At 46.0% G+C, this 70742-nt stretch overlaps 4 protein-coding genes across 8 annotated transcripts; all 4 read left to right on the top strand.

Annotated features, from left to right (window-relative positions):
* Nucleotides 1-6907: 6907 nt before the first annotated feature.
* On the top strand, nt 6908-13853 carry TCHH (trichohyalin). Of its 4 annotated transcripts, none has more exons than XM_059673219.1 (4): nt 6908-6962; nt 8310-8475; nt 9235-10049; nt 10305-13853. In XM_059673219.1, the coding sequence occupies exons 2-4, from the start codon at nt 8338-8340 to the stop codon at nt 12820-12822; spliced, it is 3471 nt and encodes a 1156-aa protein (XP_059529202.1). In that variant the 5' UTR covers nt 6908-6962; nt 8310-8337; the 3' UTR covers nt 12823-13853. The 4 variants fall into 4 exon arrangements, with proteins under 4 accessions (XP_059529202.1, XP_059529200.1, XP_059529201.1 ...); XM_059673217.1 differs by having other exon boundaries at nt 10218-13853; XM_059673218.1 differs by having other exon boundaries at nt 9235-10502; nt 10707-13853.
* Nucleotides 13854-24280: 10427 nt separating this feature from the next.
* Nucleotides 24281-26898, top strand: TCHHL1 (trichohyalin like 1). Its single transcript, XM_059674980.1, has 2 exons — nt 24281-24436; nt 24874-26898. Exons 1-2 carry the CDS (start codon nt 24299-24301, stop codon nt 26896-26898), a joined length of 2163 nt encoding a protein of 720 aa, XP_059530963.1. The 5' UTR covers nt 24281-24298.
* A 15867-nt stretch (nt 26899-42765) lies between these two features.
* S100A11 (S100 calcium binding protein A11) lies at nt 42766-47344 on the top strand. The gene is made up of 3 exons (XM_059675178.1): nt 42766-42920; nt 45972-46124; nt 47036-47344. The coding sequence occupies exons 1-3, from the start codon at nt 42918-42920 to the stop codon at nt 47186-47188; spliced, it is 309 nt and encodes a 102-aa protein (XP_059531161.1). The 5' UTR covers nt 42766-42917; the 3' UTR covers nt 47189-47344.
* An 11127-nt stretch (nt 47345-58471) lies between these two features.
* On the top strand, nt 58472-69194 carry S100A10 (S100 calcium binding protein A10). 2 transcript variants are annotated; one of them, XM_059674679.1, is made up of 3 exons: nt 58472-58578; nt 65608-65750; nt 68846-69194. In XM_059674679.1, the coding sequence occupies exons 2-3, from the start codon at nt 65619-65621 to the stop codon at nt 69005-69007; spliced, it is 294 nt and encodes a 97-aa protein (XP_059530662.1). In that variant the 5' UTR covers nt 58472-58578; nt 65608-65618; the 3' UTR covers nt 69008-69194. The 2 variants fall into 2 exon arrangements, with proteins under 2 accessions (XP_059530662.1, XP_059530661.1); XM_059674678.1 differs by lacking the exon at nt 58472-58578 and adding an exon at nt 58692-58848.
* The last annotated feature ends 1548 nt before the right edge of the window (nt 69195-70742 follow it).

Here is a 70742-nt window from a genome sequence, read left to right as displayed (position 1 = left end):
TGGTATATTTTCCAATGTTCTAGTCCCTTTCACCTAGTGCAGTACCTTCCATTTAACAGGTTTTATCAAAAGTTTTAGATTAGCTGAGTAGCAAAGCACTCTGAACATTCATGGGATAGGTGAGGGTACATAAATCACTATTCTAAGGCATGCATTCAAAGACTTTCAAAAAGTTTTGCACCTTGAAAAGCATAACAGAAAGGACCCCCAAATCTTAATCTTGAAATACAGGGCAGGGGAAAACGATGTTGATTATGCAAAACACGTTTATTCTTATATTATTATTTATTAATGATTGTATTATTTTCTATCTGTGCACCTACTTTTGCCCACCCTGTATATGGGCACTGAAAGAAGGGATTACATTCATATCAGAAAAACTGACTTTTTGCCCTATAAGAAGTTATCATCACTCCCCATTTGTAACACCCTATAGAAACTGTGCTTCACTTCCAAGGCCCAATTTGTGCTGCTGAACGCCCTTGCTCATGTAACTTGGGAAATGCTTTCCAATGATGTGGTTCTAGATGAGCCTTTATTTTAAAAAAAAAAATATATATATATATATATATATATGTTATTGATTTTTTACAGAGAGGAAGGGAAAGGGATAGAGAGTTAGAAACTTCGATGAGAGCGAAGCATCGATCAGCTGCCTCCTGCACACCCCCTACTGGGGATGTGCCTGCAACCAAGGTACATGCTCTTGACCAGAATCAAACCCGGGACTCTTCAGTCCCCAAGCAGACGCTCTATCCAGTGAGCCAAACCGGCTAGGGCTAGGTGAGCCTTTAATGGTGTGCCCTCTGCCCAGATCAGACAGCAAGCCAGGGGAGAGCCCAGAGCTAGGACAGACACCCAGAGAAGCTGGGTTCACAGCACTCTTCACCTGCAGATAAGGAAAAGCCTCAAAAACATGTATCTGAAAAGTTCCAATTACACATCTGACAGAACAGCTAAAAGGCTAAGACAAATGTCTATTGTGCAACTTCATTAGTGAGTTTTAAGGTTTAAAAGTTTTAAGGGTATTTAACTTCATCACACTTAAGAAGTACCCTGCCAGGTGCAACATAAAGGATGTAATATGCATTCTTGTCTTCTAGAAGTATTGACCCCTAGCAATTCTCCTGTTTCTGCTCTTTTATAACCTAGAATGAAATTTTTAATGCCTGATGATACTTTGATAGTTATCTTCTATGTGTTTCATCTCCTTTCTCTTGGAATTAAACTTTTATTTTCAAATTTAAGGTGTTCAATTTTTGAATAGATAACTCATTCACATGGTTCAAATGTCAGAAAGTATACAGTAAAAAGGTACTTTCCCATCCCTCTCCCTGCAGGTTAGTTTTTTTTGTGTGTTATTAGAAAAAAATATCATAGCCCAGCCGGCGTGGCTCAGTGTCAACCTATGAACCAGGAGGTCATGGTTCGATTCCTGGTCAGGGCTTTATTTTTGGAATTAAATCTTCTTATCACAATATCTTCCACTCCAAATCATCAGTGCCTTCTGGTAATAGGTTCAGTGCTTTGCACCATGCCTGGCAAATATTGAGTCCATGGGGGACTCAATAAATGCTTGTGAATCAAAAGAGACTACTGTGGGAAGAAGAGAGAAATGCACAGCCTGTCTTCTGCTTCTCCACTAATACTACAAACTGGGGCAGATCCTCCTTGAGGCAAAGGGACAAGGACTTTGGCCTCCCAAAGTCCCTTCAACCCTATCCCATTTCAAGTGGTTTTCAGGATGGGATGGGAAAGGGAAATTTTTTTAAAGTAGAAGAGAATCAGGTGACTCTTTCCCCCTCCCCACGTGGGAGGTAGTGCTTGTTTCTCAATAAATTTCCACCTTTTGCTATTAAAAAAAAAAAAAAGTAGAAGAGAATCAGAAAGGAAGACAGGAAGGCGACTGAAAGAAAGATACTGTGTAGAAGAAAGGGGGGTGCAGACTCCAGAGAAGCATGCACCTGTCTGGAAGGGAGGGGTCAGAATGAAAGCCACTGAAATTTCTAGACATTGACACGCACACCCTCCTTCCACTCCCATACTTACTTCAGGGTGGGATTCAGGGTGGGAAACACTCAGATTAGGATTCAATAACTGTGCCATGACGCAGGTGATGACTGAACGCCTGGGCCTGGAGGAAACATCCCCAGCTGGACTGGCACATGCCTGCTTGTGCTGAAAGTGCTCTTTCCATATTTGGGAGGCCATGACCTTTACTTATGCAACCTAAAGCATCTACTGAGTGCCAAGCCTTAGCCCCCAACGTCCTTTATGTTAAGCCTTCTTATCAGAAGGAAAACCTCTCTCACAAAGTTTTTTTGTTGTTGTTTTGTTCTTTTGATACAAATCCTCATCTCATCCCAAAGAGTGACTTACCATTTGACTAGAAACAGATCTAAATCCAAGAAAATAGAAAATGTCACACAGCCCCTCTACCTTTGAAAAGCTATGGCCCTTCTTCCATATGGCAGCTGTCAACCTTTTCATCTGAGATACCAAAAAAAATCTCCAAAGCCCAATCAAAAATGCCTGCTTCCTTCATTCAGAGTATTCACCAAAATACAAAAAATTAAGGGTTTTTCTTTCCCCCATTCAGCGTGTCTTTTGCCAAATCCCAAAGCTCTGCGAAACTGAGGAGCTGCTGGTTAGGAGAAAGATAGTTACAGAACAGAGAAAACAGCACTTAACATCTATGGCCACCTCAATGGCAAAAAGAGCCAGGAGCTCTCTGCTATTCTGGGTGACAGCTGGAGTGGGCAGAAGGTGGAAGTGCCCTCCGGTGCTCACCCGTGCTCAGTCACCCTGTATGACATGATGTAAGATGGAAAAGCATCTGCTGACTCTCCGAGGTAATAATTACCACCAGGGTGGGGGTATAATTAAAGTAAGGGTAATTTACCTTAAAGAAGATAAAAATTAAGAATTATTAATGATCATAATAATTAGCCCTTTTATATCTAAGAGTCACAAAATGCTTTACAAGCTATAATTATCACAGCTCCCCTCTGAGGAAGGGATTCATATCTTACAGCTCCTCACTTAACAGAGGGGTGAAGTGATGGGCATGGAGGAGGCAGAGAGGGGTGAAGTAATGCTTCCTCTGTCATCTGTCCTGTAAGCAGCAAAACTAGAAAGAGGCCCCAGAAGGACTGACTCCCATGATGGTATGTGCCCTCATCCTCAGGCCCTCACCCAAATCACAGAGCTCCATCCCAGATCAAGCGACTCATCTCATTCAAACTTGGCCATTTAAACTGCGGCAGTGTAATAAAATTACATCAGATCAGCAAGGATTTTACTAAACACCTGCTAGAAATAAAAGATACAGCATTGCCTCCAAGGAACTTAAAACCTAATCAAGAAGACAGAGCAAGCACCCATTAAATTAGAGGAAAATATGGAAATTACACATTAACTAGTGCTGGGTTGTATGATGCTGACTATGCATGCTGTGGAAAGAAATTTTTGTAATTGGAAGATTGTTATATGGAAAGGTCAAGGAGGGTCTGGGAGGGCAGATGGAATTTGCATGGGGCCTCAGAGAAAATACAGTAGATTTTGGATGGGCAGAGGTAGTGTTCTAGGGCGTGGGTCAATGAGTAAGAAGAAACAACAGAAAAACTTGAAAGGTTTAACACATAATTTTAAAGAAAAGGTCTTCATTGGAGAGGTATTTCGAGAGCTCACCAAAGAATCTTACTGTTTATAAAGCCATCTTAAAGTCATCTCCCTTGGACATTTTCCCAGAGTTCCATGTCATGGCCCGTAGGGGGCTCTGGAAAAGCTCATTAGGCTAAGAACAACGCTAGCACCTTCTCTGCTTTATCTAAATTTTCACAGTAAGGCCAAAGCAGGGTGTGATCCTGGTCAAACACCGCAGAATGTCAAGTCTATTATCTACTTTTTCCGGATTCTGACGGAAGAAAATGGGAAAAGAGCCTTTGAAAGAGTTGAAGACCAGGAAAACTGGTACTTTGTTAGTTCTATTTGTTAACCCAGCAGAGCTCCACACCCAGAGATTTCAAGCATGGATGAGGCTTCAGGAATGAATGATCTAAATTTTATTTTCTCTTTTCAATTCTTCTGTAATAAAGAGCTCACATCTCAAAGCCAAGTACCAGTACAATACGGTAGCTATGCTCTGAACCCACTGGCATTAATCCTTGGTAAAGAAGGATATTCTTACAGAATGGAGCAGGAGTACATGGGTCATTCCTGGGCCAGTCAGCAACGTTCTCTGACCTTTCGGTGCCTCAGTCTCCAGTCTTATAAAAGAAAGATAATGAGGCCTTTTGTCTATAAAGAAGATTAAGATGCTCAGATTATACAAACACCATTCTTTTTTGATGAACCACAATGAGTGGACACTGCCTCATTTCAGGGATTCTCAGTTGGTCTTTCAAAAAAATGGACTGAAAAAAATGTCAGTACTTGATTATTTTCTACATTCTCTGGTTTTGAATGGGCAGAGGTGGTGTCCCAGGGCATGACATTTTAAATATCACTTAAAGTGATATGTTTAAATAATGGTACTGTGTTAAATAAAAGAACATTATGTAGCAACAAGGGCCCCTTCATTAGAAGAATATCAAACCTGACTTTAGAATTTTAGCATTTGAATCTACTTACAATCTTTCTGATGTTGGACCAAGAGCAGCAAGGCAGACAGGCTAATTCTCTTAGGTTAATTCAGATTTTTTAATATCTTCCCTTGTGATATCCTGACTTTAAATGAGAATGGATAAGAGAGCCATCACTGGATTTAAGATCTAGCTTCATCCAGAGCGGGGAAGGAGGTTTTTGTTACAGTGAATGCAATTTCGGCCTTCTTCTTCTTCTTCTTCTTCTGCTTCTGCTTCTGCTGTTTCTTCTGTTTTGTTTTGTTTTTGGTGGAGGATGCGGGCATTTTCTTAAGGCTGTTTGGAAGCATTTCCTTTTTGGGTTTGCTTCTATATTTTATTTGCTTGCTCAAACATGATTTTAGAATGATTAATATTTTCCCTTTGTTCTCATAGAAGCTAATGAATGTCTGGTCCTCTTTTGACTACTTTGACTATAGTAAGGTAGTGGAATCACACAAATGCATCCTGCCACCTGGGCTAAGGTTCCTCACAGACTACACACAGGTGGATAAAAAGAGAACCAGACATAGGCAGGGTTTGCCCAGAGAATTCCTTGGAGGACACTCATAACAAAGGCTCATATGCACCCTGGATGGTGGTGTTCAGTGGTTAGAGTGATGGCCCATGCACCAAAGGGTGCCAGGTTTGAGTCCTAGCCCCAGGCAGGGCACAGGTGGGAGGCAACCAGTTGATGTGTCTCCTCATATCGATGTTTCTCTGAGGATTTTTGTTTTTTTAAGGCGCATATCCTCCGTGAGAGATAGAGGTTTCATGGTGATTTGTGGTTGCAGTGCTCATGATAGTTCTATCCTAGAATTCGAAGATGAAAATAACTGAATAAAACCCAAAATAGAAGGTAGAAGGGGGGAGAGAAATCTTTACTCTTCACTAAGGAGCTGCTACATCAAGTTTGCTAACTGATCTCAAGAAAAGTGACAGTTCTAGGAAAAACCCTAGATCACAGAAGTGAACCAGGCTAACAGTTGCCTTCCCATCACCTATCATTTCCACTTTCTTCTCCCACCACCTCTGGGAGGGCAGCAAAGAAGGAGTCAAATAGAATTCAATTCCATCATCATTTGGACCAATCTGCACATAAAGGAAGAGTCATCAAGATTTAGGCTCCAAATTACATTCCATTGAAGGACCCTACAGAGTCTCCTCAAAATTTACTTGCCTCTGTTGAACAAAGGAGGAGACCAAAATGCCAAAAGCCACTGAATCATTTAATAGTCTCCATAAACGTATTTTGAACCAAAGTTTCATATAGTCTGAAATGTAAGGGTGGGAGTCACTGACAACCAAGGATAAAATCCAGTTCCTTACAATAAAACAGCACTGGGGTTTGCATATGATCTCCGGGGTTGAGAAAGGCCCGGCAGACATAATGGGCTAGAGTGACCGATTATCTTAATGCAATTCCAGGAGAAGCAGAGTCAAGTGCTTCAGTGTCATAATCATTAGTGACTTGAGCTGAGCAGGATGATTATATCTAAAAAAAAAAAAAACAGATTACACCAGCTCTTTTTCTCCAGGAGCATCAATATGTTAATGAGAAAAGAGCAAACTTCATTTAGATGTAACATCCCTAAGAAAGAAATTTGACAGATTTCAAATTCTCTTATAAATAATTTAATGGAACATTTTTAAACTAACACCCAAAATTGTTTACTAAGAAGACAATCCTCAACTATAGGAAAATCATTATAAGACCCAAGAATACAAGTGCAATTTTTCCCCATTTGCATTTTAGAGAAGAAACTAAAATCAATTCCTTATACCCTTTCATTGTCCTAGAATTGTTTCAGACAGGGCTATACGCAGCTCCGTGGACTGTCACATCCCAGAGAGAAATTAACTAGTTCTCATTAGTTTATGTCAAAGTTTCTGTTTGACCCCAGCCTATAAGTTAGATTTTTTTATATAGTAAATGGCTTAGAAGTTACTACTTTGTAATAAAATCATAATTAATTAAGATTCTGAACATTAATTTTTGTTTTATTTCATTTTAACAACTTAAAAAAATTAGAGATTCTGCCAAACATTCTATCCTCTCATGTTAGGTGGGGCCAGTACCCTGTCAGGAGGCAAGGTCTGTGAACCTCCTGCCAAATAGGTACGTGAGCAAATAGTGAGATAAACAAACCATTTGTGGAGACAGAGGTGGAGCTGGGCTTGGTTAGGAATGAATCAGGCCATCCCACAGAGTGGGTGTCTCCTTTCCAAGTAGGTCTTCAGGGCACAATTAGAACCCCTATAAAAGACCCAGCTACCAGATGCCCAGTACACTTGCCAGTGGTGTCAGCGAGCACTCGACTTCTCCCTCTCGTGAAGTGGGTAAGTCCCATTCAATGGGATCATGTTCTTCTGTATGATGCTTCATTTTCCAATTGTTGTAGATGTTGGCAGGAGGGGGAGTATGGTGTGTGTGTGTGGGGGGGGGCTATTGTGTCAAAAGACATCAGTATCTTACAGAGATGTCTAACTCCATGCCATCTTCTTATGGTTGGAGCCATTACTCAAATAGAGACATGGTCTCCTCCCAAGGCTCTGAACTCTCTAAGTATGTTTGCATGTCAGGGGTTGGAAGAGAAGTTATGTGTGACTCTGATGGGGTTCATCTTTCTAAAAACTGCTATCTCCAAAGTTTACCAACTCTTGGTTCTCTTTTTATATTGGTTCTGCCCAATATGGGCCATCTTCATGTAATTATGGTATCTGCAGTATTTCAAGTTGAGTAGTAACTAAAGAAGCCAGCTAGATGAACCACTATTCTCACCCAGTCAGTGAAACCTTCCATGTATTTTTTTCTTAACATTGATCTGCTCTTGGCTAAGTTCCATTTTTTATAATGCCAAGATTCAAAGGGTTTATTTGGGTTTAACAAAACTAACAATAAAACCAATGTTATTCAAATTTGTCCAGGTTCAATTTGACCCATCGGCCCTGCTAGCCAGTCAGGAAGTACCTCTCAGAAGCTTTCAATAATTGAATATCTGTGATATATCTTAGTTAAGGCAGATAAAATGTACTCTTTGTTTTCTGCATTGGTTTATCTGAATATTGCAATGCCACCTTCAACTATGGAGAAATAGTGCTTAGTCTTAAAACTGCTGACTTGTGAATTATATTCCTAGATCTCTTATGGGCTATAATGTTGGGGAATAATCCACATTCCCTTTTTAATGTTCTAGTTGCCACTAAATGTTTTGCTCCACACCTAGGTGTATGTGGCTTCTACTCCCTTTAAGATACTTTCTGATCTTCCTTCACCTTTTGGCTTTTACCTACCCTCTTTGCTCAATTTTAGAGGCAGATGCTATGAGTAGCAACATAACAAATTTAAATTTCTACATTATACTCTACACTGTCTGATCTGAAATACATTAAGAAGGAGAAAGAGAGAAGAGGAAAAGAGATGGATAATTCAGATTGTCTGAACAATCTGAAAGCCGACTACAGGATAGTCTGCAGATAATTCCCAGGCTCGAAGTTTCTCAGGATCTCTCTTCCCTTTTCTAAGAGCTGTACAATATTAAAAAATAAAATGCTTTGAAAGTCCAGGTTGAAAATAACTACTATTGTAAAGTCAAATTATTTAAGGATCTGCCCAAAACAGTGGGGCTAAAACCTCCCAAAGACCAGAAACAGAGTTTGATTCTGGATCCTATTTTATTGTTTTAGGTTTACTTGAACTGAAGAAAGGGAAAAAATGTCTCCACTTCTGAGAAGCATCTGCGATATCACTGAAGTTTTCAATCAATATGCCTCACATGATTGTGATGGGGCAGCACTATGCAAAAAAGACCTGAAGAACCTCCTTGAAAGGGAATTTGGAGCTATTCTTCGGGTAAGAAATATGAAAAAGACATTTCTTTATTCATTTGGGGTTATGAACTTCCTTCTCAGGAGCAACCAGAGCAAGGAATGGTGACTTTATATTCATTTTACACCATGATAGCTCTACACTACATTCCCATTAATTTTTGAGCCTGAAGATACTTAATTGTCATTGTAGTCTGAGTACTAAAGAAGTTACTAGCAATTATTTCATGTACTTGATGGCAATGGCAATGTGGATGAACTGGTGGTCATGGGAGGTTATCACCAAAGATGTTAGATCAAACTAGACTTGGAAGGAATTTAAAATTACTTGCAAATTTTGGTAATTAAATTCATATTGTTCACTAGTAAAATGGTGTTACCATAAACGTTTTGCTCTCTTTTCAAACACAGACTAAAAGTCAAATCAAAGGAACTAACTATTTCAGACAGAAATGGCTGGTGCACATCTTCATAAAGTCCCATTTATTTCTCAGTTGAGAATAAGTTCATTCTTATTCACCCAGCTAAAGAGAACTTGTGTTCTTTTAATCAGCATTAAATTACAAGATGCAAACACTTCCAACAAATGTATGCTATAAAATGAAGTATTCACGTTTTTACATGAAGACAACAAAACTTCACCATACACCCTGGGATTTTCCTAATTGCTCTTGTCTTTTGAATGTCTGCATGTCGTAAAATGTATATTTGTGTGAGAAAGTTTACTAGCTGTAAATGGTACATTTAAAAAAAAAAACTTCTGTTTTCATCTTTTTTTTCATAGCGACCACATGATCCTGAAACGGTAGATTTGATCCTGGAACTTCTGGATCGCGACTGTAACGGGCTGGTAGATTTCAATGAGTACCTCCTGTTCATTTTCAAAGTGGCTCAAGCTTGTTACTACGCTCTGGCCGAGGCGTCGGGGCTGGAGGAGGAAGCCCCGTGTGAGGGAAAGGGGGCCCCGTTACTCGATCGCCGGCAAGAAGACCAAAGGAGGTTTGATTCCCGGGACAGAGAGTTGGAAGAAGCACGCTGGCAGAAGAGGCAGGAACTAGAGAGGGAGCTCGCTGAGGAAGAGGAGCAGAGGGAGAAGCTAGAGAGGCGAGAGCAGCGGCTGCAAAGACGAGAGCAGGAAGCGCGCCGCCAAGAGGAACAGGAGCTGCAGGAGCGCAAGGGGCGGGCGGCCGAGGAGTTTCCCGACCAAGAGCGGAGGCGAGAAAGGCGGGAGCAGCGAGAGCTGGAGCGCGAGCGCCAGCGCCTTGAGGAGAAACTGCGGGAGCTCCGGGAAGAGGAGCAGCTACCCCGGCGGGAACGGCAGGAGCTGAAGGAGCGCCTGGAGGAGGAGAAGGAAGAGGTGGAAGAGCAGCTGCAGAGGCTTAGGCGCGGGCGCCAGGAGCCCTTGGAGCAGGAGCTGAGGCGCGAGCAGGAGCTCAGGCGGGAGCAGGAACCGCGCTTGGAAAAGAAGCTGCTGCGGGAGCAGGAAGAGAGGCGCGAGCAGGAGCTCAGGCGGGAGCAGGAGCTGAGGCGGGAGCAGGAACCGCGCTTGGAAAAGAAGCTGCTGCGGGAGCAGGAAGAGAGGCGCGAGCAGGAGCTCAGGCGCGAGCAGGAACCGCGCTTGGAAAAGAAGCTGCTGCGGGAGCGGGAAGAGAGGCGCGAGCAGGAGCTGAAGCGCGAGCAACTGCTGAGGCAAGAGCGGGAGCAGGAGCTGAGGCGGGAGCAGGAACCGGGCCTGGAAAAGAAGCTGCTGCGGGAGCAGGAAGAGAGGCGCGAGCAGGAGCTCAGGCGGGAGCAGGAGCCGCTCTTGGAGCAGCTGAGGCGCAAGCAGGAAGAGAGGCGCGAGCAGGAGCTGAGGCGGGAGCAGGAGCCGCTCTTGGAGCAGCTGAGGCGCGAGCAGGAAGAGAGGCGTGAGCAGGAGCTGAGGCGCGAGCAACTGCTGAGGCGAGAGCAGGAGCAGGAGCTGAGGCGAGAGCAGGAACCGCGCTTGGAAAAGCTGAGGCGCGAGCAGGAACCGCGCCTGGAAAAGAAGCTGCGGCGGGAGCAGGAAGAGAGGCGAGAGCAGGAGCTGAAGCGCGAGCAACTGCTGAGGCGAGAGCGGGAGCAGGAGCTGAGGCGGGAGCAGGAACCGCGCTTGGAAAAGCTGAGGCGGGAGCAAGAAGAGAGGCGAGAGCAGCTGCTGAGGCGAGAGCGGGAGCAGGAGCTGAGGCGAGAGCAGGAACCGCGCTTGGAGAAGCTGAGGCGGGAGCAAGAAGAGAGGCGAGAGCAGCTGCTGAGGCGCGAGCGGGAACCGCGTTTGGAACAGAAGCTGAGGCGGGAGCCGGAGCCGCTCTTGGAGCAGCTGAGGCGCGAGCAGGAGGAGCGGCGAGAGCAGCAGCTGAGGCGGGAGCAGGAGTTGGCTGAGGAGGAGGCACTGCAAGAAGAGGCCGGTGAGCTGGGAGAGAGCCGTGCCCTGCGGTGGCAGCGGCAGCTGGAAAGCGAGGCTGAAGCCCGACAGAGCAAGGTCTACTCCAGGCCCCGCAGGCCCCGCAGGCAGGGGCCACTGAGGCGCCGCCAAGAGCAGGAGGAAGAGGAGGAGAGGCGGCTGCAGGAGCGCGAGCAGCGGCTGCGGGAGCGGGAGGAGGACTCCCAGCTCCTCCGCCAGCAACGTGAGAGGCGGCTGCGCCAGGAGGAGGATCAGCGCCTACAGGGATTCGAGAGGAAGCAGGAGCGGCAATTCCGCGAGCTGGAGGAGCAGCTCCAGGAGGAAGAGCGGCGCCAGGAGGAGCTGCTCCGCGACCAAAAGTGGAGGTGGCAACTAGAAGAGGAAAGCCAGAGACGCCGCCACACACTGTACTCCAAGCCTGCTCTACGTGAGCAGCTGCAGCGCGAGGAGGAGCAGCTGCTGAAGGCGGAAAGAGAGGAGAAAAGACGCCTTCAGGAAGAAGACAGGAAGTTCCGTGAGGAGGAACAGCTCCTCCAGGAACGGGAAGAACAGCAGCTGCGCCGCCAGGAGCTCGAGCAAGAGCTTCGCCAGGAGGAACAGCAGCTGCGCCGCCAGGAGCGCGACAGAAAACTCCGGAAGGAGGAGCAACTCCTCAAGGAACGGGAAGAACAGCAGCTGCGCCGCCAGGAGCGCGACAGAAAGCTCCGCGAGGAGGAGCAGCTGCAGCGGGAGAAAGAGCAGCTGCTGAAGGAGGAAAGAGAGGAGAAAAGACGCCTTCAGGAAGAAGACAGAAAGTTCCGGGAGGAGGAACAGCTCCTCCAGGAACGGGAAGAACAGCAGCTGCGCCGCCGGGAGCTCGAGCAAGAGCTTCGCCAAGAGGAACAGCAGCTGCGCCGCCAGGAGCGCGACAGAAAACTCCGTGAGGAGGAACAGCTCCTCGAGGAACAGGAAGAACAGCAGCTGCGCCGCCAGGAGCTCGAGCAAGAGCTTCGCCAAGAGGAACAGCAGCTGCGCCGCCAAGAGCTCCGCCAGGAGGAACAGCAGCTTCGCCGCCAGGAGCGAGACAGAAAGCTCCGAGCGGAGGAACAGCTCCTCCAGGAACGGGAAGAACAGCAGCTGCGTCGCCAGGAGCGCGATAGAAAGCTCCGAGCGGAGGAACAGCTCCTGAAGGAACGGGAAGAACAGCAGCTGCGTCGCCAGGAGCGCGATAGAAAGCTCCGAGCGGAGGAACAGCTCCTGAAGGAACGGGAAGAACAGCAGCTGCGTCGCCAGGAGCGCGATAGAAAGCTCCGAGCGGAGGAACAGCTCCTGAAGGAACGGGAAGAACAGCAGTTGCGCCGCCAGGAGCTCGAGCAAGAGCTTCGCCAAGAGGAACAGCAGCTGCGCCGCCAGGAGCTTCGCCAAGAGGAACAGCAGCTGCGCCGCCAGGAGCGAGACAGAAAGCTCCGAGCGGAGGAACAGCTCCTCCAGGAACGGGAAGAACAGCAGCTGCGCCGCCAGGAGCTTCGCCAAGAGGAACAGCAGCTGCGCCGCCAGGAGCGCGACAGAAAGCTCCGAGCGGAGGAACAGCTCCTGAAGGAACGGGAAGAACAGCAGCTGCGCCGCCAGGAGCTCGAACAAGAGCTTCGCCGGGAACGCGACAGAAAGTTCCTTGAAGATCAACAGCTCCTGCGGGAACCGGAAGAACAGCTACTACGTCGCCAAGAAGAGCAGCAGCTGCGGGAGGAGCAAGAACTGAGGCGCCGGCAGGAGCGGGAGAGGAAATTCCGGGAAGAAGAGCAGCTCCGCCAGCTGGAAGAGGCGCAGAGGCGCGGCAGAGGCTGGGAGGAAAAAGATAAGAGCCGGCAGCAGATCCTGGAGTCTGGCAAGCGTCCGTTTGCCAGTGCCCCGGTGCGCTCCAGCCCTCTCTATGAGTACATCCAAGAGCAGAGGTCCCAATACCGTCCTTAAGAAATGCCGCCATACCCCGACACTTGCCAAAGCTTCAGCAAAGGAAAATGGGAAACACTGGGTACCAGATGACTCGAATGTTTTTGGTTGTGGGAAAACTCTGTTATGTTAGAATGTCTTTTTTTCCAAAATCTTAAACTATACTCATTTCATGTACTTTGTACTTCTACCTTTTAGTCTTCCTCAAGTAATTCTTTACTGCAGGATGTCTTTGCTCTTTGGTGCAGATGTGGTGTGCATTTTTAAAAACAGGTCATTTAATTTGTTGAAGGAGTTTTGTTTGGGGAACATGTTAATTTACTGCTTTCAGAAGTAACAAGAATAATCAGATGTGAGAGTCAAAAGAATCGGGTCTGTTTTTTAAATGGTTGACCTATCTTGTGGAGAATTTAGATATTTTTTAGTGTTCAAGTTGGTATTTCTTCTTGGGCCTAAATTACATTTATATTTACCTCCAAATAACCTCTCATCTTTTTGGCATAATTAGCATAGATTGCAAAAGGGGACTGGATTTTTACTGTAGGGAAACTGACTTCCATGTGAAAGTAGTCCATAATTGGGAGAAATCTCTATTAACATTTAGCTTTAAAACTTAGAATTTGATTTTTTTTTTTACATTTGACTCCATAAACACTTAAAAATCTCATAAAGCAAAAGTAAGGTGTTTCTCAAAAACTCCAGAACTCAAATTTTAGAACTGTTTTTGCTGTAGTCTATAGTCCTCGGTTCTCTTCCCCCAATCTTTGATAAATTTCAGAAGATTACTACCTTTATTAATTTTACCTGAGAGGAAACCTGCTTAGGATCCAGTAGACATCTATCTTCCTCTAGGGCCAATAAGAGATCACAGAGAGCATTTTGGGGGAGGGGAAGGGAAAAATTTGTAAACAGAGGGGCAAGTTCCTACATGCCCTTAAGAAAACCCATCAGCTCACAATCCTTTGAAGCCTATTGATACTACCTTGGAGACATTCTTGTTGAAATAATTGGACTGTATTAAAAATTAATAATAAATGTTTAGCAAACAATTATTTTTGTCTGTTTTAATTATGCGTCAAATCATAGCTCAGTATCTAGTGGTCTAGGAACTGAATAAAACTGCCATTCACTTAAGGGTATTTGGTTACGATTATGTCTAAATTTAAAAAAAAGAAAGAGGAAAAAAAATCTTTGTTTTCCCCAACCATTTTTCCCTGTTAGGGCGAACCCTATATTATCTGCCTCCTCCCCCCCTGCCCCCAAAGCTAGGAGTCTCTGCCCAAGTGTTTTGATTCTTGACCTCACAGCTTTCTGTGCTTGTTTTTTGTTTTGTTTGTCTTTTTGCAGTGATTCACTGTTCATGGCAAATAATGGTGCTCCCAATATTTGTTAATATTTCATTTCAAGAATACAGCAACTTCTTTGTCTTTGATGTCTAATGAGCTGATAGTAGGAAATGGCCTGAAAGTTTAGCTCAGCATTATAGAAATTGTAGATGAGCTGTTGGTTTAAGCAACACAGTCTATTAAGTGACAGTCAGAATATGTTTAATAGTAATGCCAAAAATATCAAATTATTATCTAATGATCCTGTGCCATCTGCTGGAGTCTATATTTAGTATGCAGGCCTTGGTACAAGGAATAAGTCCAAAGAAGACCCTGATCCAGGATAGTATTTCAAATTGTGAGGGTCATGGATGACAAGGCATCCTAAGTTATATATACTCATCATGTTTGTCAGTTGTAGAGACAAGAAAGCTCTGCTTCTGAGTATCATTCTAATGGAGTAAGATGGCATTTTCTGCAAGGAGCACCAGCCTCTCCCTCACTTGAACACAAATAGCAGATGCCCACCAAAGACAGAACCTGGAAATCCCCTGATACACTACCATGGAACATCACCTATTTCAAATGACTTCTAACTACAAAACTATTCTTCCCCTAAGATCAGTGTATGTTTTTCTTTACTTAAGGATCTTCCTGGAAACCATGGAAGAGCCCCCCTGGCTTTCTCAAAGGTCCATTCAATAGGCATTTATTTCAGAGCCCCAGGATACTCCTGAAATATACACTCATCATCTAAGCTACAGTTCAACAATAATAACTATGGTAAAAACAATCAAAGCCCTTCCAATTTTACAAGATGAGGAAAGAGCCATTTTCAAAGAAGAAAGTATTGTTTCGTCAGTTATAATAACCTCATTAAAAATTTTTAAAAAATGGGCCAGCCAGCCCATGCCCTGTGGCTCTTCTTTTAGCAATGTGGCAGGCTAACCCTCCTGCTTCACCTAGTTAATATACATACATGGGCAGAAGCTTGAGGCTGTTGGGCAATTGACTGCTTAAATATAAACTGGGAGCTCTATTAACATTACCTTGGCTGCTGCTAAAGAATGGGGTTGAGGGTTTAAAATGCTCTGTGATGGCAAAGCTGGTCTCTATGTGTTATGGGCTGAATTATGTCCCCCGCCCTAAAAGTTTATATATTGAAGTTTTAACCCCCAGTACTTTAGAATATATGAGATGCAGTATTTAAATAAATATTTTATTTAAATGAGATCACTAGGTGGGCCCTAACCCAAAATGAATGGAAATTTGGACACACATGATAGAGGGAAGATGATGTGAAGACACAGGAAGAAGATGGCCATCAACAAGCCAAGGACAGAGGCCTGGAACAGATCCTTCCCTCATAACCTTCAGAATAACAAAAAAAAAGCCTTACCAACCCCTTGATCTTAGATTTATGGCCTCCAGAATTGTGAGAAAATAAATTTCTATTGGCTAAGCAACCCATTCTGTGGCTGTTATGATAGCCCTAGCAAACTAATACATCATGTAAGGGGAAGTTCTTTTGGTAGGGAAATCTATCTGTATTATAATGACCTTTATCCTCTGACATTGTGCAGGCCTGTCCTGGTTGCTCAAAGACCCTCTTTTTCTTTTCCTTTTTTTTAATTTTTTTTATTAAATCTGTCATAGTTTCCATGGTGCAGTGGAAATAATACTACAAGTAATAATAAGCCTGGGGATTATTTATTCATTCATTTAATAAATATTTATTGAGCTCCTGCTGTGTGTCAGACATTCTAGGCAATATGCATACAGTGGTGACGGAGATATTCTGGCCTATTCCTGCACTTTAATCTGTGTGTCCTTGTGCACGCCACTTAAGCCTTCTGGGCCTCCATTGTTATATATTTCCAACTGTGAGTCTAGAATGGCTATCACCAAGGTTATTCCCAGGACTGAAAAATAATTACTTTAATTCTAACGTTCAGCTTGTCCAACTGAAACTCTCAAAGCAACTCAAAATAATCCCTCAGCCCAACTCTACAGAAAACAGGGGGGGAAGTTAACTACTAAAGGTGATCATCAGAGCCTAGTTCCAGTTCCAAAGATCTTTCTTTCCTAGCCAGTCAGACCTGAACTTCTCTCAATTTGTCTCCCAAATTCCTCTCCAAAGTGCCTATCATCCCAGGTTTATTCATTGAAGGATAAGATCCCTACCTACTCCATTTTCTGTGACCCTAGTACTTTCAAAGACCATTGCCCAGATCTGTGAACCTCACATATGCCTTTAATTACTCTCATTTCTTTTCTGAAGAGAAAGCAAGTCCTGGAACTTAGTTCCCTCGAACTGAAAGTCCATGGCCATTAGTTAAGTATAAACCCATCTCTATATTAATTACACACTGCTAATATTTTCATTCAGTCATAGTAATTATGTTTGTTTAGCAAGTGTACTGGACTGTAATCTTCTGAAGATTATAATCTATGTAATATGTAATAAGCACATGTTTCCCTTGTTAATAAAAGCTGACAGTCACATGCAATAATCTGAAACAAAACAAAAGTAGATTTCTGAATAGGTTATTATTTTCTGAACCCTCCAGACATCCATGGCAGGCACTCAAATTACAAAAACTTTTTTGAAATTTGATTTCTATTTGTCATTACTCCCCCTTTTTTAAAAAAAAAAATCTGTTGTATTTTCTGCAAGATAAAGTCTAAAGTCTTCAGTTTGGAATTTAAGGCCCTCCACTTTCTAGAGGCAATCCACCTTTTAAACTCTGGTCCCTACCACAAGGAATTACTGTCATTTTAAACAGGGGAGTAATTAACCAAATTGATAGTTTATAAGGATCACTCTGGCTGCAATGTGGATGATGGGCTGGAGAGGGTCAAAATGAAAGCATTAGGAGGATATTATAATAATCCCTGTGAGGCCCGGCTGGCATGGCACAATGGTTGAGCATCAACCTATGAACCTGGAGCTCATGGTTCGATTCCCAGTCAGGGTACATTCCCGGATTGCAGGCTCAATCCCCAATGTGGGGCATGCAGGAAGCAGCCATTCAATGATTTTCTCTCATCATGGATGTTTCTATCTCTCTCTCCCTCTCCCCTCCTCTCTGGAATCAATAAAAATATATTTAAAAAGCAACAACAATAATCCCTGTGAGAGACAATGATAACCTGAGCTAGTATAATAGATATGGGATCAAGAAAAGTGGGTATAGTTGAGACCTACTTGAGAATTAGAGTCAGTAGGAGTTCCATTGAAGAGATGATGGAGAGGAGATAAAAGACGATATTACATTTATAGCTAAAGAAGCTGGGTAGGTAGCGGTATCATTATTGAGGTGGAAGCACAAGAGAACCTCAGGTTTGTAGTGAAAGGAAATGACAATTTTAGTTTAGTTACATTGAGTGGGAGGTGTATTTGAGGCTTCCAGGAAGCATTATTTGGTAACTGGTTAGAGGAGCCTGAAGCACAGGTGAGGGGTTTGGATTTGATATAAAAGGGGTCTATCAGCCTATCAGTTGTAATAGAAGCCATAAGAGTAGATGTGATTGTTCAGGACATGGAGAGAGGAAGCTGAAAAGCTGGGCTAAGACAGAACCCTAAGAAATAGCAACAGTTAAGGGAAAGACAAAAATTTTTTTAAAAAGAAAAACTAAAAAGGGGAATTAAAAGGAGCAGTCAGAGAGGTAGGAAGAAAACCAGTAATGAATTAAAACTTCCCGCAAATGCTCTTTTTTTGGCACGAAGTTCGACATTTTTAGGCGTAAAAATATCTATGATGTTAACACCTTCAGAAAATTTGACATATGAAGTGTCGAAGCTTGTTGTCAATACAACAAAATAGCATACATATCAAATCGCATATATATCAACATATGTGTAACTCCATGGATTGAAAAAATTCCGCATTATTAACCGGTGCCCGCATTATTAACCCATTATTAACCGGTACAGACACATTCCACATTAAGCCGGCGGGGTCGCAGTGTGTGAAAGGAAGGAATGGACGCTGTCCGCTCCAGCGCAGTCCCTCCCCCCTCCTTGTCCTTCCCTCCATGGCCACAGAGCCACCAGGGCATGTGGGTGGCTGTTCCCTGGGGAGGGAGAGAGAGAGGCCCGGATCGAGACAAACGCTTGTGTCCAGGGCTGACTTTCAAGGACACTGCTCTGCGATGTAAGAAACCCCGACCCAGAAGCAGGTCATCTACAAATGGTTTAGCACCAGGTTCCCCACGAGCGAATGTGTGAGGGGGCGACCCCCTTTCCAGCCACACCCTATTTCCCAGGACAAAGGGCTCTTGGAACCGGGACCCCGTGGTCCCAATGCACAACGGCCCTCTGGCGGGACCGGCTAATCGAGGCCAACGGAGGCCCCGCAGTGCTGCCCTATTGTTCGAATTCTGACTTAGAGGTTCAGCCATAATCCCACCGATGGTAGCTTCGCCCCATTGTAGCGCATACACCAAATGTCTGAACCTTCGGTTCCTCTCGTACTGAGCAGGATTACCATGGCAACAACACATCACCCGTGGGGTAAAACTAACCTGTTTCACGAGAGTCTAAAACCCAACTCACATTCCCTATTAGCGGGTGAACAATCCAACGCTGGGTGAATTCTGCTTCACAATGATAGGAAGAGCCGACATCGAAGGATCAAAAAGCGACGTCGCTATGAACGCTTGGCCGCCACAAGCCAGTTATCCCTGCGGGAACTTTTCTGACACCTCCTGCTTAAAACCCGAAAGGTCAGAAGGATCGCGAGGCCCCGCTTTCACGGTCTGTATTCCTACTGAAAGTCAAGATCAAGCGAGCTTTTGCCCTTCTGCTCCACGGGAGTTTCTGTCCTCCCTGAGCTCGCCTTAGGACACCTGCGTTACCGTTTGACAGGTGCACGGCCCCAGTCAAACTCCCCACCTGGCACTGTCCCCTGAACGGGTCGCACCTGGCCAGGCCAGCGCAGCCGCCTGCCTGCTGGGCACCAGAAGCAACAGCCCCTCGGGGCTCATCCCTTCCCCACCCCCCTCACCGGGTTAGTGGAAAAAACGATCAGGGTAGTGGTATTTCACCAGCAGCCCGCCCCCTGGCGGGCACTCAGGGCAGGGGCGCCGGGGCCTCCCACTTACTCTGCACCTCTCCTGTCTCTTCCCCCTGCCAGACTAGAGTCAAGCCCAACGGGTCTTCTTCCCCCCTCCTCCCCCCCCCGCCCCCCCCCATTCCGTTACCCGCGCTTCACTGAATTTCTTCACTTTGACATTCAGAGCACTGGGCCGAAATCCCATCAACACCCGCAGCAGGCCTTCGCTATGCTTTGTTTTAATTAAACCCTCGGATTCCCCCGGTCCGCACCCGTTCTAAGTCAGCTGCCCAAGCGAGGCGCCCCGCGGAACCGCAGCCCCCGGGCATCCGGGCGGGGGAGACCGGCACGCACGCCGGGAGGCGAGGAGGAGGCCCAACACCACCCCGGGAGCGACCCGTGCCCGCGGGGTTCCCAGGGGGCGGCCGAGATGCCCACCGCAGCTGGGGGGGTCCACGGGAAGGGCCCTGCTCGTGTCCAGAGTCGCTGCCACAGCAGCTGCCCCCATGTCCGGCCAGTGGGCCCGCAGGCCCCAAGGGGGACCTCCCCCTAGCGCCGCTGGGACCCCGCTGCCAAGGCCTCGCCCCGCCCTGCCAGGACACCACCCCCCTCACCCACTCGCCTCCCCTCCCCCTACCAGGGAAGGGAAGAAAGTGACTTGGGGGTGGAAGAGCTGCGGGGTCCGGGAGCTGGAGGGAAAGGGCCTCCTCCAGCCACAGCAGCCGCACTTCTCGCCCCAGCCGGACTGACCCAGCCTTTAGAGCCCATCCTTATCCCAAAGTTATGGATGGGGCTTGCCGACTTCCCTACCTACATTGTTATGCGGAATGTGTCTGTACTGGTTAATAATGCGGATACCTGTTAATAATGCGGAATGTGCCTCTACCAGTTAATAGTGCGGAATTTTTTCAATCGATGGAATTACATATATGTTGATATATATGCGATTTGATATGTATGCTATTTTGTTGTATTGACAACAAGCTTCAAAGCTTCACATGTCAAATTTTCTGAAGGTGTTAACATCATAGATATTTTTATGCTTAAAAATGTCGAATTTCGTGCCAAAAAGAAAGCATTTGCGGGAAGTTTTAATTCATTATTTTGAAGAAAAGTGCTGCTGAAAGTTATCATGTACTTTGGGAAGCTTATGGTGAACATGCTCCATCTTAAGATACTTGTGAACGCTGGTTTAAACGCTTTAAAAGCGATGATTTTGATGTGAAAGACAAAGAACGTCCAGGTCAACTGAAAAAGTTTGAAGACCAACAATTACAAGCATTATTGGATGAAGATGGGTGGCAAACTCAAAAGGAAATGCAGAAAGATTAAAAGTTGCTCAGCGAACAATTTCTGATCGTTTACAAGCAATGGGAGAGATTTTAACGGAAGGAAAATGGGTGCTACATCAACTGAACAAATGGAAAACCAAAAAAGTCATCAGTGAAATGTTGCTTCACGGCATGAAAGAAAGTCTTTTTTGCATCCAATTGTGACTGGTGATGAAAAGTGGACTTATTTTGAGAATCCCAAATGCACAAAATCATGGGTTGATCCAGGTCAACCATCAACATCGACTGCAAGGCCAAATCACTTCGGAAAGAAGACAATGCTCTGCATTTGGTAGGATCAGGAAGGTGTGGTGTATTATGAGCTTCTAAAACCATTAATACTGTTCGCTACCGACAACAAATAATCAATTTGAACCATGCTTTGATCGTAAAATGATCAGAATGGGCCATGATCACACACTTCAAAACCAGTTAAAGACACATTAAAAGATCTTGCTTGGGAAGTATTCACCAGACCTTGCTCCTTCAGATTACCACTTATTCCAATCGATGGCACATGCACTGTCTGGGCAGCACTTCAAAACTTATGAAGTAAAAAATTGGGTCTCTGAATGGTTTGCCTCAAAACAAGAAAAGTTCTATTGGGACGGTATCCACAAATTACCTGAAAGACGGAGGAAATGGGTAGCTAGCAATAGACATTACTTTGAATAAAGCACTTCTGATGTTTCTCTTGAAATTATCATGTTTTCTTTGATTACAAAATTCACATTAGTAACTGGTACACCTAGTACAAGGGCCTCAAGTGAGCATAAATACACTGAATATGTTTATTATACAAGGGGCCTCAATATATGAATATACAACTTCTCTAAGTCTTTCTTTTCTTTTTTTAAAATATATTTTTATTGATTTCAGAGAGGGATAGAGAGATAGAAATATCAATGATGAGAGAGAATCCTTGATCACCTGCCTCCTGCACTCACCACACTGGAGATGGAGCCCGCAACCCAGGCATGTGCCTTGACCGGGAACCGAACCCTGATCTCCTGGTTCATACATCAACACTCAACCACTGAGTCTTTCTTTTCAAGTCAGCTTTGAACAGACCTAGTTTCCTTCAATCATTTCTCAAGAGATTGACCTGTGAGCGCCAGGGCAGGGAGACATAACTTACACAACTTTAAACATCCCAGTACTTGGTACAGTGACTGAGAAATAGTTGGTTCTCAGGGGAGGTTGACTGATGAGAATTAAAATGACTTTTATATGCCAATGTCAATTCTCAGGAGAAGTCTTCCTTTTAGGGCAGGGGTGGGGAACATCTGGCCCTTGGGCCATATTAGGCCCCACACGAAATCATTTGGGCTGGCCCTGCAAAGGCACCACTGGCAGGACTTGAAATTAAATAAACCTAGGAGCTTTTTTCATAGCCACATAAATTTATATTAAGTGAATTATATTAAGCCAATGATGTCATAAATATCCAATGGCCCTTGGCCCCTGTTTTAGGGGCATGCTGAGAAATGTGTTTCTAGACAGAAACTGTCAATGTAGATCCCCCTCCCCCAACATTCAGTTTCCTTATATACTTGCCTTGATTATCGGCAAGATAAAACAAGATTCTGATCAATATCGATGCTTTCCTTAGTCTCAGACTTCTCATATAATAAATTACCTCCAACCCCACCCTTCCATTATCTTGATCTGTTTTTTACACTTGTTTTCATGGATCTATTTCTTACATCCTTTTACAAGCTGGCACGCATGTTTTAAAACATACTCTATTCTCTTTTTAAATATCTAAAACAGAATGCGATTCTAATTCTCTTGTTAGTTATATATTCTCCTCTAAGAGGAAACCAGTTCTAGGAGGAAATAAAAACATTTGCCAATTCAGCATCTGGGGGCTTACTCCTACCTGTCCTCAGCTTGCAAGTTTCTGTCTCCCTTTCCCATTTACAGCAAGAACACAGTTAAATAGATGCTCATTTCTAAGCTCCTTGGATTATAAAAATGCCTTTAAAGAGCAGATATCAATCACATTTTTTTAAATAGCACATTTAAGGTAAGCAAAGTGCTGCACATCCCAGCCGAGATTCCCCCCCCCCCCACACACACACACATACACACACACCTCTGCCTCTAAGCAAGAAGAGCAGAGCATTGAAACACCTGAATCAACTGGTATCTCCATTTTTGTCACATGGCTAAAAGGGGCCTCTATTTGTAAACACATGATTGACACCCATCCATCTGAGCTGGGTCAAACTCAGTCCATCCTGAGTAGAAAGACCAATCAGATGACTTCTGAGGCTCCTACATGCCTATGATTTATCAAACAGAAATGTAATTGTGTCCTTAGGCTTTAAAAAAAAAAAAAAAGCCATCACCACCCCAAAGATCCCTCATAAAGTCAGTAAGTGAACCAAGATACCTTTTCCCCTTCCTTTGGATGAGTCTGAAACCAAGATTTAACTGAATCTGCCTAAAGAAGGAAATAAAAGTAAGACAAGCTGGCAGCAGAGAAAGAGGGGAGTTGGTGGTGATGAAGCAGGGCTTAGACCCAGAGGGTGTCTCCTTCCAAACTGTGCAATTAGAGGCTCAATAAAAGGTTTCAGTGCCTGCTGTCAGCTCACAACCAGCTGACCCGCATCCCACTTGTTGTCACTCCTGAACAAGGTAAGTCTCAATGAGTATCTCTCGAGCTACTACTTTGCTTCTTTGTGAGATTATATAAGGATTTCAGAAGAAGCACTATTGATGATACTAAAGGGGGGGGGGGGGGGCATGTAGCCAGCCGCCCAAATGCATCCCTTGCTTCCAGAACTTCTTTGATCATTTTCTGTTTTAAAAAATATAAACTGTTTGTATGACCTAGGCATGAATATTATTTAACAAGACACAGAACTCAGACCTATATTAAAATAAAAATGCAGAGTTATTTAAATGATGGGGATCGATGGGGGGAGAGGGGAAAGTCAGGACTCTATTTTATCAGTAAGTTCCCTGAGCCCCTGAGCCATGTCTTCTTGGTTAAAAAATAAAAATAAAAAATAATAATAATAAAAGTTGCTTTGGCCTGCATACATAGTAGTTGATTTACTTCTCTTTTCTCTACAAGCTTTCCTAACTTCATAAGTTACAGAGGAGTTACACTGAGTCGAGGTGGGAGGAAAACAGGTGGGCACTGTTAGATGAGGCTGGAAGGATTGGTCTCACTCTGTTGGTTTTATTTGTGTATTTTAGCACTTACATTTGAGTTCTTTTTCCGCCCTCCTTTTGCAATAAAGCCTTCTCTGAACATATGGGTGTTGCTGTTTTCCGAAGGACAGGGTGAAATGTCTCTTCTACTATTTACCTGTGCTAGATCTGATTTCACCACATTACCTGGTACAAAACTAAATCACCCCTGAAGTTCAAATACAATATTTTAAGATACAGAATAGAGCAGATAATGCCAGTGAAGCTGGGACAGAGTCAGAAAGAACGATGATCGCCGAAACTGGTTTAGCTCAGTGGATAGAGCGTCAGCCTGCAGACTGAGGGGTCCCAGGTTCAATTCCGGTCAAGGGCATGTACCTGGGTTGCGGGCATATCCCCAGTGGGGGATGTGCAGGAGGCAGCTGATCGATGTTTCTCTCTCATCGATGTTTCTAACTCTCTATCTCTCTCCCTTCCTCTCTGTAAAAAATCAATAAAATATATTTAAAAAAAAAAAAAAAAGAAAGAACGATGATCTCTTTTTATCTCCTCCCTGAAGGACCCATCCTAGAAGATCCGCTTTGTTTGTCCTTTCTCAGAGTCTCCTGAGTTTGTCAAGATGCCTCGGCTCCTGAGAGATGTCCTCTGTGTAATCGAGACATTCCACAAGTATGCCAGGGAAGACGGTAAAGAGGCGACGTTGACCTGCAGAGAGCTGAAAAGGGTCTTCCAGGGAGAGTTTGGGGACATTCTTCAGGTACGGTGCTCACAGAGCTGTACAAATCCTTCTCCTCTTGCCCTTTCTCCATAATCCAAGCAGGACGGGCATAAGTGATCCCTGCCTGTTTTACGCCTGGCTACCAGCTCTCAGCACTCACTGCCTTTGAACAACTTTTTTCATTCTCAGCTCCCTACCCTGTGCAATTGCTTAGCCAATATTGCTTAGCTCAAAACTAAGCTTTTGAGAGGAATCCTGAACTAGGACATATTTAAATGCAACTCATAAGTGATATAAATGCTTCTTTGCTCTCTCATGAAAAATGGCATCCAGAATAAAAAAATTCTTACTATTTTGGGAACTCTCACAAGTGCCTGAAGAATAGGGCTAAAAAATGAATATTCTTGGGAAACATGTAGACACTCGACACTTGACTCCTTGTAAATAGGCTGATTTCTCACTGTGTTTTCATGCAGCCACGTGTCATTCATGCTGTAGAAAGAAACTTGAATCTTCTGACTATTGACAGTGATGGCACCATCGGTTTTGATGAATTTGTTCTTACAATCTTCAACTTGTTGAACCTCCATCAACTTGACATACAATCATTACTAAATTCAAAACCTAGACAAGGGTCTAAACCGGAAGAGAAGCCAGATGATATGAATCTCCAGGCAACCAGCAGAACTGGCCAGCCCACAGAGGCAACTCCACCAACTCAAGATAAATTAGTGCTTCCTTTGGGACTAGTGTCATCAGCTCAGCTCAGCCCTGAGGAAAGAGAACACAACAGGGTGGAACCACAGGGAGACACCAAGACTCACAAACTGCCAGGAGAAGCATCTGGGCACAGTGACCCTAAGAACCAACACCTGGAAGGAGATGGACAGAGTCAGGAAGTGACCCAAGGTGTAGCATCAACAGGAGACAAAGGGGCTGAAAATGAGACCAATAAGCCAACAACAGGATCAGAACAGAAGGGCAGTCCCACAAAGGGGGAGGAGGGACAGGATAAGGAGATTCCCAAGGAAGAAGATAAACCAGCCAGGGAGCAAAGTGACACTAAGACAAGAGATCAGATTGGAGAACAGGAAGAGAACTTGGGAACCCAAAGTTCTCCATCAGAAGAAACAACACAGAGACCACCTGAAGATCAAAGAGTTGCAGCAGAAAAGGTTGTTATGGAACACTCTCATGCACAAGAACAGCCACTACAAGGAAAAGATAAACTGAGTTCTGAGGGCACAGACCTGCCAGAACAAACTGATTCCAAGGATGATAGGAGAACAGCTGAGACCCAAGAGCCTGGAAACAATGCTGACAGGACACCACCGGAGACAAAGAACGCAGCTGAACCAGAGGGTGATGGCAGAACACCTGAGACCCAAGAACCCCCAGCACAAGAAAAAGAACATGAAACAAACAACTTCTCAGTCCACGATGATAGCAGAAATGTTTCAGGAACACCTGATGTTAGAACTGAAAAGAAAGAGGGGAGAGGCCCTGAGGCCCATGAAATAGTAGGGAGGGAAGAAAGCGAAAGAAAGTCTCAGCCACCAGCCCTGGAAGAGCAAGCACAGGATGGCAAGTATCCCGGATGGGAACTCCAGGAATCAGCAAAAGAAAGGGATGCTGGAGAAGGTTCCAAGACACAAGAGTTAAGCTCAGAAGGAGGAGACCAGACTCATCCTGAAATTGAAGCAGCAGTCACCCCAGGAGAAGAGGCAAGACACCCAGAGGGAGGGACAGCAGAAATACTTGTGAGCAGCAAAAATGCCCCTACAGCAGGAGCAAGAGAAAGAATATGGGAGTTGTCACCACTTGAGAACAAGTCTGGAGGGGAAAATAAGAGAGTCACCAAGACTCAAGACAAGCTTGTCAAGGAGGAGGATGGTTCCCAGGGGGAAGATCAGGAGCCAACAATCACACAGAAGGATAAAGGGTCTTCTGAAACCCCCAACAGCCTGACTCCGGAGGATGGTGACAGCAGCTCAGAGACAAGTGACCCGCCTATGCAAGGGGATCCCAAGAGGCAAGTAGACTCACATGAAGAGTCTATGCAAGGAAGTCACAATAATAACCCAGACACCCAGAAACAGGTGGCACTGGGTGAGAAAAACAGAACTCAGGAGGCAGTCAGAGGAGAGGATGAGCAGCTCACCGAGGAACAAGAACCGCCTGAAGGCAAAGAGCACAAGATTCAGGGCTCGGGGACTAAAGGCCCAGGTCCAGCTGTGGAGCCCAGTGAACCCCCAGAGGCACAGACACACCTTGAAACCGAGAAACTTCTCACATTAGAGGAAGAGGATAAAAGCACCCAAGAGCTGGCAGGAGAACAAAATCCAGTCCCTGAGTCAGGCCTTGAAGAGAAGACTCAGAGAAACGAAGAGTCCTATTCAGCAGGGAGCAGTACAGTCTATTCCAGTCCACTGTACAAGTACCTGCAGGAGATTCTGCGGCAAACAGGCCTAACCAAAGAGGAGCATCAAAATCAAGCTTAGACAGCCAGGGTATAAGCCTCTGCAATCACCAGCTCAGCAATGAGATCTCAGATTTTCCTTTCTTTTCCAACAACAGCTAAGCATTACAATAGTACACCAGGGAGCTTCTGCCTGGTAAGGATTCTGCTGACGCACAACAAACATCAGCTCCCCAGGCCTCGGAAGATGAGCAAGGCCACCCTCAGAGAGAGGAACAAGACCACAAAGGAAGGTGAACACCACAAAGCAATGAATCCTCATCATTATCCCAGGAGAACTTCGTACATCTCAGCATGTCTCGAACTTCTTTCCTCTTGATCACCCTCAACACACACATGCACACATTCAGATGCAGATTAATAATCCTTTAAATTTCCTTCCTAAGTTTTTACAAGAGCAAATAAAGTATTCAGCAGTGAGAGCTACTACCAAAGACATGTCACACCGAACAAACATCCTATCACATGATGCTATTGCCAAGTGCTAAAATGGACTTTGTCAAGAGATAATTTATCACTCTTTACCTGTCGCTAAAAATGGAAAAATCCCCTTCATATTTTTAACAGGTGCCAAATTCTTTAATTGATTAATTGGCTTTTTAGAATGTGGCAATAGGACGTATGTGACTCTACAATACTATCTTATCATCATAAAATATCATTACTCATAGTTGTAGATAATTCTGTTTCATGATATTTTTCACACAGATTTTAAGTTTATTCTAAAAGGTTATCCCTCAAAATAATCTCAGATATCTCCATAACTTAAAATAATTGTGATATCTAGCATCCAATTAGAGTAGATTTATGACTTTCTTTACTAATGTCCAGTTGCAACTAAATCTATGCTACACATTCATTCATTCATTTATTCATTCAACAAACTTTTATTAAATCCCACTTCTTACCCAGCCTTTTAATAGTTTCTGGCTCAAATAAGCAATCAGAATAATTATAAAGAGGAAAGAGAATACAAATCTAAGGTATGCTTGATTCCACAAGAAGATCTTATAATCAACCATCCACTAAGTCTACAAAATGTTTATCCATACGGTTTGCTAAGGGCATTGTATTAAAATTAACAATTAAACAATCTGATGATCAATACCTTTTCTTGGTTCATTTTTCACCCTTTATTTTCCATCAAGCCTTAAAGACATTGATCAGAAACAAAAACAATGTTAGCAATTTCTGTTTTCTTAAAAGAACTATAATTACAGGATGATGCTTTCAAAACTTAATTATGACACAGACAAAGAATAAAGTAGTTATCACAGGTTTCCTGAAGCCAAAATACCCCATTTCCCATTGTATTCTTCTTTTGAGGCTCAATTTTCTTCCACTTCAACTCACACCTCTTCCAGAATCTAAAATTCCCCATTTCCTCCCCTCAACATTTTCAGGTCTTTTCATTCCATCTACAAACATGGATGAACATAATGAATATTCCTACCTAAAAAAAAGTATTCTCTTAAATGAGCAAGAGACAGGAGACAATTCACACAAAAAGAAAAACATATATTTGAGCGTAAACTAAACATCCCTTTTGGCAAGCAATTTGGCAATATATAGCAGGGACCATAAAAATAACAAAGGTCATAAATAATAAATTCACTATAGGATCTCAACAGAATCTTGTTTAAACCCATTTTCTATATCCAGCTTTCATTCTCCCTATATGACTTTAGGTTCCCTCCACCTAAAAATACTGTCTCTCCCTTCTTTCTACAGATTTATGTCCAAATCCTGCTTATCCTATGGGATCCAACTCTAATGCCACTTCATTCATTCATTCCAAATTTTATTGAAAAATCCATATTAGTTCCATATGCTGGGTAAAGCATTAGAAGTACAACAGTGACAAAACAAATAAGCACTCTTTATCCAATGAGGGAAGGGAGACACCAACAACAAGTGCAACAATAACTACACAAAATAATCCCAGTATGATAGTGAAGGCCAAGGGAGCAGGAAGGCAGAGGCAGGCAGAAATGCTGCTATAAAATACTACTTTAACCTTTCCTGATGGCCCCCGCAAAACAGATGTTGTCCTCCCTTAACTCCATAGTTTCTACTTAGGCCTTTTTTTTCTTCTTTGAATTACAGTTATTTGTGTGTTTGTCTTAGCTCTCCACTCAGACCATAAGCTCCTTGATGGCAAGGTTCACCACTTACATGTCTTGCTATTCTGCGCTAGTATGGAGTATAGCATCAGATATATACTATCACTGCAATAAATGTTTCATGAATAAGTGAATAAGTACCAATATCATGGTAATAGCCTCTTAGCTGTTCCCCCTGCTTCCAGTCAATTCCTCATTTAATCACTGGAGAATTTTGAAGTCATTGTTTCATCTCTCGGTTCAAGACCTCTCTGTGACAGACTCCACTTTCCTACATACCACATTGAGTCTAAATTGATCAAACTCTCTATAATATCCCTTCAATTCCAATTTAGAAATGTAGAATTCTTACTAAGAGCATCGGGTTCGTCATCTAATTGTCTTTTAACCCTGACCTCGATCATTTAAATCCTATCTTACAATGTTGGCAGGAACATGGTTGGGACCAATTTCATTCAACCATTTCACTTAAACATATTTATTAAGCACTTGCTATGTGCCAGGCACTGGTGGGCATTGACATGCCCTGGTGAATGGAAAAGGCATGTCCCTGCCCTCGTGAAGAATACAACTCTAAAGTACTGCAAAGAACTATTCAAAGCCAAGGTGTTCATCGTATTATTGCTTCCAACTCCATGCTTCTGCACTTGTGATTCACAGTCCCTGAAAAGTGTTCCAAAATCCTCTCTGCTTCCTCAATCATACCTGTCCTTAAAGTCCTAGACTAAGTCCTACCTCTTCCCACAAGCTCACTGATCTTTTAACGACTACATCACATTCACAGCCTGCACCACCCAGATAAATATATTAATGCTTACTGGCTGGTACTACTCACTAATTGTTCTTTGAGTGTTATTTCCCCAACTTACACTCTCTGACCTCAACATCTGCCTGTGTAAAATGTCATTATAACAAACCACAGGGTTATTATGTAGAATTAAAAGATTAAAAATAAAACGAGTACCCAGAATACACAAAGAATGCCTATAAGTCAATGGGGGGGGGGGGGCTAATTTCTAAAAAAAATTTTTTTAAGTAAAAGACATGAATAGGCACTTCAGAAAAGAGGACATCAAAAAAGCTGATGAAAAGGCACTCAATCTCATTAGATATTAGGTAAATGCAAAAACAAATCACAGTGAGGACATACCAAGTGTCTGAAATTAAAAAGTGATAATATCAAGTGTGCAAAGAAGAAGATCAAGTAGAACTGTCACACTGGCTGCAGGAGCATAAATTGATATATTAATTATTTTGGAGAACTATAGGGCAATATCTACTAAAGCAAACCCTATGACCAAGTAATTCCACCTCAGATATATAACCCAACAGAAAGGCATGGTCAAAAATATTCATAGGAGCATACAAAGATAAATAGCCCACAGGCCCATCAACTGGGAATGGACCGATAATTTGTAGTGTAGTCACATAATGGCCTATTATATAGCAGTGAGAACTACAGCCACACACAGCAACATCAAAGAACTAGGTAAGCATGATGTTGAGCAAAATAAAGCCACACACAACAGAATTTGTACAGAGTGATTGCACTTACATAAATTCAAACAAAAAAAAGAAAATAGTCTATGTTACTAGAAGTCAGGATAATGGTACCACTAGAGAGGAGAGAGAGTATGGGCAAGAAACGGACTTTTTTATTGAGGTGGTGGTTTTGGGGAGTGTCTATTTTGTGATCATTCATCACACGTACACTTAAGATCTGGAGGTTATACCTCAATAATAAAAAAAAATTTGTTTAAAAGGAATAAATGGAGTAATATACATGAAAGTGCCCAGCAACCTGCCTAGCATTAGTAAGTACTCAATATATGTGTGTTTACTATTTACCATTGGACCTCGAGTCATATCAAATCCAGGGAGGCACTTTGTTTATCTATTAATTCAACATTTGACCAGCTACTGAACTATGCATACAGGGTGTATAATGATGAACAAAACAGATATAATTCTTCACCTCACAGAGAATACAGTCTGATGAAAGAAGATAGTCATTTTAAAAAATTCTAATACATAATTACAAACTATGGTAAGTGCTATGAGAAAAAACCAACAGGGAGATCTAATTTAAATTGAGGGGCCTGAGAAAGTGGTGTTGTCTTCATGACTGATTTTGAATAGGACAGCACGGTTGGGAGGGTTGAGTCTACCCTCTCAACCCTTGGAAATCAATGCCCCACAAAGCACTTGAACGTGTATCTCTATCATTCCAGGAGCATTACTTGTACTAGTTATTATGACAATGGTGAACAAAAATTCATGCTTGGTCCTCAAAAATGCCAGGAGCGAAGTATTTAAGTGAGGAAATGAGGAATAAAGGCAGAGTAGCGTAATATTAAAAACATGGATCCAGGAGTCAGACTATGCCCAGGTTATAATCAATCCTAGGTCTGCCACTCACTTACAGTGCATCCTTGGGCAAGTTACTTAACCTCTCTGTGCTTTAGTTTGTGTATCTGCTAAAAATGTTGCATCAAAATCTCAGGAAGTTCGCCAACTAGTCCTGGACATAGTTTAGGAACCACTTCAGAAGAGGGGGGTCAACTCATAGTCTGCAGGAAGGATGAGTAAGACCCAGAAAAGGGAAGCGGCTTGCCCAACGTCACTTGGCCATTGTTGGGAAAGGCAAGCTCCTGCATAGAGTCTTTGACATATACTTGGCCGCACAGAATGGACCTTGGGCCTAGAAACTTTCTCTCACTAAGAGTGGAGGAGCTCACGCAGCCTGTGGTAATCTCACCTTGTATGAAAATATTTTTCTCTATTTCAGACTCACTGTGGACTCCATTGTTCTGCTTAAGCATATACATCATAGGGCACATGGCCCACTGCTATTCTGTCCCAGGCGGGGCGGGGACAGGGTCCTCCATTTTGTGGCACAAGATGGGTACCGGTACATGTAGGCCAATGGCCTTGTGTCAGCTGCCAAAGCCGGGGCTAGGTCACTGGCCTCATGAGTTCACAATCTTAGCACCATCCAGATCTCTGATGTTGGCCCTCTGGGCAAAGGATACATCCCCTTACTTCTTGTTAGATCCCTGAGAGAACATTCAGGTTCTGGGTCCATAAATGTAAACAGGATACACACGAGAAGATGAAGCAGCCTGAAGAACCCAGCTGCAGGAAGGCCTCCTTTTCCTTCCAGACACCGTGCTGAGTCAGTGATGGCCGCTGGGTGCTGCAGGGATTGTGACACATCCACTGAAGATGCCGATGCACTGAATAGTGGCCCCGGATCAAAGCCTCCAAATCGGGCAAGTAGAGGCCAGTTTCCCCAAGTCAATCGGAACCACCTCAAACTTACCTCTCATGCCCGTGATCCCCAGGAGTGTGCACGCCGATGTCCGTCATTCCTGACACATCACAGAGTGCGGTTAGGCAGGGATTCTAATTAAGAGAGAGATCGCCATCGTGGCCCGTCGCCATGCAGAGATGTGCGGTCCTCTCTCCAGGCGAGAAGACGGCGTCAGTGCCTCCGTTTTCCTAATGTCCCTCTGCCTGACACCCGCTCCTCTGGTTCGTAGAGTCTGAAGACCCACCCTCCTTGGCAGAGCTGGGAGCACCAGCACGCTGTGCTCTTCCCGGAGGACACCCTCACACCGCCGCTGGGGAGCGCTGTTCAGAGATTGTGCAGGAGGCATAGACCGCCACTCCTCCAGGAGCCTAAATTCTATCCCTGGCCTGCACAAAATCACAAGAGGCAACATAGGGGGACTACATTTTCTCTGCTTCAGAGTCGCCTCCACTGAGATATGTTTTAAAGTCACCTAACCCAATTTTTGAAATAATAATTCCCCATTCACATCTTCAGTTTTCGTTACACAAAAGAGACAGGTAAAATTCACCAGTGGTTGCCAAAACGCTGTTGAGAATTTTGTCCATTTCACCATAAGGTGCGCACCCTAAGAATTAAAATTTAATTCTAATGCTATCTTTCTTCATAAAAAAAAATTTAAAATGACATCTTGCTTTCCTCTCATAAGGACCATATAACTGATGTTTTCTTTTGGGAACTGCAGCCAGAAAGTTTGAAGTGTAGTAACAGTGGTTGTGTTGATCCTTATAGTTGGTGCATTTGAATTTTCCTTTTTCCTATTTTTTTATTTTACTAGTTTATTGTCTATGTGTCTTATTGTCAGAAGCTTCGAATCTACCTGAAGAGGCTTTAATAGATTAAAAGGGGGAAATGTAAGTCTTCTCTTCCTCTCAAAGATTATAAACAGTGAATAAAGACTTGGTTGGTTTCTATACAGTAATTTGTGTTTTCAATTTTACTCTTAATGGCAGGAATATGTTTTTCAGAATCTAGATTAGGATGAAGGAAGGAAGGTCCACATATGTTGAGATATCAGTCAGAGATGCCACAAGCAGGACCCAGAGTTTCACATAAAGGACCCAAATCCATTCTGTTCTTAAGGTCGATGTGACTCCAGCCAGGAGCTGCCATCATTGATGACCCAGTCAATAATCAATTACTGAGGTTTCCGGAACAGTCTTCAAGTCTTTGTGACCCTAATTGCCCCTTCAGGCAGCATGTGCCTGCAGGCACCTATGGAAGAATTCTATCTTTTCTGTGATGAGACCTTCATCCCTCATCCCATTGTTTTGTAGGGATGTCTGGTCTCCTCATTTATATTGTAAGCTAATTGAGCATGGAGATCAAATTCTATTCTTCTTCTTAAGGACTTAACACTTAAGAAGAATAGAATGATTCTATTCTCTCTCATCATTGATATTTCTATCTCTATCTCCCTCTCCCTTCCTCTCTGAAATCAATAAAAATATTTTTTTAAAAGTTAAAATAAAATCCTTAACAATCATAGTTTCAGAAATAGGTCTTGATACATAAGGAAATGTAATTATTAAATGTAATTATTAAATTTAATTATTAAATTATTAAATGTAATTGGTTAAATGTAATTATTCTTTAGTCACTGGGTTTATTATCTTCTTACAAGAAAGAAGATGTTCCACGGATGTCTGTGTCTTCACCACACTACAGCAAGTCATTAAGGGGCCACCTGAAAGGACCGCATCCGGGAGGTGTGTGGGCCTCAGAACCTCATGCCTGGGGCTTGTCCGCCACCTTGTGGTGACTGACTGCAATGTCCCAAGTAGATCCATCTTCAGGCAACAGGGACTGGAGAAAGGACCCCACTTCACTGCCCTGGCCCAGGGGCTGACAGTGAGTTTACGTCCTGTTTTCCTTCGTGGAGTTTCCAATGGATGGAAGATTCTAGCCTCTCATGTTCATCTGTAATTGAGGTTGTAGGGCAGGAAGTGGGGTCCATTTCCATTTCCATCTCCTCACTTTCAGTCTGTGTGCATCTTTCGTTCTGAGGTGGATCTCTTCTAGGCAACATATTTATGGGTCTTTCTTTCTTATCCATTTGCCGGGAGCATTTAAGCCATTTATATTTAAAGCAATGATTGGCAGGTACATATTTATTGCCATTTATTCATGTAACTCTGTTCCCCATGACTGTTTTGTAATTACCAATTTGTACTTCTTAATCCCTCCACCTTTTCACCCAACCCCCCACACCCTTTCCCTCTGGCAACCATCAGTCTGTTCTCTGTGTCTATGTGTCTGTTTCTGTTTTGTTAGTTTCTTTTGTTCTTTGATTCCACCATAAGTGAAATCATATGCTGTTTGTCGTTTTATGATTTATTTTACCTAGCCCTGTGGTCGGCAAACTGCGGCTCGCAAGCCACATGCAACTCTTTGGCCCCTTGAGTGTGGCTCTTCCTAAGCCTTAGGAGTACCCTAATTAAGTTAATAACAATGTACCTACCTATATAGTTTAAGTTTAAAAAATTTGGCTCTCAAAAGAAATTTCAATCATTGTACTGTTGATATTTGGCTCTGTTGACTAATGAGTTTGCCGACCACTGACCTAGCCTAATACCCTCTAGGTCCATCCATACTATTGTAAATGGTAAGATTTCTAGTCTTTACTTTTATAAATTATAAAACGATTCAAAGATAGATAGATAGATAGATAATAGATAGATAGATGATAGATGAAGGGTGTATTGGGTCCAGATGGTAAATGCTGATGATTAGTTTTCCTGATATATTGAAGGTTTAAGGCCTCATAAAATTCCTGCAATTCCACAACTTCTTCCTTAGTTGAGAAACCTGAAATGAATGAGTGTCTGCCCCACCCTCCCACCACCAGCGTGCGCCAGCCCCTGCTGTCCTCCCCACAGTTGAAGTCCCAGGGGCTGCTGCCTTCTGGGATTGTGGGCAATGAAGGTGGGGGTGGGAATGAGGTACCATGACAGCACTTCCCTCTGGCAGCTTCTGGGGCCAGGCCTCCTGGCATTTTAATAGCCCCCAAACATCTGTGCCCACAGGTGGTATTCTCTCTCTCAATCAGAGTTCTGGCTACTGAGGTGCCCTGGGTCAGAAATCAAGTGGAGCCTAAAGCCTAACAGAGACAGGCACAACCCCACCCCACCACTCCATCACCACCCCACCACCTCACCACCCAGCCCACCACCCCACCACCTCACCACCCCAGCCCATCACCCCACCACTTCACCACCCCAGCCCACCACCCCACCCCACCACTGCATCACCACCCCACCACCTCACCACCCAGCCCACCACCCCACCACCTCACCACCCCAGCCCACCATCCCACCCCACCACTCCATCACCACCCCAGCACCTCTAGCCCAACACCCCACTCCACCCTCTCCCTACCTCCCCACCACCTCACTCTATCCCCTGTCCCTTCACCCTACCCTCACCTCATCCCATCCCCAAACTCCCCCAACCACCCTCCAACCCCCATCACTTCCACCACCACCCACACTCACACCACACCCCCAAGCTGGGTCCTGTGAGCCTTTAACTGGGTCCTGTCCTGTGAGCCCTTAGCAGCTCCACTCAGAGACCTACCCTCGGACCTACCCACAAGCTCTCCTTGAAGTTCGGTAAGGAGAACTCAGACATTGCTTGTCCCTGAGTCACTTCCTGGGTAGTGGCCCTGAGCTTCTACCCTGCTCCAGGCCCCAAATCCTACAGGAGCAAACGTCATTTTTTCCACTGAGACCATCAAAACCACTATGGTTTTCTGCCGCAACTAGATCTATTACTGACTAGCTTGACCTAGCGGGGAGGGACAGGGTCGATCTCCGTAAGAAATAAAATCCAGGACCCAAGTGCAGAGAGGCCTCTCTCTACTCCCGGCACATGGAACCAGAACAGGCGGCCCAGGCAGACACCTGGCCCTACTCATGCCCAACCCCCCACAGGCATGCACGGGGTGCCTTGGTGCATTGAACTGAGACAGGGTAGGAGCTAGGAGCTCCATAAATATTTACGGACTAAATAATCTTCCCATCCCCACACTGTGAGCCTCTTAAACCTGCTTTCTTTTCTGTTTTAAATTTGCCCTCTTAAACGTAACACCGTCACACCATCTTGCTCTAGAAGAGCATTTGCTTTTCTCTCTTCCTCTAAACAACGCCCACCAAACCACAAGGGGAGGCCACACTCAGGCAGGCAGGGTAATGACTGGGAAATCTCAGCGGGTTTCAGCAGCGGGAGGTACTGAGAAACAGGTAATTCCTGTTCCTGGGCCTGGCTGCATTTGTTTGCAAGTGGTGACTAAGCAACGAAGGGAAATTTTACTAGGTGAGGAGAGACTCATGTGGAGGGAGGGGAGCTGTGGGCTGGGCTGGGAAATGAGGAGAGGGCAGCTGAAGGAGGCAGCCAGAAACCAAAGCTACATTCGAGATAACAGGCTTCAGAGATGCTGCCAATTTAGGCTGAAACACAGAATGTACCACAGCATTTAACTCCTTTGTGTCCACCAACATTTTGTGTCTCAGCAGACTTGCTGATTCACAGGCCTAAGAAGTGACTTGTTTTTTATCAAAAACTATAACTTTTAGGAAATATAGTCAATAATGTTGTAATAACTACATGTGGTGTTGAAAGGACAGAGCAGGACTGATGGAAGCCGCAGGGTGTATAAGTTACTCAGCCTGCCCTTATCTGGGCCAATGGGAAAGCAGGGGAAACTAGCCCAAGGCCAAAAGTATGCTGGCCACCCCCCCCCCCCCCCCCCCCCCCCGTCTTTGTGTAACCAGACCCTAGCTGCACCCTGCCCCAACCCCCGACCCCAAGCCCTATAAATTCTTTGTTCTCTTGGAATTCGGGGCTCTCTCTTGCACCCAGTAATGGAGGCAAGGGGGGGACCAAGCGAGCTTGTATAGGAGACCCTCTGCTTTTGCATCGGACTGGCTGGTTCCCTGGTGTGGTTTCCTTGGGGATCTTGAAATCTGGGCATAACAGTGTCAGGTAGGTGCAAGGCTTATGGGGCGATCACTTTGCAAGAGATATGTGTCTAACCTAAAACTAATATAATATTGAATGCCAATTGTAATTGAACAAAATTTTAATTAAAAAAACTATTAACTCTTGAGGGACAATTTTACAATATCTGTCAAAATTGTAAATGCTCATATTCTGGAAACCATTGATTCTACTTCTAAGTGTTCCTCCTCAGATATGCCTGTGCATGCGCAGGATTTCTGGAACTTTTTTTTTTTTTAGAAAGAGAGGAAGGGAGAAGGATACAGAGATAGAAACATCGATGAGAGAGAAACATCATCAATTGGCTACCTCCGGCACCCCCCACACTGGGCTTAAGCCTACCACTCGAGCATGTGCCCTGACCGGAAATTGAACTGTGACCACTTGGTTCCTGTGCCAATGCTCAACCACTGAGCCACACCGGCCGGGCTCTAGAATATTTCTTAGGGGGAAAAAATGAAACTATCTAGTTTTTATCAATAAAAAAGCCCACTGTTAATGCTCCCAGAAATCTATATCTGTAACATAGATACAATATGTGATTTTGTATCTGTGTTACAGGATGCTATGTAGTCATTCAGAAGAAGGAGGTGGAAATATAGGCACTGATATATGAAAAAATGTCCAAAAAAGATCATGAGGTGAAAACAACGCAAGTGGTGAATGAGTGTATGCAGTATTAAAAATATCTCTTTCCTGCCCCAGTCAGTTTGCCACATATGTAAATCAAAACCACCACTGAAAACACCACAAAAAACAAATGACAAAAGCCAGTGGGTCTAAGGGGGATAAGAAGCTTTTGCTTTTCACTTCAGTATATTGGAAATTTTTAAATAAGAAGTCTATATTGCTTTTAAATAATAACAATTATCTTAAAGAGAGAAAATTAAAATGTGCATATATAGACATATCTACAATGTCTAAGGCAAACTCTTTACTATAAAGTATTTGATAGGTATGATCATAGAGAGGAAGAACAGAAAGGTTGAAATTTACTGTCACAGGAGATTTACAGACTGGAAGCCAAAACTGTGCTATGGGTTGCAGATTTTTAAAAAAGTCAGATATGGCCTCTGTCTTCAGGGAGCTGGCAGCCTCTGCAAAAAGAGATGTACGTGTAGATAAATAACTGCCCGACACAGTCGAGGACATCTGGGCAGGGTACTATGGAGACAGTGGCCAGCTCCCCTGGATGGGGTGAGGGCAGGAGGGCCGGCAGGAAAGCTCTCAGGAAGAAAGGGCCGCCCTGCTGAATGTTAAGATGAGCCAGTATTTGCAGTAAAGCCAAGAAACCTGCCTGGCCCTGCTCCTCACCAGGTCCTGCAGCCCCTCTGGGCTTCAGCTGCTTTATCTCAAGTGGAATCAGCTCCAAGATTCCACTACAGAAACACCATCCATTCACCCAACAAACACTTGCCTGGGTGTCTCAGTGGCCTGAGTAACATAAGCCTTGAAATAATAAAAACCCAGAGGGATCAAAGCCCCAGGGATGTCTGGTCTTATAAATCAGAAAACAACGGAAGTCGCCTCCACATTCGATCAGTGGAGGAGAGAGAGGAGAGATGCTCTCGTGTGGAATCTAGACATTGTTCTCTTCCTGCCAAAAGCTCAGATGTTCCACATAAGCCCAGCTGTTGCCGGGCTGCAGGGCAAAGGATGTGCAGAGACAGGAAAGCTAGTTCCAGGAACAGGCCACCTTGGCAGGCTCTTTGCAAAATGCAGTCAACAGAGAGGAAACCACCTACATTTCAGCAACATTTAAATCTGCAACTACAAATTAGCTGGTGACGACAGTGCTTCAAGTCTGAACTTGGAGAGATTAGAGGCAGGCTCCAAGCATACTACACCCCTGGAGGGTGTCAGGCTCAGAGGATTTCTGACCTGGAAGGAACCATTGAAAATATCTCTTTCCTGCCCCAGTCGGTTTGGCTCAGTGGACAGAGATTCCAGTCAAGGGCACATGCCCTGGTTGTGGGCTCGATCCCCGGGAGGGGGCGTGCAGGAGGCAGCCGATCAATGATTCTCATCAGTGATGTTTCTATCTTTCCCTCTCCCTTCCTCTCTGAAATCAATAAAAATATATTTTAAAAAAATAGATCTCTTTCCTTCACAAAGTTGATTACATAATACAAGTCACTATTTTACTAGCAGCAGGAGTTACTGCTACAACAATGTTTTGTTTTATGGGGGAAGGGGGTAATGGAAGTTCCCACATAGAGCACTGTCAACTGTCGTGTAAACACTGTGATAAGAACCCATCCCACAGTCTGTGGTTCAAGTGGGGGAATGTGGCCAATGTTCACCACGGGTCCGTGGGACAGAAGAGGTTACATACATTTGGGGCTGCAATTGTGGGCCTAAAAACCAACTTCTGGCTAAATAGGAAAAAGAATGAAGAGTAATTCATTCATAGCATTTTAGTAAATATACACCGTGTGTGTGTGAGCAAATAACTGATCTTTAAGCTGATTTTGTGCAAAGAGGCCTATTTGGTGAAATAAATAGGTGAAAAAAATACTTTCCCACTCATTAAAAACAAATCCAACTAGCTCTTTCTCACATGCAAAACTGTCATAACGCCCTGGCTCTGAGGGCCAGGTGCGGTATATTTATACCATGGAATACTATGCAGCTGTAAAAAAGAACGATCTCTTACTGTTTGAGACAGCATGGAGTGACAGAGTATTACGCTAAGTGAAATCAGCCAGTCGAAGAAAGACAAGTATCATGTGATCCCACTCATATGTAGAATCTAATGAACAAAATAAACTGATGAACAAAATAGATCCAGAGACATAGAAGCATGGAACAGACTGCAGAATCTCAGAGGGAAGGCGGGGGAGGGTGGGTAGGTAGGGAGTGCATAACCCATGGTGAAGGTCTGGGGTGGGGGGGGAGGCAGGAGCGGGGCTAGAAGGGGTCAAATGGGGGGAGGGGGACATATGTAATACATATGTAATACTTTCTTTTTTTTTTTTTTTAATTGATTTTTTACAGAGAGGAAAGGAGAGTGATAGAGAGCCAGAAACATCTCTGAGAGAGAAACATCAACCAGCTGCCTCCTGCACGCCCCCCACTGGGGATGCGCCTGCAACCAAGGTACATGCCCTTGACCGGAATCGAACCCGGGACCCTTGAGTCCGCAGGCCGATGCTCTATCCACTGAGCCAAACCGGTTCTGGCCATATGTAATACTTTCAACAACAAAGATTTAGGTGTTTTTGTTTTTGTTTTTGTTTTTTAACAAAGATTTAGTTTTTAAAAAAAAACATATCCTCGTGTGAGGATTATAACAAAACAATAGGTGGGAAATTGTGGGGCTCTTAAACCTGTGGGTCGCCCTTTGGGGGTCGAACGACCCTTTCACAGGGGTCGCCTAAGACCATCAGAAAACACATATATAATTACATACTGTTTTTGTGATTAATCACTATGCTTTAATTATGTCCAATTTGTAACAATGAAATTGGGGGTCACCTCAACATGAGGAACTGTATTAAAGGGTCGCAGCATTAGGAAGGTTGAGAACCACTGTCTTAAAGGCTGGAAGATATTCAAAACGTGACCTAGCACTGACCAATCAGAACAGTGGCCTGGCTGCATGGCTGCAGCAAGTCCAAGAGACCCTCACCACCCCTGCATTAACCCCCATTACTTGGCTGTGGGAATTCATTGCTCAGGAGAGGGACAGGGCTGGCTGGAGCTTCACATGGATGGCACTCGGGATTTAGGCAAGAAGAGAGGCCACTCAGCCACTGGCAGAGAAGAATTTCAATATTTTCACAACTATTGTGGCCTTTCCATTGAGCACTGGCTAAAAGGTCAACCCTGCTGACAGGCAACAGTGAAAAGTTCCACTTGACCGAGTAAACAGCGAATGAAGGGAGATAATGGAAAAACATCTGGGATTACACTACAAGGGACCTTGAATTCCAAGATGAAGAATCTAGACAAAGATTAAGCAATACAGAGCCACTCAGAATATGTTGTCGACACATTCGGATCACAACAGATTGGACGTGGATCTGATAGTGTGTGGCCTTTTTGGAGTAGAAATTGAACGTGCATGTGATAATTTCCTGTGGCTTGTTAGGAAAGAGCAAATTTCTCAACTTTGAAACAATAGTTGAGGACCTAAACACAACTATGAGGAGGACTTTGCTGGTTTCCAACCATCAGCATGAAAGATGTCTGGAAGAACATAAAGAAAACTAAATGTGGCCCTGGCTGGGTATCTCCGTGGTTAGAGCATCGTCCAGCTACACTTAGGTTGCGGGTTTGATTCCCAGTCAGGACACATACAAGAAGCAACCAATGAATGCATAAATAAGTGGAGCAACAAGTCGATGTGTCTCTCTCTACCCCCCACTTCCTCTCTCTCTTTCAAATCAATCAATGAAAATTTTTAAAAAATAAATAAATGTGGGCAGACAGTGGAGAAAAGCCAATAGTTAAAACAGTTAGCCCCCACCTGCTTGCACAGGGACTCTGGCTGCTTTGAAGATGCCATCTCTCAAACGTGAGGGAATGAAGGGGGATGGCTATGAGGACAGAGACAAGGGGAAGTGAGCGGAGGGAAGGGCTTGGACTCCATACAGCTCCTCATGATGTGGTGACCCCCAATTTCATTGTTACAAATTGGACATAATTAAAGCATAGTGATCGATCACAAAAACAATATGTAATTATATATGTGTTTTCCGATGGTCTTAGGCGACCCCTGTGAAAGGGTCGTTCGACCCCCAAAGGGGTCGCGACCCACAGGTTGAGAACCGCTGGCTTAGCGGGATCACGTTCATGACGCCCCACATCAGCAGAGCACAGTGTACAGAGCACAGCCATACCGCAAGGAGTCATTCACGTTCTATAACGCTCCCCATTTAAAGAGCCCTTTTGTATTTATTATCTCCTTAATTATTATCCCCATTTCACACTTGAGAAAACTACAGCTCAGAATTAGGCAACAGTTCCTCTAATAAGAGAGAGGGCTGGAACCCAAAGCCAGGCCTTCAGGCTGCGCCCGTGCTTAACTGCAGTAGTTTGGGGTTTGGAGTTTTGTGGTTGAACTGTTCCCGGTTTAGAGGGAAGTTGAAGAGCAAGGTGCTCCACTCCGCACACATCCCCGCTCTGTTAACTGTCCTCGGTGGCCCCCTCTCCACCTCCCCGCTTCCAGGGAACTCCAGCTCCACGATGCGGGCCACACCCCACGCTGCATGATGTTAAAGGGCACCTTTCCGGGTATCCAGCCTGAATGAGCAGAATGAGTTCCTCCACCCACGGATATGGCCGGTGCAACTTTTAATTCCAAAAAGTAAAAAAGCTTCAAGGTGCACAGGGCAAGGGGAGAGAGAGAGAGATGGTTTAAGGCTCGGATGGGTTTCCTGTGCGTTGTAAGGCGGACAAGTCCCGATCTGCACGGCGGGGGAGCGGAGCAGGGGCGGGCGCAGTGAGTCAGGCCGGCTGCGGGGCGGGGACAGGCGGGGGACTGGGCAGGGACCGCGGGGCCCCAGCCCAGAGCTCGCCGCGCCGCTTCCCGCTCACAGCCTCTGCGCCTCGCTCCGCTCCGACATGGTAAGCCCGACTTTTTACTTGTCTTCCTCTGGAATCGAAAGGAAAAGCCACCGCATCCTTTCCACCAGGCTTGATCTGTGGCTTCTAGGTGGACGTGGCAGGAAAAAGCAATCCGTGGGAGGGAACCGGGAAGAGAGGACGGAAGGGAAAAAGCCCTAATGTTCTACCTGGAGCAACAGCCCAGGGGTGGCCCCCGGAGAGCCTTTGTTTTCCGGGGGGAAGAGAGGGCTCGGGCTGAGGGGTGGGAATTGCATGGCCAGCGGGGCGGCGGCTGCCCCAGGTCCCTCAGGCGCGGAGGGGCGGGGTCCCTGCTGGTGCTGCGGGCCCGCGCCCCCGGATCCCGGAGCCGGGAGCCACATTACAGACTGGGGTGGAGCTCTGTGAGCGGCTGTTCCTGTGGACCAGGAAGGGCCCATTTCTGAACAGTCGTCTGAGCCCTGGGAAAATCCAAGTTTCAGTTAACTACAGGCAAAGGGCCAGGACAGAGACGGAAGCCAGCCCGTCCCCGGAGCAGAAGCTCAGCCAAGAATGTGGAAGAGCCCTGCCCAGCTAAGCCCCTCCCTTCCTTTTCCTCCCCCGCCCCCTTCTTTCAGGCACTCACTGCGCCACCTGTGTCCCCCCCTTAGCTCCTGCCATCCCCACCTTGAATTCTCTACCTTTGCAATGAAGCCACCTCCAACATCTGCCTCCTCTTTGGTGCAGGGAGTCAGCAAACTTCCACCCAGGGACCAAATGGGGTTTCTGGACTTTGCATTTTTCAGTGGTTGAAAGAAAATCAAAGGAAGAATAATACTTTGTGACATGTGAAAAGTATACGAAAATCAAACTTCAGCATCCACAAATCGAGTGTTATTGGCGCAGGGCCACACCCATTCATTATGAGTTGTCTCTGTGGTTGCCGGTCCGTTACAAAAGTAGAGTGACGAGCCGTTATGGACCACACTGGCCCAAAATACTTATCATCTGGCCGTTTACAGAGCACATTGGCCAACCCCCTGCTCCAGTGTGTCAATCTGTGTCCCCACCTACTCTTTTCCTCTTCTCCTTTCCATGCAACAACGGACGAAGTCACATGGGAACTTGGAAAGGCAGAGCCAGCACCACCAGGTGGTGAAACCTGGCATGATGCCCTGGAGCGGAGGGGGGGGGGGGGAATGCCACTGGGGGTCCTTGGAAGGAAAAGGGGGGTGTTGGTTAAGAATGAGAACCTCAGTACTGGAGTCTGCTTTCAAGTGTTACTTATTCACATTCCTTTTTTTTTCTTCCTCAAATGTTGAGTGTTTAATTTGCGTTGTTAAAATTCGTTCACTATCATAGTTTCCACCAAATACAACTCTGAGGTGCAGTGAGCTGTGTGGAGTGCTGGCCTCGGGGCAGGAGACCTGTTCTCCTCCCTTTCAGCAAATGCCCCACCCTGAGCATTGCCTCCCAACACCCCTCCAGCTCTACAGATTTCACAATTCCATTTCAGTAATGTGATCGCGGTGTTTCTTGCGTTTGGTCTGGAAAATTACCTCTGGGGAGAAGGGAGGTCTCTCCCTGTGGCTGATAGCAAGTTTTCAAGAGGACAAACAGAGTCTAAATGACCGCAGTCAAGAACAATGTTGGGGGGGGGGGGGGAGTAAAGCAGAGGCCACAGTGAAACTGGAAAAAGCAAAGCAATCTGAATCCCACAGGGAAACTGGGCAGAGGAAGCCGCTGTGGACCTATGGAACGGTCACAAGGCCCTTGCCCCTTGGTCTGGAACCTTCTGCCCCATCTGGCACGCCCTCCCAGCCAATCCTGTTCCCAGCCAATCCTGTTCCCATCTGACACAGTAAGACAGTGCGATTTTACTAGGAGTCCTGATAAGAAAAGCGGATGTGCAAACACATGTTTCTAGGCTGTGCTATTTTGTTTCTCCCCCAAACCCTGAACCGACCAACACTTTTCTCTCCTTAAGAAAAAGTTCCAACAATGTGACCTTTGGGAAAGAGCCCGCCTCTGGAAGGGCTTCATAGATTCGCCCAGACGCAGCGGGCAGCCGGCACCTGGCTGGGCTGGTAAAGCGCCAACTAGCAGAGAGACTGGGAAGGGAACAGCCTCCAGGAAGGAGGGAGGGAGACCCTCAGCCACACAGCCTCGGGGCTCTGATCAGTCTTTAGCTCATTAATTATGGGGCCTGAAAGCTTCCACCTCCGGGCTCCAGGAAGTACAACTCAAGAAAAGTCACCACCCACACATAGACCATTGTCAATGCCCCAGATAAAGCCTCAGAGGAAGGGTGTGGCCCGCAAGTGTTCCAGAAAGTCTGCAGTTGCTGCTCTTATCCACCAGGGGGAGCCCAGCAGTTCCTCACTTCTCGGCCCGAGGTGCCCACTAGAATGATGGGCACACTCAGCAGGACAGAATTTACTTGAAGATTTCTCTTGAAGGAACGCAGAGCCCAGCACAGGCTTTGAATCTCCTGCTCCTGGTGCAACCACAGCCGTGGTTCAGCTCTGTAGAAGGCATGGGGACTGTGTGAGCAGCCATCTGAGAGCCCCCATACCAACCTTCCTGGTTTGAAGTAACCAGAGAAGTCCTACCAGTCATTCCTGTGGGAATTCATGACATCTGCAAGTAGAAGGAGCAAAGGCTGAGGACTGCAGAAAGGATCTGGAGGGCAAGATTCCAGGGATGACTCTGCTATGCTTGATATGCACATGAATTTGTGGGTGTATAGTTAGTTATACATCTATTTACCCACGTGTTCCAACAATACCAGTAGACCCTGTCACCCTTACTCTCATCTTGGCAGCCTGCTGCTTTCAAGCTTAGCCACATGCTCCATACTTCCTCTCACTGTATTTCTCCTGGAATAACCATGACGCGATGTGGGAGGGAAGCTCACAGGATGTGACTTTTTGTTCCTGTCTTAGGCCCCTAAACCCTCTAAAAAATGACCCAGTCCTTTAGGAACTGCTCTGACCCAAAATGAAGAGATGAGATTCTCTGGAGTGTTCTCTAGCTTCCGGTCTTTGATACGTTGCCCTTGTCTGAGCCCTGAATTTTTTTTTTTTTTCTTCCAAGGCAAAAATGGCCAGCCCTACAGAGACCGAGCGGTGCATCGAGTCTCTGATTGCTGTTTTCCAGAGGTACGCTGGAAGGGACAGTAACAACTTCACACTCTCCAAGACGGAGTTCCTAACCTTCATGAACACGGAACTGGCTGCCTTCACAAAGGTACGGGTCCCAGCCCTCACCCCCAAGCTACCCAGAGCAGGAAACAAGCCTGCAGACTGGCCAGGAAGGAAGCAGACTGGCCAGCAGCTAACCCCCACCCCACACTCCTGTCTCCTTTTCATTCATTCGAAGCTGGAGGTCCACATAGCAGCCTAGGCTGAGCTCCTAGGCCTCAGAGTGAGCTCAGAATGACTAGTAAAGGATCTCCTCTCTCTTTTTCTTTGAATAAGATGTGTTTTCAAGATCAAAGTTATGAAATTACCTGACATAGGGAGAGCTTCCCTACCATTTAGGGAAAAGAGCTTACAAAATGGTAAATGGCCTAATGGGAAAGATTTCTAATTTTATTCCTCTACCCCAAAGCCTCTAGGGCAGTCCTGTCCAATGGAACCTCCAATGATTTTTTTAAAAAATGTTTTATATCTGCACTATCTGATATAGTAGCCACTGGCCACATGTGCCTGTTGACTTTCTAATGTAGTTCATTTAAGTAGCCATATAGAACCAGTGGCTATAAGTGTGTGCATGTGTTGGGGGTTTGGATGAGTGGGAGATAAGGCTGATAGACAGGGCATCCCATTTTCACTTCAAATCACTCGACTTTTATAGAGTTTGTATATTGGAGTTGCATGGAACACTTGAGGGGAAAAAGGTGTTCCACTGTTTTTACAAAATTGAATAACCCCTAATTGTCACATAAAGTCCCCTGAACTAGGAACCAGAAAACCTGGGTTCAGGTCTCAGGTCTTCCCCTTAGCCAGGTCACTTTACCTCTGGTTCTGTGTCTGGTTAGTGGGAATACTAGAGCCCCTACTCTTGCAAGAATAAAATGTTGGCAACATATTTGAAAGCATTTTAGAAAGAACAATAGAAAGATACTATGAACATTATTGTTGTTATTGTCTCTGCAGAACCAGAAGGACCCCGGTGTCCTTGACCGCATGATGAAGAAATTGGACCTCAACTCTGATGGGCAGCTAGATTTCCAAGAATTTCTTAACCTTATTGGCGGCTTGGCGTTAGCTTGCCATGATACCTTTAAGCGTTCCCAGAAGTTTGTCTGAAGAACCCTTGGAGCTGGCCTCCAGCCCCAGCCCCTTTCCTTCAAGTTTCCCAATCATCCTTTTCTCACAGATCACACACACCCTGAGCCCAGCGTACTTGCCACCCCATGCAGGCCGTTCCTGCTGGTAGTAATAAAACAGTTTTTTTTAAACACACATTGGAGAGTCAGTAAGTTTGTGTAAGGGAAGGAGAAGGGTGGGAGGAATGTAAATTGAATTGATTAAAGCAGTTACTGGAAACAGCACAGTAAATAGTAAAAATGCATCTTGGGTTTATTCTTATGACTAATGATGCCATCCAGACCCATCTCTAAATTACTCAGATTGATGGAGAGTTGTCACTTGTGGTCACTCTCATTAAATATCTACCCCTACTACAGGCATTGACATAGGCTCGGGATACAGTCAGCAAGACAGACAAGGTCCCACCTTCACTAAGCTTACTTTCTCAATGGGGGGAGGGAGGACTGAATGAATGAGCCCATGGCGAAGGCTTAGTAGGGGCTGGGGCGGGGAGGAGGCAGGCAATGGGGGAGAAACAAAAACAAAGCGGACATCTGTAATTCAAGATGAATTTTAAAATAAAATGGGCTCACAGACAAACATTACACTGCACATGAGGGACCACCAGTACATGCAACAGATGAGAGACTTTGCACCCAGGTAACAAGAAAGAGCAATTTGCAATGGACTTTAATGTATCTTTAAAACAGCGGTTCTCAACCTGTGGGTCGTGACCCCTTTGGCAGTCAAACGACCCTTTTACAGGGGTCGCCTAAGACCATCCTGCATATCAGATATTTATATTATGATTCATAACAGTAGCAACATTACAGTTACAAAGTAGCAATGAAAATAATTTTATGGTTGGGTCACAACATGAACTGTATTTAAAGGGCCAGAAGGTTGAGAACCACTGCTTTAAAATGTTCAGGTAAATAAAACAAGAAATAGGATACATAAAACAAGAACAGGAGTAGATGAAGAGAGAAAAAGAAGCAAATAGAGAATTTATAAATAAAATATACAGTCATGCAAATATATAAAGGATCATGAAGCTGGGCACTGCACCAACAGTTCTAGGCCCAGCTCCGGTGATGGCTGAGAGGATCTCTCCCGCCCACCTCACCTCGGGAAGACCTGGTGACTCACCTCCCCAGCCCACCTCACAATGACCCTATTGTACTGGCCATGAACCTGGTGAGAGGTGTGTTGGGAATTGGAACGGAGAGATGGAGAGGACCACGCCTGCGCAGCTGCTGCGATAAATCATGCTTTGTTTCTCGGCTCTCCCTAATCTCCTAAGTCTCCCCAGTCATCACCGAGCGCATTCTTGGATGACCACAGTCAAGACAGAAAACTCTGGGAGGGAAAAGCAAGTCTGCACTTGCTGGGAACTGGGTTCCGATGAATTTGAGCACCTGTATGAACAGGTAATCCCGCCCTCGCCCTACTTCTCTCTACTGAGACTGCAACCAAAGCAGAGAGAAGTATTCCTGTTGCCAGATTCATATTTTATCCTTACAGCGACTTAGTTGCAACATTATCATTAAACATGACCTGTGGCCTGGCCTGTGTGGCTCAGTGGTTGAGCATGGACCTATGAACCAGGAGGTCACGGTTCTATTCCCAGTCAGGGTACATGCCCAGGTTGCATCTCAATCCCCAGTAGGGGGCATGCAGGAGGCAGCCAATTAATGTTTCACTCTTACATCGATGTTTCTCTCTCTCCCTCTCCCTTCTCTCTATCTAAAAATCAATAAAAATATTTTTTAAAAAAATAAGAAACATGACCTGTGGAGTCACTGGTAAGAATGCAAAACAAAGACAAGGATCCGGGAACATTATAAATCTAGCCCATAAAGAGATGAACTGGCAGAGGAAGAAACCCAAATGTGAAAGATGGGTAAGGTATAAATTAATACCAACTGGGCAGCAGAGGTTGCTTCCGAAATGCTAGCTCACCCAGTCCTCCTTTCCTCACTACTAAACCTCCTCAACTCCTTGCAGTCCGGCAGCTTTCTCCTCCCCATGGTGAAGATTGCTTTCCCAGCATCACACAAGTCCTTGCCATATTAGCAAATCCAATAACCTGGTCGCCATCCTCAAAGTCCTCGGGCCACAGCACTGCCAACAGTGGACGGCACCCATGCACGCCTCCTGAAGTCATCTCTCTCCTGGATTCTCACCACACCACAGTCTTCATCCCCTGGTCTTAGCAAGCCTGGATTCCGGTCCTCAGCCTACCACATGCCAGTGTGTGATCTTGGCATGAGACAGATCAACAGGAGAAAATAACCAAATTTATTATGTACAGACAATATGGGGGTTCCCTAAGAATATGAGACAGATAGAGCAGTTCAGGCTTATATGCCATCTTGAGCTAAGGAGAAGCAGGGAGGTGGTGGTTTAAAACTTCAAAGGGCAGAAAGGCAATACACACGGAGATGGAAAAGTAAATGTTTGGTAAACAAATGTTTGCTAGGCCATCTTTAACAAGGAACACAGAGAAGACTGTGATCAAATTAGGGTCCTCCGTGTCTATTACACTCTAGTCCATATTAAACTAGAGTTATCTATGACAGCGGTTCTCAACCTGTGGGTCGCGACCATCGGAAAACACATATAGCATATCAGATATTTACATTACGATTCATAACAGTAGCAAAATTACAGTTATGAAGTAGCAACGAAAATAATTTTATGGTTGGGGGTCACCACAACATGAGGAACTGTATTAAAGGGTCGCAGCATTAGGAAGGTTGAGAACCACTGATCTATGATGAAAGCTCCTTTAATGATTTTCCCTGAGCCTTTCTTTTCTTAAAAATAACCAGCTTAGCCAGGTTAGCATGGCTCAGTGGTTGAGCGTAGAACTATGAGCATCAGATTCAATTCCCAGTCAGGGTGCATGCCTGGGTTGTGGGCTCGATCCCCAGTGTGGGAGGTGCAGGAGGCAGCCGATCAATGATTCTCTCTCATCATTGATGTTTCTATCTCTCCCTCCCTCTCTGAAATCAATAAAAATATATTTTTTTAAAATAACCAGCTTAAAATAATCAATACCCCAAAAGGCATATTTTGAGCAAAACTCTGCCTTCCCCTCAATGCCAAGACAAATCTCTGGCCCCAAGAAACTACACGCATTGAGGGAGACAAATAAGAGGCTGCCCAATCTGCGAGAGGAGCGGTCCCGGCCTCCCTTCACTGCCTTCTATTACAGCCTGACTCCGCCTGGAAAGGGAATTCCTCCAGCACAAGGAGTGTGTCGCCTTCCTCTGTGAGTTCCCTGGGGCAGCCAGCCCCGCAGCTGCGCGCAGCTTCCAAAATCCCAGTCTGCGGCTCTCCTCACTAGATGGCTGAGCCTGGCTGGGAAACACTGCTGGAACCAGGCCTCCTGCCAGGATCCCAGCCTGACCACAACACATGTGCTGGGAGCCACTCAGGGAGGCAGTGACCACGGGGAGAGCCAGTGTCTGCACACTCTCCCCTGCAGGTCACCCTGCCAGGGGTGGGACCAGCTAAGGCTAATCACAAAGCAGATCATTTCCACCTAGAAATGCCCCGCCAGCAGCTTGTTCAGCACCCTCCTTCCCAGGCCAGTGTCTCCCCTCCCTGTGTTGGGCAGGCACCACCCTGCTGCAGTTGCCCCAGCTGCTAATTCCAGGTGGCTGTGCCCCTTCCTCTCCCTCGGGCCCCGCAGCTCAGTATTGGCGCCCTGGGGATTCTTCCGGCACGTTTCTCTCAGATCTGTTCCGTCCTGCCCACTCTGACCAGCATCTTCCCGGTCCAGGCCTGCATCATTGCCAGCCTCGCCTCCTTCACCTCCTGGTCCACATTTTCTCCCACCTGCAGTTGGCGGTTCTTTTTTTTTTTTTAAATATATTTTATTGATTTTTTACAGAGAGGAAGGGAGAGAGATAGAGAATTAGAAACATCGATGAGAGAGAAACATCGATCAGCTGCCTCCTGCACATCTCCTACTGGGGATATGCCCGCAACCCAGGTACATGCCCTTGACCGGAATCGAACCTGGGACCTTTCAGTCCGCAGGCCAACGCTCTATCCACTGAGCCAAACCGGTTTCGGCTGCAGTTGGTGGTTCTTAATCATGCTGACATTTAAGTCGGTAGCCTGGAATTCAAAAACATCGATCACCTCCTAGCCTTTATCACTCACCCAAACCCCTTTTCTAGCAAACCCCACTGCAAAGCTACTCGCTGTGCAGCCACCAGAGGGCCCCACAGCACTAGCTAGGAAGTGAGGACACACCCTCTCCCAGTCCAGGGCGCCTCACAGCAGCTTCCAGCCAGGAAACAGGACTCCAGGGAACCCCCAGAGTCCCGCTGCTGGCTAACATTGTTGAGGAAATTAGTTCAAACCAAGCAGCCGGCCTTTCACAAGGGGGCTGAGTCATAGGCTCCATGGAGTCACATTTCTGGGGATCTGAGCCCTGCCCGGCCACATCCTAACATCAAAGAACATAGAGTATCTGTGGCTTAAATAACTTTCCCTTTCATGCAGCCCACAGAATTCCTGCCTGGACCACCACTTGTTCTCAAGTTGTCATAAAGAAAAGGGAACCGAACCTTGGCCTGGCCGACTACAGCCCACGGCGGGCAGGTCTTGTCTTGCAGAGTTCTCCCACAACACCAAGCATTCCTGGGGTTCAGACCATCTGGTGTTCCGTTCTGGCCTAATTACTTATTACCTCAAGGGACACGATCTTGTTTGCTTCCTTCTAGGAAGAGGCCTGGGAGACGGGGGTTCCTTGTGACTAGAAAGTGGAAGAGGAGGGCTAAAATTCCCAGTTTTTGCTTTGTCGGCCACCCCAACTCATAACATAGGCAGACTCAGTAACTTATGGCTGATTTTCATTAAGGTTTTGCTTGTCTCTTTTTTGAGTGTTTATTAAGAGGCTGGATATACTCGGGGAAGTATTTTAAAATAATTGAAAGACCTTGAGGGGTTGGTTCCTATCTTCAGGATAGACCCACATAAATCACTTCCTGTGACCCCCATAATAACCTGCCTCCAGCATAGGAATTTGAAACCCCCTCTGTGGCCAAGGACACAGAAGGAGCAGAGACTTGCCCCTGATGCAAAGCAATCGTGCAGCGGAGCCGGCATTCAACATAGCCTGTCTGGCTCCAACCACCCCCCACTTATTAATAATCATGATAGTTAACATGAATGGGGCACTTACTGTGTGCCGGGCACTCTGCTAAATATTTACATGCATTTTCTCATTTTATATTCACAATGTCCTTATGAGGCAGGAGCTACTATCAAGTCCATTTTCCAGATGAGAAAACTGAGGTTTGGAAAGGTTAGATGACACGTCCAAAATAGCCTTCAAGTGCCGGACAACACAAGACCCACTCCCAAGCCTGTGCTCTTCCCCACTGTTATGCAGTGTACCGCCTCTCCCACCTCCTCTCATGTCACCTCCCCTGTGCTCACCAGGCTGCAGGCACAATGGTAGCTTTTCAATTCCCCTCTCGGGTCAGTCCCTCCCAGCCTCTGCAGGTGCTTTCCCTCCACCAGAAAAGCTCCCTCCTCACTCCTCGCCTTGAAACCCTAGTTCCTCTTCTTCCTCTAAGTCTGGGCTTAAATGTCCCCTCCTCCGTGTAGTCTTCCCTGACTTTCTCCTCTCTTTCCCTTCAATTCTTCTCTCATTCAGACCCTTGTTTTTCCCATCATGGGTTTTGTTTTGCCCTTTACTTGTACTTCACTTGTCTGTCCCACTAGAATGTAAGGCTTCTGGGGGCAGAAATGTGTCTGTCTTGGTCATTAACATACCTCAGCACCCAGAACATGCCGGGTGTTAGTAGCACTCAATAAGTATTTGATAGATTATAATCATTGGATTTTGCAGCTCACCTAGAGACGAAAGCAGGTGATCTCCAACCCCAAGCTAAGAGTTCTCATGCCTTAAAAATAAAAATAAATTTTAAAAGGCTGCAGTCCTGCCCAGCTGACGTAGCTCAGTGGTTGAGCATCAACCTATGAACCAAGAGGTCACGGTTCGATTCCCAGTCAGGGCACATGCCCGGGTTGTGGGTTCGGTCCCCAGTGGGGGCGTGCATAAGGCAGCCTATCAATGATTCTCTCTCATCATTGATGTTTCTATCTCCCTCTCCCTCTTCTTTCCTCTCAGAAATCAATAAAAAATATATATGCATATATATATATATATATTTTTAAGTCTGTAGTCCTTCAGCTTCCAATTCTAAGAGATAAGTTAGCGGGGCCAGCACAGCTTCGGTGGAGCCCTCGGGTGCCTAGGGCCCAGAGGGAAGTCTGCTCAAAACTGCCCACAAATCACAGCCAGAGACCTTGCTCCGCCTCCTTAAAGCTTCTGCTGGGCAAAGTGAGGGACCCCACAGCTTAATCCTCTCTCCCTATCCTACTGCCTGCGGGGGCCCAGCCGGATGCCTTGATGGTCATTAGTTGGTTCCTTCTCTTTCCGGGCCCCAGCAGGTAGGGGTCTGTCTTTATTTTATCCATAAAGAGACTCAGGTCCACAGTGGGGAGACGGCGTGCCTGGAGCCACACAGCTGGCGAGTGGAGGAGTCACACACTCCCTCTCTACACTTCAGTGGCTCCTAGTTACCTTCAGAAGCGAGCTCCAAGCTCCCTAGTGGAGTATTTCCAGGGGCCCCAGGAAAGGCACCTCCTCTCAGGCTGAGCCTCACCCAGAGCCCTGAGGGACTCTGCTCTCTGCCGCTGCAGAACTGGGGCAGTTCCCAGAAAAGACATGCTCCCTCCCACTTCCATGCTCCGGCACATGCTCTCCTTCCTGTCTGCCCCCATAGAAAGGCTAATCCCTACTCGTCCTGTAAGACCCATATAAACAAGCAAGCAAACAAAAAGATAGCCCCCAATAGGGATCTACCCTAAGAAAATAAACATGTGGGAAAAGGCATTTGTTCAAAAGCAATCTTCTTATATCTAATTACTATCTATGACAGTAATAATGGGAATAACCTAAATGTTAAACAATGGGAAATGTTTAATAAATTATATTTCCCTATTTAGGGTGTACAAGTATAGCCACACGTGGGGGTTTGTTGCTTTGTTTTTGTTTGTTTGTTTGTTTGTTTTGCCAGCCGAAGCCTTATGCAGGCTACTGTAAATCAGGGGCCCTCAACTGAAGTGCCATGGAGGACCGCGATGACTCCCTGCTAGCGCTCCTGAATTGTCGGAGAACTCTACCCTTTGCTACAGCTGTGATTCTCACGTGAACATAATGTCTGGGCAGACAGACTGCTGAGCTAGACTGCATGGCACAACCTGACACACATGAAGAAACTAAGAAACCGTATGCATTTGCCAGGACCTGTGAACGTATGTAAGAGAGGATGACCAGGGGAGTAAATCATTCTACTCAAACAGTGTCACAATGCGCATGTGATCAGTAAAGTAGTATAACGGCTATTCATGCAACTTCATCCTTTTGAGTGTGCTGCCCAAAAATACTAACATACAAAAGAACACCATTCTATGCATTAGAGTTATGCCGTAACAGATAACCCCCCAAATCTGGGGTTCTTTCTCACCCGTGTCACTAGACCAATAGAGGTGATTCAGGAACCCAGGCTCTTCCACTCCTTGAGCCTCGAAGTCTGACAGACAGGAAGAATGTGGAAAAGTCACCTCTTAATCACCTTGGCCTGCAAGGGACACATATCACTTCCAGTCCCATTTGCTGGTGACTAGTTCCAGTCCCACCTAGGCGCAAGGGCTGCTAGGAACACGTCCCCGGCTGAGCAGCCACTTCCCAAGGACACCTCTACATTGTGACGGGAAGAACACACATTTCTGGTGGGCAAGCTCACCTCTTTGCTGCAACCACAAACCCAAAAGAAATGAAAACCACGGGGTTATGGGTTTTGCTGCTATGCCAAATGGAGAAGCGGGCCTTGTTCGTAGAACAATGCCTCCTGCTCCCGCGTTTGTACACTGGGATGTACCACAGGCATGGTGGAGAACTTGAATGCCACTTCCTCTTTGTGCCATTTGGTCTGCTCCTCTCTGTGCATCTCTCCTTCACCACCTGCCACCCCAGAGCTGGGCAGCTCTGGCTCAGGCGCCGGTCCCTGGTCTGATCAGTTGTCACCAGGGAAGCAGAGCTGTCACAGTGTGCATGTGGTTTACGAGGCACACAACTGCTTCCTGCAGAAAGAAGTGCCTGGGACCACTTCTCCCACAGAGAGATTATAGGCACGGAGATACTTGGAGCTTTATGCGCCTACCAGTACTGTTGTGTATTGGTTGAATATGACTTCAAATACACTTGTTTATGACTTAGGGGAAGTTTTACTGTACTTGTTTATGGCAAAGACAAAAAAAAGTTGTTTTGATGTAAGAATGAAGTCAGTCATGCCACGATGTCATCATTCTTCATCTGTTGTGATAAGCAGTCAGCAGCCTCGTTGCTAAGGGGCCCCATGAGATTATGATAAGAACCAGTAGAGAAGCAACATTGGCAAAGGGACATTTACACTATAAATATTGAGGTTTCCCTGGCCGGTGTGGCTCAGTTCGCTGAGCAACCCGGGTGCTGATTGAAAAGTTCAATTCCCGGCCAGGGCACATGCCCAGGTTGCCAGTTTGATCCCCAGTTGGGGTACATGTGGAGGTGACCTATCGATGTTTCTCCCTCTCCCTTTCCCTCTCTCTTTCTCTCTCTCCAAAATCAATTCTAAAACACATAAAAATACTGAGAGTTTGTGACGACTATTTGAGATTTTCCCCACAGCAGCCTGTGAAAGAGATCCCCCCCCCCCCCGCCACACACACACACACAAACACACACATACACACTGGTATCTTCATTCCCTAGTAATGTGCTCTAGCAACATGAGACTTTTTCCCTGGCAGGTTGGTCACTGATTCTCCCAAGTGCCTCCTCTGGTAAGAAGGTACACCTCATATTCGATTTGGATTTCATTTCTTCACCTTCCCTTGCCTAGAACAACAGTGTGTTTAATTTGTGATTTTTTTGGAGTTGGGGGCTTACCTATATATATAAAAGCCTAAGCAACCATCCAACCATTAGACTGGTAGCCATAAATCACAATGACCACCAGGGGCAGACGCTCAACGCAGGAGCTGCTGAGCTGTAGTGACTTGGCAGCTGCAGTTCTCGGGCGACACACTGGGAACCAGAAAGGAGGGAGCCCAATTCTGGGGTGTATCACCCAAGAACCACCCTCTCGCAATCTGGGACCCCTCAGGGGATGTCGGAGAGCTGGTTTTGGCCTGATCCCTGCAGGCCAGGCCGAGGGACCCCACTGGTGCAAAAATCCATGCACTGGGCCTCTAGTTAAGAGGGATCTACCCTAAGAAAATATTATCCTGTATGCTACTGGTTTGTAAAATTATTATAATTCCCATGGCAAACCTGTGCTAAATAAATTACTGGCAGAGACAGAATTTTCGCTGCCTCAACATAAAAAATAAGTACATAAAGTCATCAAAAGCTGCATGAGGGTAGGAACAGGGTCCATACTGCTGACCATTTTCACCACTGTATCCTCAGCACTTAGCAGTGTTTCAGAAACTCAGGTCCCTTCCATCTTGTAGCACCAAAGCCACTAGGGCCTGGGAGTATGGCTAGAAGGCTGGAAAAGACAGAGAGAGACCACAGTGTAGTTGAATCATTACTTGTTGAATGGAAAGAAAAAAAGAGAATGAGCTCTAGCCGGTTTGGCTCAGTGGATAGAGCATTGGCACCCAGACTGATGGGTCCTGGGTTCAATTCCAGTCAAGGACACATACCTCAGTTGCAGGCTCATCCCTGGCCCTGGAAAGGGTGAGTGCGGAAGGCAACCAATCAATGTGTCTCTCTCACATTGATGCTTCTTTCTCTTTCTGTCTCTTTTCCTCCCTTCCACTCTCTCTAAAAATCAATGGAAAAATAGCCTCAGGTGAGGATTAACAAAAAAAAAAGAGTAAATGAATGAACATTTATACATACTATTTAATGGCATGAAAATAGTCAAGATAAAGTATTATGAGACAAAATAAAATAGAATACATCATTTTAAAATCAGTGTGATCACAATTTAAGAATCACATCAAGCCCTGGCCGGTTTGGCTCAGTGGATAGAGCATTGGCCTGAGGGCTGAAGGGTCCCGGGTTTGATTCCGGTCATAAGCAACCGTCCGACCTGGTAGCCATGACACGCAATGACATAGGCTAATGCTCAAACCATTGAGCCACACGGGCGGGACTCCTATAGTGTTCTTTTACCATTCACTGAACTCGTGGATTTTAATTGTTTGTGTATCTATCTTTCAACAAGACTTGAAGCTCTTTGAGAGGAGTGACTGAATCCCAAGGGCCCGGCACATACTAAGCATTCCAAAGGTTTGTGAATCAAATGAAGAAATAAAACAAGGACTATTCAGACTCAGGCGTTCTTATTCTAACTCCGGCTGCATTTTCCCTGGAACTACAGGGATCCAGGACTCTCTCCACTCTTGACTGTAACCTGGGGCCTGGAAAGAACTCGGAAGCAACGGGAAGATTTGGAAGAACTGCTCCCCAGAATAGTCGGCACCAGGGTTGCAGGAATGAGAGTTGTGATCCGAGTGGGGATTTCCTGGCAAGAAAGAGCCCAGATGAGTCACATCGCAGCGCTTGAAGGGTTCCCTGAGTCTGCGCATTCCTTTGGGATCACTCACTCCTCCCAGGGCCTCCCTGGGGGACAAAGGAAAACCCAGGCCTGGACACTGAGCCCTTTTCCTCCAACAGCTGCGAGTAGTTTGCCTTTCACCCTAAACCACAAAATAAATGGAAGGGGGCGGGATATGCATCCTCTAGGAAACACTTAGGCTTTTCGCTAGATTTCTTCCAGAAATTTCTTCCAAAGGGCGCTGAGGACCTAACAGGCCAGATGCAGGACAAAAAGGAAGCTTTGAAACAGGTTTTAGCGGTTTCAACAACTGTAGCTGAACTATGACCCAGAGAAGCCAGACACGCTATAAGGAATAAATCCCTCTCCACAAAGGATTTGTAAGGCCCCCGGAGCTGACCAGACCCACCGCACCCTCCCTCCCCACCCGCGCGGGGCAGGCAGGGGGCTATGAGCTCGGCTCCTCCGAGAGATGCCCGCGGACCCGGGGGCAGACCCCGGGCGCAGACCGCGAGGACGCCCTTCCGCGGGCCCCTCCCTGCGGTGTCATCTAGAAAAGAATTCCTCGACCTGGTCGTGGGCCCGCGCGCCCCGCCCGCAGCACCGCGGGATCCTTTGATTTCCGCATTCACTCTCTCTCTCTCTCTCTCTCTCTAAAACCAAGCCCGAGAGCAAAGGCACAGCCGAGGGTGGGGAAGTCCGGAGACATTCCCGGGTACTCGCTTGGCGGCGGCGAAGTTTACGGTAATGTTGTCCCTGGGAACGGGCGGAGGCCACGAGCAAGGTCCCTACGCACCCTCAGGGCGAGGAGGGTGTGAGCGCTGCGCCCGGGGCGGAGGGGGGGCAGGAAGAGGCGGGAGGAGAGGCTCGGCCGAGACACCCGCCCCGGCTCCTCCTGCTCCCCCACCCCCACCCCCACCTACTAAGGCTCCCCGCGCGCGGCGCTCCGCTCACTGGCCGCGCGTCCCAGCAGCCTCCCAGCAGCCGACGATCCTGCCGTGCCTCCCGCCCAAGGTGAGTCCGGCCCGCGGCTCCCGCCTGTCCCTGACCCGGACCGGGACCCGGCGCCCAGGGAAAGGCCCTGATCACCGCCCCGGCCCACCCGCCAGGCTTCGCGGGGTCTCCCAGCGCCTGGGAGGGAGGAAGGATGGGCCATGGTTGTCCGTGCTCTGGCCACACTCGGGCGAGGCGAGCAGCGCCCTGGCGCGACCCTCCCCAGATTCCGGCGGACCCGGGGAGGGGGGCTCGCCCTTTATTACGGGAGGTCGGTGTTGGTGCCCCGGGGTCCGAGCTCTCCTCCCTTGCTTTACTCCCACTTGCCTACTTTTCCACTGGTCCCCCCAGTTAAACGAACCCCTGCTTTTGGCCCCTTGTCTTGGCGGCATGCTTTTTTGTGGGCTCCAGCTGCGGGCTGACCTCTGTCCAGCTGTTCGAATCCTCCCCCGCCTGGGCCGCCAGAGCAGGCTCCGGAGGGCTGCGGTCGGCTGGGTAGGGCCGGGCAGGTTGGCAGCTGGCGGATACCCTTCCTAAGGGACACTCGGCCCCTGGCCCTGAGGCTTCAGGTTGTGCTTCCTGTTTGTCTGCTAGACGTGAAGGTTCTCACTGCTGAGGGAGGGAGGCAGGGAGGGAGGGACGTCTATTTGATTTCTTTATAAAGCAGTTTTGCAGGGGGCGGGGGCGGGGAGAGGACTGTGTTAAGTGATTTCTCTACTGAAAGCGTTTCCCCCTCTCGCTACCTCAATCAAACAAATGGAACTAAAAAGAAATAGGGAAAGAACAGTCTTGGCGAAGGACCTTCCAACCCAGATTAATCTGGCCCAGTGCAAATGAGACAGAGATGTGCTGGATACCTGGTCACACTTGAACTTGGCCAAAAGAATAGCACCTCCTCCAGCCCTGGACCCTGCACTCTCCAGGCTCAGCTGGGCCCCACCTAGCTGAAACCAGGACTTTGCCCGCTGGGTGGGAGTGGTAAGACCCGCTGAGGGCTGGGGGCCAAACCCTGCACAGCTTTAGGCCAGACTCTGGAATCCATTAAGCCCACCCACCCCCACCCCTTCTCTCTGTGGGGAGCTGGGAGCATTCTGCAGGGCGTGGCTAGCACAAAGGGCTCCAGGATTCTGCGAGTGGATGGAGGCCTGTGACTCAGCTCTGAGACCATGTGGGTGTGGCCCTGACGGTCCTGGCTACTCTCGGCAGATGGTTTGGACAGAACACTCCCTGAAGGGAAAGGGGAACTGTGCCATCTTAGAGGGCATTTTCCAAGAGGAAGTGAGTCACACCAGGACTGGCTGGCAATCTGAAGGAGAGAAGGGCTCTCTTAGTTGAACTATGGATGAGGGCAGCAATTAGATGGGCAAGGCCATGATGAGACCGCTGCTGGGTTATCTGCCTTACGCTTGTTGGCAGGCTGCGTCAGCTTCGCTGGGGAGGCAGCTTTTCTGTTCAGGGGCTTACAGTTGCAGAATTCCACTCCCCACCCCAGCATGCGCGCACACACACACACACACACACACACACACACACACACCCCTGCAGCCAGTCTGAGTTTCAACCTGCAGCAATGGATTTTTATATCCTGCACTTCAGGTGAGGCCAGGTTCATGGAAACACCCTCTCAAAGATCTTTGCCTCCAACGTGTTTCGGCAAATTGCAAAAGATAACGAACGCCAGGGGTTGGAGCAGGAATGAGTTCATAGAACTCATTTGAAATTTCTTCGTCAATCCTGCCCCCACAGATTCCTGTCCAGTGTCTACTTAATCACCTCTTCTAAATGGTATATGCCTTCCTCGACAGCCCAAAGCCCTTTCTTCACGGTCCCTGATCCACCATGTGGAGTTTCTTATTCCAGTTCCTCAAATGTTCTTGAGCGTCCACTGGGCACAAAGCATCCTGATTTCCAGGCGATGGATGCTCTTCCCTGTTTCCTGCATACCACGTCAGATGAGCCTTTTCCTCCCAGGTCTGGCTTCTGGCCAGCCTCCCAAGCAGCAACCTCAGTGAGAGCAGGCCTCGGCCGGGGCGGAGCTGAGACTGGGTGCCTCCCTGCTTTCCACTGACAGTTCCAAAAAAATGTGACTTTTTCAGAGCACTACCCACTTGGTATGGCCTTGGCTACAGCCCAGTCTTTTAAAGTTGGGGAAAACAATGGAATCTTTTCAGGGCTATAATGTATAAATTAGCACTCAGAGTGCTGGGAAAGCTGGACTGCCGGAAGTTTTAGGATCTTTTTTAAGCTTTACGTTTTCTTGGAAACACAACAATTTGGGAATATTGCATCAAAAGCAACAAGAACGAATTACTTATTTCTGACAATGTTCAGCACTTCCTAGCCCTTCACTAAATAACTACCACCCAACCCGCCAGTGGATTTAATACCAGTTGTCACAATGGCTATTGTTTGACCGTTCAGGATGATTAAGGAATAGGAGATGGGTGTACACCATTGGGGTGAAGAAGGCTTCTGCCTTCTCTCTTCCTATTGGGTTGCACCTGGAACTTTTCCTTTGCTGCCCACTTTCTCGTTGGGCGAGTTTTATGTTTGGTGAATGGCTGGAGACACAGCCTGGTCCATTGCCCCAAGTCCCTTTTTCTTAATTTCCTTTGGGGATCAAGTTCAAGAATGTCTTCTGGGTTTAATTTTCAAAAAAAAAAAAAAGGAGGGGGTTCTTTTCAAAATCTCTGAAGCAAAAGGAAGGAAACCTCAAACACATTTAGAATAACAGATGTTTGTTTTCAGTGACACCCTGCCAGTAATTTTCTGGGTGGGCTGTAAGAAAACGACAGTATGGATGAGCGAAGTAAATCAAACCTCTTGCTCTTTAGAAGGAGCCTTTGTAAAATTACGGACTAGATCTGGGCATGGGTCCAGAGCAAACATTTGGGATTGCTCAGGAGCAGGACTTCTGTAAGGAGGCCTCCTGCTTCCCTGCTACTCCTGGGAGCATCGAAATTGACTTTATTATCAATTTCATTCTCACTGATTCGTAAGCAGCCTCTAATGGGGCAGAGGGCTAGCTACTGGGACCCTGCTCAAGGAGCCCACAATCTGGTGAGAAAAGAAACAAACACAATTAACTAAAGGTTATGACATCTTTTTAAATAGTATGTCATTAGCTGGGAAACTTCCCAAAGGCAAGCACTGTGGAGTGAGTGTGAGTATGTGTCTGTCTGTCTCTGACACATGACCAGGACATGCAAAGTGTAGGAGCTCCGGAAATGGAAAATTGAATTCTCTACATCTGTGGAGTCCAGAATAATTTCTTTAGAGAAAACTACACAGAGAGACAATGGACTTCCGAACCTCCACTCTTAAAGACCTATTGCCCAGGCAAACAGGAAATACACAGATATCAGAATAAAATGATTCGATAAAAAGTGAGTGAACAATGAGGTAGTTACATCCCATGGAGCTCACAGTGAGAGAGCAGAGCTGGAGAGGCATGAAGTAGAACTTGGGATGGACCCACACACGAGAGAAACACAAGAGTGCGAAGAGAAAGAGAAGTCACGTCTGGGTCTGACCAGACCTGTTTAGCAGGACGCATATTTTCCCTCTGCGTATGGAATGTGCTTTTCTCTGTACTCGACTGTCTCGCTCAGAGGCGGCCCCTCTTGGGCCCCTTTCCCGGCCCTTCCCAGCTCTCCTGTCCTCCTGCCCAGCTTGAGCTACCAGGTTTGCAACCCCGACTTGAGTGATCACACCTGCCAAAGGGATTACTTGATTCATTCATTCCGTCATTTAGCAAACACTTATTTAGTGTTTCTGGATAGAACAGAATGATTCACAGTTCCTATCCCAGGTAGAGAGACAGGTGAACAAATAAATGAGTGTTTCAGATACAGGAGGAGGTTGCCTGGGGCACAGAGAGGACCCTGCTGCCCCTTAGCCCCAGGCCCCAGGCCCTCCAGTGAAAAGTGTACCCAAGCTAGAAGCAAGAGTCCCACCCCCGACTGCATGAGGAGATAAGAGGGGGTGGAGCATGAGGGTGGGGGATGGAAACCCCAGGTTCAAGTCCCTGAACTGCTGCTTTAGCAACCTACGGTCAGTGCTGCAGTCAGCCAGCCCCACCCTGCAGTCCGCCCCGCCCTGCAGTCCCCACCCCCCTCCCGCCCTGCAGTCCGCCCCGCCCAAGATGGGAGGGCTGGCAGCGCTGACTCAGTGGGGCAACCGCTGCTCTTGGAAAGAGCTGCATGACCCATCCGCTACCAAGAGAACAGCTTTAATCATAACATGTCGCCCTTCCCCTCATTCTTACTGTGAAACCAATGCGCTGGCTCTTCCTTCAAAACAGAGTTAACGGGTCCGTAGGCCTGGTCAGCGCCCTCTGGAGCCCAGGTTACTGAGGAGACAGCAGCCATCTCATCCGGTTTCCAAAGCTATTTTTACCTTCAGGACCTTACACCTCCTGGCTAGTCGCTGCTCTTCTTTCTTATGGCAAATGCAAGACAAATAGTCAGCCGGCTGCTGTATTTACAACCCATGTGCTGAACACCCAGGAGAGAAGGGGGAGGGGTCCAGTGGGGCAGGGATGTGGCTTCAGAGAGGAATGCTCTGCTCTGTTCCTTAGTGAGGAGCACAGATGAGGAGGGGGTGGGATTGGGGCCTGAAACCTCAGTGCTGACTAAGAGCAGACTGTCCTCACCCCTCTTGAGGAAGATATTCAAGGGTGGCCAAAATTTCCTCAGCTTCCCACCCGTTTCTCTCAGAAGTTCCTACATTCACCTGGTTCCTAGGTTAGGGCTCCTTACTCTGGCTTTGCAGGGCACGTTCCTTCTGCTCTGCCCCATGAGGAAAGGGAACCGGGTGTCCCACAACCCGTTCCAATTTCTGGGATCTTTGGGAATTCATCATGGAGGGCTCTGTGCTCTACACTCTGTACTCTACTGTTTCTGAGCTTGGGCGCAGGTATTTTTAAACCTTTCCTGAGTTATTTCAGAACTGGAATGGGATCCCACATCCTTCTCCCATAGGTGACTCACTCAGTTGAGTCTGAAGTTGCTGGCCTTCAAGAACTAAGCCAGCCCACGGCCATCTGAAGCCGCAGGGGAGATGGGGACGAGCCAGACCCGACTGCGTAGGAACAGAGGGGAAAGGGTGTGTTTGGTCCCGTGGAATTCAGCTCACAGCGGACCTTGAGCATTAATTTGCTGCTCTCTCCAAGAGAACCGCCTTCCAGATGAATCATGCCCCACTCTGGTTTATAGCACTCGTTAGAGTAGCACATTCTTTGGCATGCTGGTTCACGTACTTTCCTGGGTATTCAGGGGTAGAATTTACTATTCTTAAGTGTAATTGCTCAATCATCATGTTCACCAACCCCACCTTCTCCTCTGTAAAAGATAGCATTTAGGGGTCTGTTTTGAAAACACACCTGTCAGCAGCAGAAACCTGACCAAAAAGCCTTTCTCAGGTTCCTATTGGCCACTCTCTAGCAAGGGAAGGTCCGAGCCTCTCCTTCAACTTGTGCGCAGAACCTGTTCTTGTGTTTTGTTGTTGCTGTTTTAGGGAACAGTATGTAACAGCCTCCATTCAAGTTCACCTGTTTCCTATCCAGTAGTGACGTTAGGTGATGTTAGCCAGCTCTATTCTGGCCAAAGCATTCCTTCCAATGAAGTCAAATCCATTGAGCTTCTATCAAGTACTAAACACTGGGTCTTAATGAGACATGTACCCCCCAGATCATTATACCTGAATATAATCTGACATGTTTTCTTTCTTTTAAACTCTTCATGATGAAAGCTCTTGCTCTCCCACTGCACCCCAGACTGTGAAAGTAACTTTTCTGTTCTTGCTGCCCAAAATATATCAGGTCCCCAAAGGGTTAGGATATACTGTTACTTCTTCTCAAGGAACTAGATAATGAACTTTGGGTAGCTATTATTCAGGTAGGACAACTGCATTTACTACCAAAGATGCAAATAAATGTCTTCATTACAATCACTAACAAGTTCAAAGCTTTAGTAGAGAATACATACCCAGGAGGTCAAATTCATTCGTAAGCAGATTTCTAAGCCTTAGGATTAGACTGAACCAGGTTACCAGTTGTGCTTGGAGGGCTGAAGTTGCCCTACTCACCAGGCTTGACTGTGTGGGTTGTTGGTATTCCACCATATCTGAGAGTCTCATTTACCAGCGCCAAGAGAAATGATGAAACATATATTCTTTCAATAGGTTCTTTGTCCATTAAGAAGAGGGATACTGATCTTGCCTTTCCAAATGATTAGAGGTCTTACTTTTCACTCCGTGATTTATGCAGAATTTGCGGGTAACTAGATGAATCCCTCATTCAGAGCATCAATACCTGTGGTGCCTATTTCCATCAGCAGGAGGCCCAAAACCAGGGGTGAATTGGTTCTTAGACTTACTGGATTTTGCAGCTGGAAAGAATCAAGTGAATGATCTAATCACCCTCCTTCCAATTATTCTCAAAAGATTGGCAATACTTACAGCTTAAAAGTTAATGTAGCCCTGGCTGGTGTTGCTCGGTTGGTTGGGCGTCATCCCGTTCACCAAAGGGTTGCTGGTTCAATTCCCAGTCTGGGCACATGCCCAGGTTGTGGGCTCACTCCCCTGTGTGTGTGTGTTTGGGGGGGGCGTTTTAGAAGGGGGGTGTGCAGAAGGCGGGTCAATCTATCTGTCTCTCTCACATCGATATTTCTCTCTCTCCCTCTCCCTTCCTCTCTCTCTAAAAATCTATTTAAAAAAACTTTTTTTTTAAAAAGTTAGTGTAAACTCTGTTTCTTTACATCCTTTAATATGTTTCAACAGACCTCACCAAAATGCCGTCTCAAATGGAACACGCCATGGAAACCATGATGTTCACGTTTCATAAGTTTGCTGGGGATAAAGGCTACTTAACAAAGGAGGACCTAAGAGTACTCATGGAAAAGGAGTTCCCTGGATTTTTGGAAGTAAGTATTGAAAGGCTCAGAAAGAACCAGACATGAAGTTCTAGGCCCTGGTTCCTTTCCCTTCTTTCCACCCCTTCCCTGTGGAGGTCCCGATTAGAAAGGTGTTTTCACTCACTTATTTATTGAACATTATTGAGTGTCTACTGTGTATAAGCTACTGTAGGGGGAACAAGGTAAAGGAGACACAGCCCCTGCCCTCAGGGAGCTTACAATGGGAAGTGAAACAAGACTGCACACAAATAACTATAACATGAGGTGTTTGCTAGAAAGAGTCATCTGCACCCATTGAGTTGCAGGAAAGCCTTTCACCAGGATCACCAGCAAGGCTACCCGGTTGCCCGCAGGTCCATAAACCTGGCATTGGAGATGCCACCTGGTCACATTCACTTTGAGCAACCTGAATCGCCCTTCTTAAATCCCTTCAGATAAAGGCTTTTAAAACTTTTTCCCAATTCTAAACTCAAGAAATGGTGCCACGCATCTGCTGAGAGCCAAGCATCACTCCAGAAATCATTGCTTTTCATACTGAAAATGCTCTGAGAACACAGGAGCACAGCTTGAGTTTATATCTCACCTTCGTCAGACTGAGGGATCGTGCAGACTGGAAGAGGACTCTGCCATCAGCTCAGATACATCACTCAGGGCATCAGGCCATGAGGCACAGTTGTCCTGTTACATTGTGGGCCCTCAAGAGAGTTGTTGCATTTCAGTGAAGGTGAAACATTGCTTGACAGAATATTAGATGAAAATGCAAGTCCTTTCCCTGCCACAACTGGAGTCACTTGAAAGGATCATTACTGAGCATGGTGTGGAATAATGCATTAGCCTCTACAAGGCGAAGAGAGATGATAGTAAAAGGCCTCTTGTCCTCTGCCTGGACAATATCACATTAGCCAAGACCCTGACTCCTGACCCAGTAAATGCAGGGTTTTGTAGCACACTGTGATTTACATGTCAATACCAGTTAAATAAACAGATATAAATGGCCTAACTAGTCTCTCAGAGCTGCAGTTACCACAATGCTATCCCAGAATGGGTTAGGATGCACTGTTGCTCTGCTTTTCAACAGTCCTATGCTATACCCCAGGCCAGGAGTTAGTTAACACTGGGCAGGCGGCTTTAGATGGTTGGGCCTCAGTTCCCTCCTCTGTGAAAGGAGAGGGCTGGATGTAATTATTTCCAAGGTCAGTTTCACTTGCAGAGATTCTTCTAGGCAGCCATAAAATGCAAGGACAAAATATGTCTACTGTAAGCCCGCCCATCATGTGAACAAAGGCATTCTCAGTGCACTAAATACTCATTAGTCGTGTTGTTGCATAAGTTAGAAGTCGGGATAAATATCACATGAGATACAGACCCTTCCTCCCTAAAGGCTTTCTGGCATGAGACACATCCAGGGTGTATGTAGCACCAAGTACTGAACATGCCGTGTAATTTATGCCAGGCATGAAGTCATAATGCCAGACACACCCACACTCGCTGCATTCACAGAGCATTTGGTTTCTAAAGTTGACTCCTCTGTCATCCAAACTGACTCCTTCTGACCACAGCCAGGAAGCTGGGGGTGGGGCCAGAATTGACTGAAACCCACCAAAAGTAGAGGTGGCTGCATGGAGCAGGTTTTAGTTTCTTGCTTAGGGTAGGAGTTGGCAGTGCTTGTGTAGGAAATGCCGCTGCTTTGCCTTAGGGATTTTTTTAAAAAAATATATTTTATTGATTTTTTACAGAGAGGAAGGGAGAGAAATAGAGAGTTAGAAACATCAATGATAGAGAAACATCGATCAGCTGCCTCTTGCACATCTCCCACTGGGGATGTGCCCGCAACCCAGGTACATGCCCTTGACCGGAATCGAACCCGGGACCCTTCAGTCCGCAGGCCGACGCTCTGAGCCAAACCGGTTTTGGCACCTTAGGGATTTTTGAGTGCGATTTGTAAACATCCAGCCCAGTGGAGACACTGAGTATCCGTTGCCCTCTCAGGTATACAATCAGTGCAATTTATAAATACTTTACTGGAACCTTTTACCCTTCTCAGAGGCCTTATTTCCCTCTCTGTTTGACGGCATGGATCCTATAGGAGAGAACACAAGTTCTTATTTCTAACCGTCATCACTCCAAAAAGGAGTGATCAAGCCAGTCCCCATGGAAGCACGGTGGAAGAAAAAGCAAAAAGGATCTTGCCTGCCCACCTCAGTTCCACACATTCATGGCAGACATTGAGAGTCATGGGGAGTTTATGACTCCGTCACACATATTCCTTTTGAAGGGATCCAGTGAAGAGTATAGGATGGCTTAGATTTACCAACTCATTAGGAATGGAAGACATGGTAGAGACCCTCTAAGTCCAACCTCCTCCATTCATAGTTGATACATGAAGGCTCGCTAAGAGTGACCTACTCAAGGGTTTCGTGGCTAATAGGATATGAAGCCACACAAGCTTGGCCCGCCCTCTGCTGAGAAATGAGGGCAATCTACCTATCTTCTCCAAACCTAGCACACCATGTGACATCATTAGCACCTCCTTAAAATCCATAGAACAGTGATCTGAAACTTACTCCCTAAATAATCTTATGAGATCTTTTCCTTAGAGTTTCATATTTAAAGGACTTGGCTATCAGGAATAAAAGTTGGTTAAGAGGATGTAAGTTTAAACTACAAAATGGGGGAGTTTCAGGTGGTTCTTAGGCAGAATCTCGTGATTTTAAAAATTGTGGGAATAACTGAACTGGAAGCAAAACAAGTCAGAAAGCCATGCTGGTTCTAATTGGCAAGAGCAGTGGATTGAGAATTAGGAGGCTTGGGTCTACGTTCTCTTGGGCACAGAACAAGCCATTTCTAAGGTCCCTATCATTATATGAAAAAAAAAAATGCCATGGAAACCTCTTTCCTAGTTTAAAGTAAATTTAAACAATTTACTGAAATGCTCCCTCAAGACAGCAAAATCCATTTAGATGATCTCCAAAGATCACTTATAACCTAAAACAAGAATTCTTATCATTGAGAGATTATATACTTGGTTGTCAGCAGTCCACATCAAAGAAGTTAGTCACTGCAGACACTGACCGGTCTTCCTTACCTTTGCTTCTGTTTTTCAGAATCAAAAAGACCCTCTGGCCGTGGACAAAATAATGAAGGACCTGGACCAGTGCCGAGACGGCAGAGTGGGCTTCCAGAGCTTCTTTTCGCTAATTGCTGGGCTCACCATCGCATGCAATGACTATTTCGTAGTGCACATGAAGCAGAAGGGAAGGAAGTGAGCAGTTACCTTGCCCTGATAAGAGTTCTCCCAATGGGTCCCTTAAGGAATATGTGCCCCACAGCTTCCCTCTGTCTAAGAATTTCATGAGCAGATTGGGACTCTTAAAAAAATGTACAAATAAAATCCCACCCCCATTGAACAAGAGAAAGAAAAGCCAATGAAGCCAGAGAAGCTTTTGATTTTTATATTGCTTGTATCCTCTTGCCCCCCAATAAACACGTGTTTTTTTTTAGTTCCTAATTTGAGGCAGAATGTTTACTTCTTCAGAAATGCTTGTTCCCTACTTCATTTCAAAGAAAACAAAACAAGCCCGGCTGGTGTGGCTCAGTGGTTGAGCATTGACCCATGAACCAGGAGGTCACAATTCCTGGTTAGGGCACATGCCCGGGTTGTGGGCTCAATCCCCAGGAGGGGGCTTGCAGGAGGCAGCTGATCAATGATTCTCTCTCATCATTGATGTTGTTACCTCTCTCTTCTCTCCCTTCCTCTCTCTCTGAAATCAATAAAAACATATTTTTTTAAAAAAAACATCGGAATGGCCAAAACCGGTTTGGCTCAGTGGATAGAGCGTCGGCCTGCGGACTGAAGGGTCCCAGGTTCGATTCCGGTCGAGGGCATGTACCTGAGTTGCGGGCACATCCCCAGTAGGAGATGCGCAGGAGGCAGCTGATCGATGTTTCTCTCTCATCGATGTTTCTAACTCTCTATCTCCCTTCCTCTCTGTGGAAAATCAATAAAATATATTAAAAAAACAAAAACAAAAAACATCGGAATGGGCAGCCAGCACACTGCAAAGCTCTTGCCATAGAACCACCAAAGTGGGAGAACACTACCCAGCTGGCTTGGAATCTAACTTCTCTCAGTGATGTCTAGACGAAGGACCAAAACCCCAAGGATGAAGAGAAGGCACTTCAGGAATATATTCTAATTTTACAGTTAGTGAGCACAGCCTTGCCCTGGTACATCCGTGCCTTTCCAACCAGCACTTTGGATGCCTGAGGTGTCTGAGACCATTTTCAGAGCAAAGTGTCAGTAAACTCTAGAGTAAAAATAAGTCCATAAGGCAACTAAAGAAACAAAGAGTCTAGTATGATGCCTTAATAACAACATCACATTGACATTTCTTGAGTTGTCATGAAATGTCAGGAAATAGACTAGCATGACTTAGATCGTGGGGTAGTGCTTTTTTTGTCGAAGTGCTAGGACTGATGTCTTGATAAAGAGCAAACTTTCTCCCAGCCCTTTCTGTGCCTGTCTACAAGCTTCAGCATATCTGCATTATGTGCTAGGTGCTTATTAATATTACAATACTCGTTTTATAGAGAGGATGTATGAATTGGCACATGAAATTGTTCCAATAAAATAGGTCAATGAAGATGGAAACATTTATTTTTATGATTGGACACATCAACATAATTCTTGGGAAAAGTCCAGCATAAGGTCATCTACCATCACATGGGAAAGCATGCAGAGGGGAACAGGATAGTCCAAAACTAGCTTTGGGGAAAATACATCCAATAAAATTAAGGTTAAAGATAAAATTCCAACAATTTAATTTTGCCCATCAAATGAACAAAACAACTCAGCTTTGCAGTCTATGGGATTCTATTAACAGGTTTATAATGGAGAGGAATTTATTACAAGATATTAAGTGGAAGAGGGAAGTTGGCTAGCTAAAGACACTAAGTCCACAATCAACTCCCAAATCCATGCCATAGAACTGAGCTGTTGAG

The sequence above is a fragment of the Myotis daubentonii genome, chromosome 18 (assembly GCF_963259705.1).
Source record: "Myotis daubentonii chromosome 18, mMyoDau2.1, whole genome shotgun sequence".
NCBI lineage: Eukaryota > Metazoa > Chordata > Mammalia > Chiroptera > Vespertilionidae > Myotis > Myotis daubentonii.
This window is presented reverse-complemented; position numbering and strand designations above follow the sequence as displayed.

Excerpts from the sequence above, each read along its gene's own strand:
- TCHH (XM_059673216.1), top strand. The coding sequence starts at position 8,338 with ATGTCTCCACTTCTGAGAAGCATCTGCGATATCACTGAAGTTTTCAAT. Across the intron at positions 8,476-9,234 it reads AATTTGGAGCTATTCTTCGG|CGACCACATGATCCTGAAAC; the intron begins GTAAGAAATATG and ends TTTTTTTCATAG.
- TCHHL1 (XM_059674980.1), top strand. The coding sequence starts at position 24,299 with ATGCCTCGGCTCCTGAGAGATGTCCTCTGTGTAATCGAGACATTCCAC. Across the intron at positions 24,437-24,873 it reads AGTTTGGGGACATTCTTCAG|CCACGTGTCATTCATGCTGT; the intron begins GTACGGTGCTCA and ends GTTTTCATGCAG.
- S100A11 (XM_059675178.1), top strand. Across the intron at positions 46,125-47,035 it reads AACTGGCTGCCTTCACAAAG|AACCAGAAGGACCCCGGTGT; the intron begins GTACGGGTCCCA and ends TTGTCTCTGCAG.
- S100A10 (XM_059674679.1), top strand. The coding sequence starts at position 65,619 with ATGCCGTCTCAAATGGAACACGCCATGGAAACCATGATGTTCACGTTT. Across the intron at positions 65,751-68,845 it reads AGTTCCCTGGATTTTTGGAA|AATCAAAAAGACCCTCTGGC; the intron begins GTAAGTATTGAA and ends TCTGTTTTTCAG.